This window comes from Brassica rapa, chromosome A07 (genome assembly GCF_000309985.2).
Source record: "Brassica rapa cultivar Chiifu-401-42 chromosome A07, CAAS_Brap_v3.01, whole genome shotgun sequence".
Classification (NCBI taxonomy): domain Eukaryota; kingdom Viridiplantae; phylum Streptophyta; class Magnoliopsida; order Brassicales; family Brassicaceae; genus Brassica; species Brassica rapa.
Genome location: NC_024801.2, coordinates 11652583 through 11721097, shown reverse-complemented (window position 1 = coordinate 11721097; position 68515 = coordinate 11652583). Strand labels below are relative to the sequence as shown.

At 32.9% G+C, this 68515-nt stretch overlaps 11 protein-coding genes and 3 long non-coding RNA genes across 47 annotated transcripts in view; 8 read left to right on the top strand and 6 right to left on the bottom strand.

Moving 5' to 3' along the window:
• The window catches only part of LOC103829055 (early nodulin-55-2-like), a 2221-nt gene extending 122 nt beyond the window's left edge, over positions 1-2099 (top strand). Inside the window, exon 1 of the mRNA XM_009104721.3 lies at positions 1-2099. This exon is cut by the window's left edge and continues 122 nt beyond it. Coding sequence (XP_009102969.1) covers positions 153-1010 — 858 coding nt within the window. The 5' untranslated portion in view covers positions 1-152 and the 3' untranslated portion in view covers positions 1011-2099.
• LOC103829054 (ubiquitin-fold modifier-conjugating enzyme 1) lies at positions 1885-3277 on the bottom strand. Its single transcript, XM_009104719.3, has 3 exons — positions 2811-3277; positions 2675-2736; positions 1885-2229 (listed from the first exon to the last, which is right to left on the bottom strand). The coding sequence occupies exons 1-3, from the start codon at positions 3141-3143 to the stop codon at positions 2100-2102; spliced, it is 525 nt and encodes a 174-aa protein (XP_009102967.1). The 5' UTR covers positions 3144-3277; the 3' UTR covers positions 1885-2099.
• Positions 3278-4448: 1171 nt separating this feature from the next.
• On the bottom strand, positions 4449-6843 carry LOC103829053 (probable beta-1,4-xylosyltransferase IRX9H). The gene is made up of 3 exons (XM_009104718.3): positions 5844-6843; positions 4996-5245; positions 4449-4907 (listed from the first exon to the last, which is right to left on the bottom strand). The coding sequence occupies exons 1-3, from the start codon at positions 6578-6580 to the stop codon at positions 4737-4739; spliced, it is 1158 nt and encodes a 385-aa protein (XP_009102966.1). The 5' UTR covers positions 6581-6843; the 3' UTR covers positions 4449-4736.
• A 273-nt stretch (positions 6844-7116) lies between these two features.
• On the top strand, positions 7117-9973 carry LOC117126469. The gene is made up of 2 exons (XR_004449054.1): positions 7117-9480; positions 9591-9973. It is a non-coding gene; the product is annotated as an uncharacterized LOC117126469 (long non-coding RNA).
• A 1724-nt stretch (positions 9974-11697) lies between these two features.
• On the bottom strand, positions 11698-16658 carry LOC117126438. The gene is made up of 2 exons (XR_004448999.1): positions 16580-16658; positions 11698-16507 (listed from the first exon to the last, which is right to left on the bottom strand). It is a non-coding gene; the product is annotated as an uncharacterized LOC117126438 (long non-coding RNA).
• Positions 16659-18510: 1852 nt separating this feature from the next.
• LOC103829052 (cyclin-T1-3) lies at positions 18511-21575 on the top strand. Of its 7 annotated transcripts, none has more exons than XM_009104715.2 (7): positions 18511-18667; positions 18900-19212; positions 19907-19988; positions 20204-20338; positions 20450-20625; positions 20708-20853; positions 21073-21575. In XM_009104715.2, the coding sequence occupies exons 2-7, from the start codon at positions 18989-18991 to the stop codon at positions 21249-21251; spliced, it is 942 nt and encodes a 313-aa protein (XP_009102963.1). In that variant the 5' UTR covers positions 18511-18667; positions 18900-18988; the 3' UTR covers positions 21252-21575. The 7 variants fall into 7 exon arrangements, with proteins under 7 accessions (XP_009102963.1, XP_009102964.1, XP_009102965.1 ...); XM_009104716.2 differs by having other exon boundaries at positions 18524-18667; positions 18976-19212; XM_009104717.2 differs by having other exon boundaries at positions 18547-18667; positions 18979-19212.
• A 2633-nt stretch (positions 21576-24208) lies between these two features.
• LOC103829051 (splicing factor U2af small subunit A-like) lies at positions 24209-25913 on the top strand. Its single transcript, XM_009104714.3, is given in 3 exon segments — positions 24209-24467; positions 24673-24959; positions 24962-25913. Coding segments are annotated over 2 exon segments (867 nt in total). The 5' UTR covers positions 24209-24467; positions 24673-24688; the 3' UTR covers positions 25558-25913.
• A 5533-nt stretch (positions 25914-31446) lies between these two features.
• LOC103829110 (pumilio homolog 15-like) lies at positions 31447-34463 on the top strand. Its single transcript, XM_033274271.1, has 2 exons — positions 31447-32374; positions 32455-34463. The coding sequence occupies exons 1-2, from the start codon at positions 31509-31511 to the stop codon at positions 32636-32638; spliced, it is 1050 nt and encodes a 349-aa protein (XP_033130162.1). The 5' UTR covers positions 31447-31508; the 3' UTR covers positions 32639-34463.
• On the top strand, positions 32798-34463 carry LOC117126437 (pumilio homolog 15-like). The gene is made up of 3 exons (XM_033274272.1): positions 32798-32898; positions 32982-33231; positions 33307-34463. The coding sequence occupies exons 1-3, from the start codon at positions 32798-32800 to the stop codon at positions 33406-33408; spliced, it is 453 nt and encodes a 150-aa protein (XP_033130163.1). The 3' UTR covers positions 33409-34463.
• Positions 34464-41306: 6843 nt separating this feature from the next.
• Positions 41307-42831, bottom strand: LOC103829050. The gene is made up of 4 exons (XM_009104713.3): positions 42584-42831; positions 41935-42508; positions 41676-41862; positions 41307-41603 (listed from the first exon to the last, which is right to left on the bottom strand). The coding sequence occupies exons 1-4, from the start codon at positions 42757-42759 to the stop codon at positions 41578-41580; spliced, it is 963 nt and encodes a 320-aa protein (XP_009102961.1). The 5' UTR covers positions 42760-42831; the 3' UTR covers positions 41307-41577.
• Positions 42832-43710: 879 nt separating this feature from the next.
• Positions 43711-44660, top strand: LOC103829048 (ctenidin-3-like). The gene has a single exon (XM_009104707.3). The coding sequence runs from the start codon at positions 44001-44003 to the stop codon at positions 44487-44489; it is 489 nt and encodes a 162-aa protein (XP_009102955.1). The 5' UTR covers positions 43711-44000; the 3' UTR covers positions 44490-44660.
• On the bottom strand, positions 44570-49952 carry LOC103829049 (transcription initiation factor TFIID subunit 4). 6 transcript variants are annotated; one of them, XM_009104709.2, is made up of 15 exons: positions 49378-49952; positions 49188-49254; positions 48387-48802; positions 48204-48299; positions 47167-47230; positions 46556-47073; positions 46231-46340; positions 45992-46079; positions 45764-45902; positions 45617-45672; positions 45473-45529; positions 45276-45404; positions 45145-45186; positions 44922-45078; positions 44570-44823 (listed from the first exon to the last, which is right to left on the bottom strand). In XM_009104709.2, exons 1-15 carry the CDS (start codon positions 49417-49419, stop codon positions 44651-44653), a joined length of 2154 nt encoding a protein of 717 aa, XP_009102957.1. In that variant the 5' UTR covers positions 49420-49952; the 3' UTR covers positions 44570-44650. The 6 variants fall into 6 exon arrangements, with proteins under 6 accessions (XP_009102957.1, XP_009102956.1, XP_033130161.1 ...); XM_009104708.2 differs by having other exon boundaries at positions 46556-47076; positions 49378-49950; XM_033274270.1 differs by having other exon boundaries at positions 46556-47076; positions 49097-49254; positions 49378-49946.
• A 794-nt stretch (positions 49953-50746) lies between these two features.
• LOC103829047 lies at positions 50747-53111 on the top strand. 3 transcript variants are annotated; one of them, XM_009104705.3, is made up of 5 exons: positions 50747-50885; positions 51205-51537; positions 51661-51834; positions 51980-52765; positions 52853-53111. In XM_009104705.3, the coding sequence occupies exons 2-4, from the start codon at positions 51211-51213 to the stop codon at positions 52748-52750; spliced, it is 1272 nt and encodes a 423-aa protein (XP_009102953.1). In that variant the 5' UTR covers positions 50747-50885; positions 51205-51210; the 3' UTR covers positions 52751-52765; positions 52853-53111. The 3 variants fall into 3 exon arrangements, with proteins under 3 accessions (XP_009102953.1, XP_018508828.1, XP_009102954.1); XM_018653312.2 differs by lacking the exon at positions 50747-50885 and adding an exon at positions 50896-51115; XM_009104706.3 differs by lacking the exon at positions 50747-50885 and adding an exon at positions 50907-51144 and having other exon boundaries at positions 51184-51537.
• Positions 53112-55825: 2714 nt separating this feature from the next.
• LOC103829046 lies at positions 55826-58420 on the bottom strand. 21 transcript variants are annotated; one of them, XR_625440.3, is made up of 8 exons: positions 58119-58419; positions 57637-58037; positions 57436-57525; positions 57236-57311; positions 56902-57125; positions 56569-56805; positions 56277-56473; positions 55826-56178 (listed from the first exon to the last, which is right to left on the bottom strand). It is a non-coding gene; the product is annotated as an uncharacterized LOC103829046 (long non-coding RNA). The 21 variants fall into 21 exon arrangements; XR_004448996.1 differs by having other exon boundaries at positions 57436-57518; XR_625429.3 differs by having other exon boundaries at positions 56902-57311; positions 57637-57696; positions 57909-58037; positions 58119-58413.
• Between the last annotated feature and the right edge of the window lie 10095 nt (positions 58421-68515).

The following is a 68515-nucleotide window of genomic DNA, read 5'->3' as shown; positions in this document are numbered from 1 at the left end:
TAGAAAGGAAAATCAGTGGTTGTAAAACATTATAAAAGGAGGGCTCTTTTGGTTCATTCACACATTCATCAACGCTTTTTGATTCAGCTGAGTTCAAGATTTGCTTCTAAAACTTTCTTTCTTCGATAATATTTGTGATCTTTCGTGTTATAATGGCGACAAGAACGAGGATCTTCAGCTTCGTGTTCATGATGATGAGCTTCACGGTTCTCTTGGGTTGCTGCTGCTCGGCTAGGATCTACAAAGTTGGAGACTACGAAGGATGGACTGCCAAGGACGATGTCTATTACGCTTGGGCTGAGACCGACCATAAGGAGTTCCACGTGGGAGATTCACTGATCTTTGAATACGATCCCATCATCAATGACGTGACTCAAGTTTCTGGTGCTTTAGAATACGAGTTATGCGACTATTCTTCTCCAAAAGCCGTCTATAACACAGGACACGATGTCGTGACTCTCACGGAACCAGGTTTTCACTACTTCATCACCTCAAACCAAACTCAATGCGTACTGGGACAGAAGCTTGATGTTCTTGTCATCCATGACCCATCACGTCCGATTCCTCCACCACCACCGAGCAAGATACTTCCTGTCGGAAAGACCTACAATGTCGGAGACTCGGAAGGATGGAAAGTCTATGACAGTGACTTTTATAACAAGTGGAGCGAGGGGAAACAATTTCAAGTTGGAGATACTTTGCTTTTCGAATACACCAACCAAGTAAACGACGTCTATGAAATCAACGGTGACCTAGAGTTCATTACATGCGACCCAACGTCTCTTGTAGCCGTGTACAAGACAGGACACGATATTGTTAGGCTGAGTGAACCAGGAGTTCATTATTTCATAACCTCACAGTCGGGTTATTGTGAGGCTGGACTTAAGCTTCGAGTGGTGGTGGGGCCACTAGCCAAAGCTGTTATTAACCATAATTTTCCCAAGAAGATCGACTTGTCAGCTATGGAGCGTCTCAACAATTGGTTACAGACTTTCAAACCCCATCATTAACCCATCCGTTATCTTATTTGGTTTGAGCTTTTTTTAACCACTTTGGCGTTATTGTCGTCTCTCTCTAGTCTCGTTTAGCTTCTTTAGTGCTTTGTTTCGAGAGTATATTACCATTGTTGTAGAGTTTATTTGTTTCGAGAAGTATTCAAGAAAACATCTGTTTGGTTAAACATACCTGAACCAACATAACTCGACTACACTTGTGTGGTTTATCTATCTAAATTCTTAAGGCATGCCTTTCGTCTCCTGTAAGGCTAGTTGCTCACTACTTTATGTTTCTTTTAGATAAAGTATATATATAATGATGTATCTAGTATAATATATATATTATTTATTATATATACAGCATAACGTCTCTAACTCATAGCAATTGAGTGTGATGATGCTAAAAGCTACATATAGACGAGTATGGTATGCATGGGCATGAGCCGCCAAAAGTGAACATATATAAAAAAGAGCATTGCTTTCCTAAGTTCTTAATGTGTAGAGGGGGTTGATTCAGGAATCAGGGACCAACCACCAAGTTAGATAATAGACAGTGCAACGGTGCAATTTACCTGATGTAAAACTAAATTGTTATAAAAATAAAAAATAACCTAACACTAAACTGTAGAGACTAAACAATTAATCAACTAACTTAAAAAAAATAAGTCTTAAACCCTGAAAATGAAATCTCTACCAAAAAGTTAATCGTTGCTCTGATCATTTTATGTCTTCTTATTTACTTATGGGAAGGTCATTCCAATTAAACTATACTGCCATTTCAATTCACCATAGATCCTCATGCATCGTGCGGAATATTCATCAGCTAATGCAGATGTCAGCAACTATATTGTCTGTAGACTATGTGTTTGATGCTTCAATGACTCATGCATGATCAACGAGCCGGTTTCAAGTCAACAAACCAAGTGCAAAACGAGCATCATATATTCTCAAGTTGTACAAGTATTTCAAGAAAAAAAAAACATTGCAATAGCTTAAATCTTTATTGGGTTTCATGTAAGCTTTTTATAGGGTAGACGCATCCGCCTCAGTCATTTTTTACTTCAGCTATTACTGACAAACACCTCAGCTCTGAGATTACATAGACTAAGATTCAGCAGAGGAGGCTGCGTCATCTTTGTGCTTAATCATTCCCGAGTCGACAAGAATTGGAATCTCTGCAGCAAGCCATGGAGCGAGACCCAAACAAAGCGCATGTGCTATACCAAACCTAGGACTGCATAAACAAAAAAAGCCATTCATCAATGCCTAGAAAACGAGAAATGGCTGGCTCATATTCGTCATAGAAATGGATCGCATAAAAACCCAAGCTTTGGTTGGTTTCTCATTTATAAGAATTAGATGTCAACTCAAGACAATAACTAGTCATTTCAACCTGTACAAACAGCTTAATACTAGAGTTTCCCTACCTAACAGAAATAACATCAACAACAAACCAATCTAAGTAACATCTTAAGACAAACCAGACTAAACTGATCTTAAAAAATCATGCTTCTCCAACAATGGCAATGCAGCCAGAAGCATAATAAACTCAACATCGACAACAAACTAATCTAGGTAAGATCATAAGACAACAACAACAACAACAAAAAAAACAGACTAAACTCTGAACTAAAATATTGCATGATTCTCTAACAATGTTAGGATCATAAAAAAGTTACCAGTTTTTAGCCCAGAGCGGCTTGAAATGCACAGTCAGGCAAATCTTCCCACCTCGATACATCTACAGAGAACAAACACAGAGGGATCAGAATAAAGACAAAACCCAATTAAGCAAAAACCACAGAAAGCCCTAACCTTTTGGGTTTTGCCGTCGATCTCAGGCAACTCAAGCTCGGGGGCAGTGGCGGGGTAGGTGACAGGGATGTCGAATTGGAGATCAAACTCGTATTTGAGAAGGTTGTGAACGTACCAACACTTGCCAGTCCAACGCGTACCTTCGGGATTGGAAGCGGAGATGCGGAACCAGTCGTTGTCGTTGGACTTGTTCATCTGGGTGTACGCGATCAGAGACTTGTACTCTTCCTTAAGCCTCTGTTTCCATGCATCGCCGTCTCTGGGCCCCGCTTTCGTCGTCAGAAGAGGGATTCGCGTTAACGTCGACTTCGTGCTCGGATCCCATCCTTCCATTCTTTCTCTCTCTCTCGGTGAATTGGAAATGAGTTTTCAACCCTAAATGTGTTTTCTTTTGCTTGGTCGGAATGGGATGCTTTGATTCTGATTCCTCTTTAACTTTTGTCAGAAGAGCATCGGGACCAGAAAGAATAATAATGTAACCGAGAAAGTCAAACCGGTTTTGAATAATGCGATTTGGTTTGGTATTTGGTTAAACTTTTTGGTTAACACCTTTCGAAAGCTCTTGGGTTGATTTGGTTTGGTTCTATGGATTTTCTTTCTGTTAGAAAGAAGCTCACTCAGAATTGGTGTGATCGACTAGTATGTGATGCATGGTTTGCGTCTAACTAACTGACCTGTGGCTATGGAGGCGTGCCCTCTTGTTTTTGTATGTTGGCTCTTGGTTAGGTGATATTGGAACGAGTGTGATTGGGATGGATCTAACAACCTCCAGATGTGTGTGGCCATCGATCATTTGAGTCGACGCTCCATTTTAAAATGTATAGCGCTTAAATGGGCAATGTCTATTATTGAGGCATGATTATGTTTTCACTTTAGTGTATCACCTAACATACATATAAGAGCATGTTGAGCGATTTGCAACAGGTAGTCAGATCTCTCACAGACTGGATTTACTACAGAAGGAATAAAAACAGAGGTAATAGTCTCAAATAATATAATCTAGTAATCAAGTGAGTAATCATTCTGGAACAGGCAGACAACCTCCAAAAGCCATTTACAGTTCTCTTGATGGCATTTTGCTTCGTTCTCTTTGAATTATTATTCTATATATAAAGGCTTACTACGACTACATAACTTATTGGCAGCCTATGCAACGGGCATGCTCCAGTTTATAAACCTTGACTTTTAGTGTTGGGTTGATTTGCTGACACTTATTTTCATCCTAAATATTAGACAACTTCAACAATTGTCTCCACTGGCTGGAACCTCTGACATGATGTTTCTGTTTTCTCAATTTCTGAAGCTCAGAGACTAGTTTCTCTTTTCTCCGCTTTATGAAAAAGTTTGCTCCTAAGGCTCAAAATATTCTCATTGTTCTAATAAATACTGTAAAATCTTTTCAGAGATGTCAGAGCTCGAACCAGAGCGTCTGGCAAAAAAAAAACCCAACCAGATATCTTTTGAGCTGGATGCATCCCACTTACTCACATTTTGGGACAATCCTAACATGACATTCTGTAAAATCGAAGAACAATAATTGTTGAGCTAACTGCACGTCTTTACTAACGTAATCTTCATCCATAGACCCTAAGATGCATGGAAAACTGGCATAGAAGCACATCTTGAGAGACCATTCACTTTGAAAATACTTGTAAACGTTTTAGACACAAAATATGAACAATTATGCAATGATTGTGAACGAATCCTTACTTTGTTCATTGTTGTCTGGACTCAGACCGTGTATTGGAATATCTCCAAAGGAAAAAAAATAATTCCATCTCATACTAAATACACCAAATTCAAAACATACCAAATTTTCATGGTCTTGAACTTCACCTTTTTGCTTATCAGTTCCTGAACACCTGAGACTTCAAAAGTTCCTGAACCCTATTAAATCTTTACCAGTCAAAAGTTGTATCTTGGGAGCTATCTCACAGTTATGACAGCTTCGAGATTCTTCTGCATCACCCACCCTTGTGGATAAGGGACATCTAGGGCATCCAAGTGAAGATGCCAGTTCAGTATCCTCGAGCAAGCTGATGGAACACCTTCCATATCGCTTTCATCTGCTACCACCTGCTCTATAAATGTTGTCTCCTGCTTGGAAACACACACCATGTCATGTATAAGAAGCTTTTACAAAGACGGTTCACTGAGCACCAGAGATAAAAGGAAAAACTCATACTTGGAAACCTTCCCTCACTGTGTCTAGTTGGCGTGTTGGATGTGTAAAAGGACGTTTCCACCTTTTAGGGTCCCAAAGTATAGTGCTGTTGAAAGCAAACCCTGACATATCAACATGGAACCTTCGTAGTCTTTTACTCTTTTCATTAGTGTGCCATCCTATTACTTGACTTCCATTGCATACTGGCCCTTCAAGGATGGCCTTGTTTTTGCTTGGCGCAAGCATTGCAACAGGCCAAGTTCCAAACCGCCTAAACAAATGAGATAGATAAGTATAACAAACTAAAATGAGGGAAAACTACTTCCAGAAGAATATAAGCTTTTCGATAACAAACAATCAGCATGTACACTCAATTATAAAAGAATGGAAATGCTCAGAACCGAGTCCAGGTACACAGAAAAGTTCAACAAAACTCATTTGATTAACAAGAAATGAAATATTTTCTCAAACGAACAAGACTAAGCACATGGAAGAGCAAGCAGCAAAGCAGAGAGCGTAAGGATAGACGCATCCGGCCAAAAAGTTCCAGATTTTGTGCATAGAACTTTACACAATCATCTAGTTCAACGTCAGAGTAACAGGCCATGCTACAGAAATGTTTATATTGGGTGTCGAAACACAGCACCAACAACACAAGGATCACTAAGACTGCACGCAACATGGCAGAAAAGATTCCAATAAAAGAAGTGTATACCAATAGAATTCTGCTAGACTAAAACTGAAGCACAGTCTCTCAACAGAAATCATCTCAACGATCTAATAACTCTATTTATACTACCAGGTAAAAGTGATCATACGTTCTATCCATTACCACAAGCAAAGATAAAGATCCACTCTTTTCAACTCACCTAATCTCTCTCAAGCTTTCAAACAGCTCAAGCGAGTAGACATTATCATCATCAGCAAAGTAAACAATCCCATCAAGCTTATGCAACTCAATATGTTCCAACGCAGTGTTCCTCTGATGAACACCTCGATCCTTAATACTCGTCATGTTCCTCTTACAAACCAAGTGTCTATACATCACCCCCGTCTTCCTCAGAATCTCCGAGGTCTCAAACGACGCCGCATTGCCCTCCACCACTATCCACAACACAGGAGGATCCACTAGCCTCAGCGTCTGAGCAACTCTGTTCAAGTAATACCCCTGCATCGCTCGATTGTACGTTGGCGTCACCACAATCACAAGCTTCCTCGGCACAACCAAATCGAAATCCTCCTTCTTCTTCTCCTCCGCCACGAAACTTACTCCATCTACGCCTACCTCCTCCCGTTTCACGTTGTTGGGAGGTTTGATCTCGAAGTTGGACCGATCGGTACCGTTCACGTCATCGATTTGACCGAACGGTGTCATACCTAAGAGGAATCCGATGAGAAAGAAAGCGAGGAATTGGTAAAACGGTCGCCGCCATGGACTTCTGCGCGAGCTTTTGGGATCAGTCGTCGCTGTGAGGAACGAGAGAAACTGCGAGGAGTTGTGTTTACTGGTGCGGGATGAGATAGAGGAGGGGGAGAACGGTGCGCCTCCGTTGTCGAAGGGACGATCGTGGTAGAGCGGCGAGAGAGTTCGCCGGATTGAAGCCATCTCAGATTATGGTACACCTCGCATGCTCCAGATCATACATCGAAAAGAGATGGGGAATCAAATTTCGCGGAGATCAGTGACGGAAGAGCACCGATTTGTAGGATTTGAAGCTCGAGTCGGAGTTAGTACTATCGTGAGTTGTATAGTATGATTCGCCGATTTGGATCTGTCGCCGCCGAGATCTGGAAAGAGGGCTGGGGAGAAAGTTGCGGGAGAGAGAGAGTGGCGAAGAAATGAGCTACGCGGGTTCGTGGGACACGTGGTTTGATTATGCCTGGGAAAAACATTGTAAAATGGTAGAGACTAGAGAGGTAAAATAGAAAAAAGCTAATATCATGAATACATTAGACAGTGCTTTTTAATAACTTTTAAATGGTTTTAATATAATTTTAAAATATACAGTAATTATATAAAACAATAAGATGATAATTTTAAAAAACTTTAATGCAAATATATAAACCTACTATATTATAATTAATAACTAATCTAACCTATATTAAAAGGGATATATGAGCATCAGCCAGCCTATCCACGTAGGATTAGAAATTCAAGCCAATCAGATTGTGTTAAGATGCCATGTCACTTTAGTAAAAAAAAAAAAACCCAACTTTACGATGGCGATTCCTTCTTTTTCTTCGACGCCTTTCCAGTGTCTCTATCCAACTTCTCAGCAGTTCCAAGTTTTCTTCCATGATCTGCCATTAATTTGTCCTATTATTGCTTTTTCAAAACAATAGTATTAACATCACGAAACTGATTGGTTGTATCCAATAATATTAATTTTTTTCAAAAAAAAGTTCTATTGAGGGCAACCAAAACTCGGCTTCTGTCGATCTCAGAGATCCAACCCGAAAAGCTGCAGATAGATTTCAAGCAAAGATTCACTGATATCTTCCTAGCTTGCTCTTCCACCTCTTCTGGTACGTATTTCCTTCTCTCCAATTTCTTCATTGCGGTTATTTCTCCACCTTGACCAATTGTGATCACGTTAAATAGGTTGATTTGGAAAGGGATCCCGCTGGTATTGAGGCAAAAGGTCTGCCAACAAAGTCACGCTCGCAACACAGCGATAGAGAAATTGGAGTTTGATCTTATCCAAAGTCTCATATTTTATTGTTCTTCAGGAAGATTGATTTACAGTATTTGATTTTCACTTAATTTTCTTGGTTATACTGGTATTGTTTTTAGTTGGTTCTAAGCTCTGTTTCATGTTGTAATTAATTTTCTGTATTCTCAAAAGCGTTAGAAAGAAAAAGTGTTATTTTTAGCTGCTAGAGCTTCAAGAACAGAGAATCAAATATGGTTAGAATACTTTCTGAACCTAAAGAGGCAAGAGTTGGTATTAGAGAGATTCACTACTTCCAATTCAATCCAGTCCACTTATATCTATAGTAATGGAGACTGGCACTGAGTAAGCAAAAAGAGCTTCAGAAAAGGTACCTACGAACTGATTTTGTTTCACTGCACTTTAAATTTTAGTATTGTATTTTTTCTTCAATGATTTAACCTGTAAAACCTTTTACTTTTGCTGATATTCAGATTCTTGATCTGTGCAAGTGGAACACAAGAGCTGATCTGAGGAACAGAGTCCACTTAGCAATCGATAAGTACACTGAGCCTGGACTGAGGTCATTAGCTGTTGCAAGATGGCTCTACGTGAGAAAACCAAAAATAAGCTCTGGTGGTCCATGTGAATTCATTGGTGTGTTACGTTTGTTTGGTCCTCCGAAACATGATAGTGCATACACCATTAGAAGAGCTTCAGACCTCGGTGTCAACATCCAGATGATCACTGGTTACTATCTGTGTATTTACTTCTCACTTTGGCTTTAATCTTATGGTGTATTGGTTTTCTTATAAGTGACAAACTTGCTATTTCCAGTTAGACTTGATGTATGCTCAGTATGGGATCAAAAATGTATCCATCAGCATCAGCTTCTCTACTTAGCAATCACAAAGACGAAAGCCTAGCTGCTGTTACTGTTGAACAGTTGATTGAGAAAGTTGATGGCCAACATCACAGCACTATTTCATAAAGATATGTTAACACAGTTGACAAGACCCAGTGCGTATAATTTCATAAAGATATGTTAACCACATGTCTACAAGTACTCTAAGTGTATAATATTTTTTTATCAATGAGTATAATTTCATTATCTTTTTATCCTCCCTTACTATTGTATCCTTCTTTGGTTTTGCTTTCAGATTCATCCAGCAAAAGCTAGGAGGTCCTTCAGTTTCTGATTACAAGAAGCTTCAATCCGAGAAGTCTGATCTTCAAATAAAGTACTATGAGGTTTTTGCTAAACATCACAGAACGTTGAGAGAGGTATCCCGTCCTAACTTGAATATAAAAGTTTATTGGTACACCATATATAGTTGATTTGCACATGATTACATGCTTATGTAGTTCCTTATAGTGGCTCTACAATAACTTTCTCCACCACCCATAATCTTAAACATATTGATTCATCTTTGATAAATTGAAACTACTTGGGACCAATGATATCGAGTAGCTAACTCTCTCTGTAGCTAAGATTTTTCATGATTATTATTGATAGGAGCCCATAAAAAAATGTTTAAATGTGTTTGGCATATTATGTGTGTGATTAATGTTGCAGTTAGATGGGAGTGAAAAGCTTGCATTCCCGACCAGCAATTCATTAGCCAAGTGATGATTATGTTGTGAGAGAGGAAGTCACAACTCAGGGTTGAAGTTTTCCAGGAGATCAAAACTCTGCCTCTCTATGGTGACAGAGTAAAGCTTCAGCTCATTCTTGCTGATCTTCTGCGCAACATTGTGAATCATGTCCCGTTTCCAGATAGTTGGGTAGGAATCAAGATCTCATCAAGCCACAAGCTTGCACACGAAAATGATCATATATCCATCTCCAGTTCAGGTATAAACGTCCACTGAAACATGCAACTCAACCATTTTCACAAAACAATGCAGCTGTTTTGCAGATTTTTAGTTTTTTAACTTGAGAATTTGATGTTGTTTTAATGGTAGGATGATACATCCTGGAAATGATTTCTTTCAGAGATACTAAGTGATATGTTTGAGACATGAGATGGATGGGTCATGCCTGATGGCTTATGACTTAAGCAGATGGATGGTAGTGTGAGTTATGTTAGAGAAGACGAACGTTGTTTCTTTCAAGTGAATCTTCAAGTTAAGACAAGGTTAGGTGTTGAGACCATATGAACTAGGGCTGTTCAATATGGTAAAACCGAACCGTACCGAACCGAACCGAACCGAAATAGACAATATGGTTTGGTTTTGGTATATACCATATAAACCGAATGGATATAATTTTATAAAAACCGTAGGATTTGGATATGGTTTGGTATATAACCGATTAAACCGAATAAACCGAACAAAACCGATTAAAAGTAGAAACATGTAAATATGTATCTATTTTAAAACAATACATGAAAATCTATTTGTTACATAAGTTAAATTTGTGTTAATAACTATTACCATAATTTTATAGTAATAAAAAACCTTAATTTGTAAAACACTTGAACTATAACTAAATAACAATACATCGCAATTCATACATCTTATTTTCTAAGTCTTTTTTGATATTTTTTATTTATTTTAGTATGCACTTAATTAATATGAAGATTATAAATTTGATGGACAATAATTAATGGGAAATTTTCACTTGAAAAAACATGACTTTAATGAACACTAAATATGGAAGAGTGAAAAAACTTTTCTTTTATGTTTCTGTTTTGTTTCATATTTTTATTTTCAAAATTTCAAGCTTTGATTTTAGTTATAGAATTGATTATTTTATTTGATGGTAGAAGCATTTTTACTTTTTTGTTCATCTATTTGAACATGTAATATATTTTTAATAAATGACTGTGTTGACAATATGACTCTAAAATTCATATAATATGATCTCAAACAAAATAATTATGTTTTTTGGTATAAAACCGAATAAACCGAATACCGACGGTATATAAACCGAACCGAACCGAAGTAAATATGGATTTAGAATGGTAGTTATATTTTACTAACCGAAATACCGAAAACCGAAAAAAACCGAACCGAAACCGAACCGATATCCGGATTGAACACCCCTAATATGAACAGAGGCTGGTTCAAGCATACAATAGAGATTCTGAGTTACAAAGACATATATAAAATTTGACGATGGATTTAGAACTATGGATTTAACTTTTACTTATTTTAGCGTTAAACCCATTATGGCCCAACAAAATATTGAACATAAATTTTGTTTCTCTTTTTCCAAACAACATAGAACTTTATTGATCTTTAAAAACACAAATTCATATTACAATTTTGGAATAACCAAACAAAAACAATACCAATAGACAAAATTTTCGAAAAACATATTATTACATAAGTTTATATATGTGCCTTTTACTGAAGTCGATAGAACAAGTGAATTTGACGATGCTTCACAAAATTAAAACTTATTATAAACAGCTACAACTAAACAAATAAATCACTCCACAATATTTGCTATTACTTTATCAAAGTATTACAATAAGGCAGACTCTATTCTTATACCTCCCCTATAATTCAAACAAAAATACTAAAAACTAAAATCAGCTAACTTATATCTCCCATTAAGGGATCCATCGCAGCAACATATACAGAAACCTCCGGAATACTCATCGCGACACACACTGCATAATTGTTTCAAAAGTCTGTGTAATTTCACTCATTTCTTACTGCAACGCCAAAATTTCATGCAAACCTTAACTTGACGTCTAAGGAACCGTTTCTCTCTAATCCCAGCTTTCACCGATTGTTAGGAAATTACATGAATCATTGTCAACAACCCCGCACTTGAAAAAATATGTTGGCCATCAACTTTCTCATTTTCACAGTATCAAATCAATATTGTATAGCCGTAAATTAATTATACAAATGGAATTATTTATCATTTGAAATAAACAATGCAAAAAGCATGTATATATGTCAGTTTGTATTTTTTGTAGAGAGGGCAGAAATTGAAAATGTAAAATCAATAATTCTAAATACAGAAAAAAAGTTTTAAATTAAATATGGATTTAAAAAAAAATTTATATGAAACAAAAGATTTTAGCTGAAACTTAAGAATATTGACTATTCATCACTTTCTGTTAATTTTAATAATAAATAAAAATCAAATTAGAGTGTGGGGTTGATTGGTTGTTCTGTAGTTTTTGTTTTTGTTTTTGCTTTTACTTTAGAAAATAAGCTGTGAATTGTTTTGCTTCGGCTTTAATTGTTTTGCTATATATTTATTTTCAAAGCATAAAATCTTTAGAAAAGTTGATTTTGAAAACTAATATATTTTTTTAAAAACTTTATACTGTATCTTTAATTTTAAAAGCTAAAATATGATTGTTTGAAAAAAAATAGAAAAAAGTGGATGTCTAAAACATTTACCACCATTACCAATCAACCCCTGAGTTTATTTATTTCAAATTTGTTGGACAACATGATAAATTAATTTGCATATTATTACTTATATTTTTGGTAGTCAATTTTGAAATAATATATATACATGCTTTTATAAAAAATAAACAAGCTAAAATTAATTAAAAATTATAACAAGAAATTTATCCGGGCGTAGCCCGGACAAAGACTCTAGTATATATAATACACATATAAATATGATAACAGTCATTATTTAACACATATAAACCAATGTAAACAGCTCTATATATACAAGGATTATAACTTTTTTTTGTTTACAGTCATTCTTTAATCATTTTAATAATTCAAAAAGTATTATTCTATCATTTAACATTTGAAAACATTTACAAAATACATAATTTATATATGAAATAATAAAATAAAACAACATAACATTTAATTTATATATTCTAATTGACTTCTTAATAACAATTACCATCATAATTTACAAAAAATATATTAAAACATATGAATTCAGCAATTTTTACAAATTAATAATTATATTTTAAAATATTATAGTTCAAACATTGTTAATTTAGAATTTTATTGTATATTTAGTCTTGAGAGAATAATATAGAATAAAAATGAACATTTATATTATTAATTATATTAAAGATAGTTAAATTTTATTTAGAAGTTTCAGTTATTATTATTATTATTATTATTATTTTTTTTTTTTGAAAAATGATCATGTTGTAAATTTTTGTTATATAAATTATAAATTAAATGATCATGTAACTCTTAAGAAATCAAAAGCTACCCAAATTTGGCAAAATATACAATACCTTGTTTAAGTCGTATTAATCGCAACTTTGGCAAACTATTTATTTGATGTTGGTCAAATGTATGGTACATCAATCATCAAAATGAAAAGGACATGGATGTCATATTCCTTTCTTCTATTATAAATGTCTTTAAGGTTTTTAATATATTAGAACATACAGTATTAGTAAGAGAAAAAAAACCAAAATAGCACTAAATCAAGTTTTTGTTCTCAAACTAACACTCAAGGCCAAAAGTCACAAAAATAGCATTCAAGGGGTAGGGTTTAGGGTTTAGAATTTAGGGTTTAGGGTTTAGAGTTTAGGTTTTAGGGTTTAGAGTTGAGAAGTGAAGTTTTGGGGATAAGATTTCAAATTTTGAAAAATAAAAAAAATTAAATTTTTCAAAAGATAAAATGCTATTTTGGTCATTTTAGTTTTTAAGTACTATTTTTGTGATATAAACTTAGAAAGTTGCTATTTTGGAGATTTGCCCTATTAGTAATGTCCGCCACCGTTAATCACTTATTGAGCATCACAGCTGCTCTTTCGGTCAGTGGGTTTTATCTCTCTAGCGGCTAATATATCATTTTAACGATATTGGAAATCATTTGCCGATAAATTATATATCCATCGAACTACTCCAACTTTAAATGAGTTATCATTTAGAATAATAAATGCATACAATTCAAATAGATGCTTTATTAGTTTTCAATTCTAGTATAAAAACCCACTCTTCACATTGGTTTATACCATACCAGTTTAAAATGCACAAGATATAATATCAAGGGTTAATTTGCGTAGTTATAAATCAAGACTAAATTAAGTAAGTAACTTTGATTTTGACGTTATTTAGTGTTAGACATTTCATACACAAACTATCCAGTTTTGATCCTTATATTAACAGGTAACTAGTTACAAGTGATAGTATGTGACGTCCTGCGTTGTGTGTCGTGATGAGAACCACAAACACAATTTTTTTTTAACAAGAACGGAGAGGAAATGTTTTTACAGTTTATATTTTTGACAGTAAATAATTTTAATAGTAACATTTTTGAACTTCTATGCTGCCATCGAAGTATGTACTTCTTATCCAACCTGAACCTAAAACCAACATAAACTAAACTGAAAAAGTAGTATTATATTCCATATGTATAGTATAAAAATGAATAAAGCTATTCTATACGGAATAGTCGACATATTCTATTCCATATTACAAAAGTTGTTTAGGAAATACTAAATCCTAACTGGGAATACTAAACCCTAACCTCTGATTTATAAACCATACACACATTTCAATGATGTAGGTTAATGATTATAAATATGTGTTATAGGGTTACATACACATTTGCACCGTCCATTACGAAAAGACTTCTATACTATATACAATGTACTATTTAAAATGATACTATGTGCATACTAGAGCCAATATTGAGCAACATGAAATACAAAGTTAATAGAAATGGTAATAGAACACTTAACAGTAAACACTAAACTCAAATTAAGGAAATATAAAGCCAATCCATAGGCAACTCAAATCTTCAGGAAATTAAATCCACCTGCCATAATACTGGAGACATGTATTTACATTTCTCATGAGCCACATGAAATACAAAGATAATGGGGATGATAATAGAACACTTGATAGTAAACACTAAACCCAAATTAGAGAAATATAAACCCCAATACATAGGCAACCGAAATCTTTGTAAAATTAAATCCACCTGCCATAATACTGGAGACATGTATTTACATTCCTCATGAGCAACATGAAATACAAAACTAATGGGGATGGTAATAGAACAAGCAACATGAAATACAAAGCTAATGGGGCTTGTAATAGAACACTTGACATTAAACACTAGACTCAAGTTAGGGAAATATAAACTCCAATCCACCATAGGCAACCCAAATCTCCAGAAACTTAAATCCACTTGACATCAAAGCCTGAAACAATCTACTTAACTCGTCCATACCAAACCTAAAAAATGAAAAGTAAGAGAGGCAAAGATTGAGGACGGTTCACACTGTAATATTCAATATAGAAATGGATTATGAGTCAAACCGAATATGAATAGCTAACGAATGGAAAGACATATGATGTAAAAGTAAGATTCCATGTAACATGGAATAATGTGAACCTTATACTATTCCATTTGACATGACATATAGCAACGAGATATACTGATACGTACATACGATGAAACATCTATATATTGCAGATGCTATTCCACACAAAAATTGATATTTCTACACCATGAACTATGCACCGCAGAGACAAAAATCCCAGTTCAAGAATAACTTATAATAAGAACATCAGAGAGGATCCCAAAATAAAATCATATAAGCAGAGAAGAAGTTTTAATAACTAGAATCGACGAAGAAACACCGAGAACTAATGGGACTGTCAAAGATCTGAAAAGAATCGAGTTGGTAAAGTTGGGGAGGTCGGCTGTGTTACTACCCGCTGCCGAAACCGTAACGCACAACCCAACCGCGACCGACATGAAAATTGGATTGCAAGCAGAGGCGAGGCGTTGGAACAGATCGGAGGCAGAGATCTTTCGACTTCGAGAAATTACCGAAGAAAGTGAGAAAGAGAAGATGTGAATAGGATGAAGACACGATTTACCTTTGTGCAATTAGAAATTATTTTTTAATTAATTTTTGTAGCAGGTGCAGCTGGTTAATTAAAAAGATAGTAATGTATTATTATGTATATATGACGCCGTGTATCTGTCCGTTAGGTAAAATAGCTAATCTGTCAATTACCGTTTTTTTCTTGCCATATCCCCCAATTTGCCTAATATTAATCAGGTGAATTTGTTTCTGAATTTTTTTACAACGAGTACAATAAAAATTATTGAAATGTCTCAGTTGAACAATTTTTTTTTTTTTTAAATATCCTCTTGTAAATTTTTGTTATTTATTTTTATAATAAAAGGACATGTTATTAAATATTTACTTAACTCAGTGTTGTAAATAGAAGATAAGTGATGTAGAGAAGTATTGATGAATATTTATCAAATTCGACTTAAATAAAAATTAAAGAATCAACAAAGAAACTGCAGGGAAGCATCAACCAATGTTAAAACTAGGGCTTGGCAAATAAACCGAACTTGATCCGATTAAAATAAATCCGAACCGATCCAAACCCGACATAAATACTGAATGGATCTTGTTTTATGATATTTTGGGTTATGGATACTATCCGGACCGAACCCGAACCTAAATGGATATCCGACAAAATCTGAAACATTCAAAATTCCAATGATCTCAATTCCTATATGTATCCAAAATACACTAAGATATTATTGAACATCTAAAATAATGAATAACTAGATCTTGACCCGCCCGGTTGGGCGGGTATTAATTTTTTCGTATATTTTTTTGATTGTTTGTATTAATTGTTGCTATTATAAAAAAAAACAGACGGTGTACATATAATTTAAGGTACGTATAGTATACATAGGAAACATAAAGTTGAATTTGGAATTATGATCAAATAAATAACTAATAGTTAGCATGATACAAACTATAAATAAAATATCCTTAAATTTTGAAAGGTATAAAACATTCTATTTAATAGTTAGCATGGTGAGTATTTTCCTTTACCCACACCGGATACCTTAAAGTTTTCAATCACACGCCACTTTCCTATCATAAGGTCTCGCTGGATCCGAAACATGTGTGATCTGTTGCATGATGCATGGATTTTATGACCTTGTAAACAAACAAAAATCGATTAGAAACTTTAAGTATAACCAACATTTAAACAATGTAGGTAAAACTTACAGTCTTATCAGCCAAAACCATTTCGACTGTTTCATCAGCATAGGGAGGGGTTTGTTTTCTTGATTAAATCAGCTTCACCTCCACACACCATTTACTCAACCTTGGCTTCAAGTAGTTTAACAATGTAAAACTCTTGTTTGTTGACATTATAACCTCTAAGAAGCGAACTAAAAAAATTGTTTAGGAGCTATTGAGGTGATGTTGAATATATATATGCAAGGTACAGTATATATATGTATATATAACGTGATTGTAAAACCCTAACGAAGAAAATATACCTAAACACTTTACACGATAAAATCCCTTGATTTGCAACAATTAAATTGTTACCAAAATATCTCCTACTATACGCAAATATAGTCAATTGTTTGCAGTTGAAATATTTACAAATAATTTAATTAATGTTGAACTCTTCCGCAAGTTAGCAAAGAAAAATTGATAGGGAAATTTTTTAATGATAATTTATTATTCACCAAAATGTAGAAGTTAACGAAATTATAGGATACAATTTCTATATTTTATAGGTAAATTAAATATTTGAGAGTGATTATAGGTTAGAACTTAATTATTATCGGTAAAGATTTTTTTTTTCAACAAATGCAAAGATATTCTGTTTAGATTTTGAATTGATTGATTTGATTAGTTCAGAAAGATTAGATCATCGATTGGTATATCTGATTTATATTTTATAAGTCATGTAAAATCTCTATTAAATAACTTCCTTTTATCTATTTTATTAATAATATGTATGCTGCTTTGACTAACGTGACTTCTTTTTATATGTATTATTAATTAGATTCATGTATGAAAGAATAATTGGATTAATGATTTTAGTTTTTTCAAAAAAAAAACTAAAGTTATAATCCATCGCTATCTAAACAGGAATATCAAGTTCTACGTCAAGAAGAAAACTGCAGATTAAACTAAAGTTATAATCCATTGATTTACTTTTGAAGTAATTCGATTCATCTCATTGTAGGAGAAGAAGGAAATTTTTTTTCGTTACAGTGGTAAGATATATTTATATTTGCCTGAGAGTTTTCATGTAATTAAGTTAATTCACATATGTTTAACGTTTGAAGTTGTTTCCGTTTTTAATGCATAAATTAAAATGAGGAAATATGCATTAAATGATCGGAAAAGACAAGCTAATTTTAAGGAAAGAGTAATAATAGTTTCAGTGGCATTCAAAAGTAATTAACATTGAAAACTCAGGGTTAGTTTAATTTTGTACTCCTGTTTTAATAGATTAGATTACATGAAGGTCGATGGTTGAAGGTGGAGTTGAAGCTTGAAAGTTTTAGATTTTTTTTTCATTGAATAATGTTTCTCATTTCATGAGAACTTGATTTCCATTTTATGCTTTCATTTATTTGGTTTTGTTTCTATCAATAACTATGTTTACATTTCATTTGATTTGAATGCTCATTTTTTATGTTCCTTTCTTACTTTTGAATCGATTTTACTTATGTTTGGGTTCCAAACAAATCATGTACTTTAAAACTGAAGAACCGATTTTACTTATGTTTTGGTTACAAGTAGTTACAAATCATGTAATTTTAGATCGAAGAACCCGAAAGTACATCGGATTATATCGATTTTTTGAAGAATTACTAACACTGACTCGAATCTGATAGAACCTGAATCGGTCCCAAACTGAATTTCATTAATCCGAATGTGATTGATTTTGATAAACCAAAATAAAAGAGACCCGATTGGATCCCTGAATGCTCTGCCTGGTGAAAACATTGGTGTGGTGAGAACAAGTAGAGTTTTGAGATTGATGAAGTTGAAATTTAAAAAGAATAGCAATTGAGTAGTCGGTATTTGGAATTGCTAATCATAAATTCAAGCCCATATCCATTATCTACTGTACTTCATCAAAAAGTCCGGCCCATAACGTTAGAACGATAATTGTATCTTTAAGATACTTTCTCGAGGTTTAGTAAACAGAAAAGAAAAAGCAGCACAAAAATTTCAAGTTTCAAAGAGTTGTTTTATGTTCCTCACCAAACGAAAGCGTGGGTTCAAATCTTATAGCTATCATTTTATAGCTTTCCCCTCTCATCTTTAACTCTTTAACGATTGGTAATGATTCGATCTCTTTCCTGATTTCGCTTTTATTTTACTTTTTTTTTTCGAGAATCGCCTTAATGTCTTTGTGTTGGAATGTTTTGTTGTTGCTGTGATCTGATTTGTGTCGTATTATGTTGCAAAGCACGTGTAATTAATTAATCCTTTGACCAAAATCAACATGTATAGATTTGTCGTTACCATTACTTTTTGACAATTCTTGTTTAACCGATGGGTACATTTGCAGAATATTAGTCAGAAAAATAAAGGATCAGATTCAAAGGTCGAAACTTTTGTGCTTAGTTGCTGCTGTTTCCTCCCAGAAGAAGGTTTACAATGGGTGAGGAACATCCGAGAAAGCGGTCTCGTCAACATTTTGAAGCAGAGGAGGCGAGACACTTATCTTTGCGGGAATGTGAAACGTCAAAGTGGTATTTCAGCAGGGAAGAGATTGAGCGTTTCTCTCCATCTAGAAAAGATGGGATTGACCTGCCCAAGGAGTCGTTTTTACGCTCTTCGTATTGCTCATTTCTTCAAAGACTTGGCATGCAGCTTCATGTGTAAGCTCTCTATTGTATTCTTTGTTTCTTGGGAGGTGCTAGTGTTGTTGTTTGCTTTTTATAGAATATGCTTTAACACTTGTTCTTTTCTTCTGATGTGATATTTCTTGCTACTTTTGTTAGCTAAAAGAGGGTGTCTAATGCATGACAATGCCTAGCCTATCTGTTGAATTTGGTCTGGAGGTCTTCTCGAACTATTAGTTCTCCATTTTTGTCTACATTGTCGAAATTTGGTGTGCATGCATCATATATTGGCTTACTTCTCATCGGCAATGGGAGGCTTGCATACATCTGTCATGAATTTGCTTTGGAGCTTTTCACCTGTTTAGACATGCCCTTCTCATTATATGTTTGTGTATTTGTAATTCTCTGCTGGGTTATCAAAACCCTCAGCTGTGTTCCCACCATTCCCAACTGATGTTCTTAGTTTTCTGAGCGAGTGCACGTCTCTCTCCAGCCCACTGTTTTTGAATCATCTATCATAGGTACTGGCGTTTTTTTATCGGAAATTTTTCATTTTATAAATGCAGGTTTCTGGTAGGCCTAGTTTCTGGGTGTTCAAAAAAAAAAAATAAAAAAAAAAATTGATGCCGGTTTCTGAAAGCGATGTCTAGCTTTAGTTGCTGGAGATTTTAAGCTTGTTTGTGATATGGTTTTTGGCTATTGATGGTTTCTGACAATCTCATTACTTCAGGTCCCAGGTTACAATAGGATGTGCGATGGTAATGTGCCACCGGTTTTACATGCGCCAATCTCTTGCAAAAAATGACTGGCAGGTAATAATACTTTAATAGTTCATCAAGTGCATTCGCCAATCTGTAATGAAGGAATTAATAATTCAATGAAGAAAATGGGTAATGGATTAACATAATGTTCATATTCAAAGTGGTGGTTATAAAGCTATTCCGTTTCTCCTCTCCTGATTAGTAAAACCATTATATGATCTATGCTAAGTGATTACCTCATCCAAACCTCACTTGGTGATTTGCAGACGATAGCAACTGCCAGTCTGTTCCTCGCTTGCAAAGCTGAAGATGAGCCGTGTCAACTGTCCAACGTTGTTGTTGCATCTTATGAAATAATCTTTGAGTGGGATCCTTCTGCCTCAGTTAGAATTCATCAAACTGTAAGTCTTTATAATTTACCTATTGGAATTCTTACTGTATATTGTACTAATATTTTCTTTTTTCTTGTCTTGTGCATTGTGCTAATTTATTACTCTTAACTCTGTCTGTAGGAATGTTACCATGAATTTAAAGAAATTATTTTGGCCGGGGAGAGGCTTCTGCTGGACACAAGTGCTTTCCATCTCCTAGACGTTGAACTTCCCTACAAAACTCTGGCTGCAGCCTTGAATAGGCTGAACGCTTGGCCTGACCTTGCAACTGCTGCATGGAATTTTGTGCATGATTGGTAAAGACCCTTTGTTAATACTAGCTTCTGCGCTTTTGTCTCCACATCGAGTTTGAATTAACTTATAATGCATTGTGTGTAGGCTTCGAACGACACTGTGTTTGCAGTACAAACCTCATGTTATCGCAACAGCCACTGTGCACCTAGCTGCCACGTTTCAAAACGCGAAAGTAGGCAGCAGGAGAGATTGGTGGTTGGAGTTTGGAGTAACAACCAAGCTACTAAAAGGTTTGTCTTTCAAACATCTTTTAAATTTTATTTGTGTGTTAATATTGCCAATTGTTCGATCAGTCCCATAGAGAGATGCATGTTAGGTTCTTTCTTACCATGTGCACATATTGAGTTTGGGAATTAGGTATAGTGGTCTGAATAAACAAACTGCGACATGATATTAGCGGTTGATTACTTGATTAAAATAACGGGGGTGTTTCTCATGAATGGTGACAGAGGTGATCCAAGAGATGTACATGTTGATAGAAGTGAACAGAAGGAGGGCTTTGCCGCCTCCAAGAAGAGAAGTAGCTTGGGCAATACCTACAGCCATAAATCCGCCGGTCCATTTGGCTAGAGGCTACCCGTTTCACAGCTACCCTATGCAGTCCTATAGACAGCCTGGCATCTGGTGAGCGATACTTCAGCAGCCCGAAGATGCAATCTCCCTTGTAGTCTTGAGTTTGTGGATAAACAAAAGGAGATTCTGCGGAGTCTCATGAGAGAGGCAGTGTAAGGTTATATAGCAATCCGAGTGAGGTGTTTTTGGCTAAGTTAAGCCTCTCAGGTGTGAGCATCTCCACCAAAGTGATTCTCTTCTTTTTTGTTCTGATACATAGAGATTATGTAGAATAATTGGTTATACAAATGTCCACTTCCTTACTATTATACTAGATTCTTGTATATCTGGAATCTATATGTTGGGTTTCTTCGTATCATATATTTTTAACTTCATCTCATTGGTAAGTAGTTTGGTTTGATGAAGTGCATCATCACGGTCCTCTTCGAAGCAACAAAGAGTATCAAACTAGTCATGTTTTGATTGCACTCGGTAAAGTCATTTCCAATGATCAGTTCAGTGTGTTGAAAATAGCTTAAATTAAGTTGAACAAATAAACAGAAGTAGCTTAATCACTAATACCAAGATGCACCATAGTTTTTCAGGTGTTAATATACTTGTTGAAAAAAAAATTCTATGGTCAATTTTATTTTAAATTAGCCTATAAATAATAAAAGGGTAAATCTCCCTGCCTGAAAAATGATTTTATGATCAACAGAACACATAGGAAAAAATGACTAAAATAGATTTAACTAAAAAGGTAAAAGATATTTGTACCTCTAATATAACAATTATCCTATATCATCTTCTAAAAGCTAAATATTAAGTTTAAATTAATTAATCCTAGGATAAACATATTTCTAAATCTGACCAATTATTTTTGTGATAAAAACATTTTTAGAACTATCGTAGTATTTCTCGTAATACAATATAGGAAATTGAAAAATAGGTCATAATAAGAATGTATTTGTCTCTTTACATCTTATAATAAATTAAAATTGACATTATCTAAATATGATATCAATATGAAAAATTTATGTGAAACTTTTAATAATTAAATTTTAATTTTCACTTTAGCGACATATAAAACTAAATATCATTTGTTAAATAAAAATTTTCTTTTCAAATAAAATAACAATATTTTTTATTTATGTTATTTATAATTGCGAAAATTTAAGAATTATTATGTAAACAAAAAAAAACTGTGTTGTTATATGTAAAATAAATGTTTTTCCATAGACGTATATTTTAGTTATAATTCTAAAAAGTTAAAGGACTCATGTGTAAACAAAAAAGTTTATCTCTATTATAGATAAAAACTATTTTTACCTATAAATATTGATGAAAAAAATAGCAATTTCTATTTTATGGAAAAAAGTAGAAATATGTTAGAGTAGATTTTACTCTATTATAACATGCATATAGAGGCAAAACAACATAGGATTAGAAATGTTCTAACAGGATAAAAAGTATCTAATTGTTAGCCAATATAAATTATAAATCTGTTCACTCCACGGGTCTTCCCTAGTATATAACTATTTTGGGGTGTTATGCCAATAAAATAAAGGCCTATTTAGCTCAATATCAATTGCAGATCTATGCAAACTTTTTAATAATTGGCGAACCATGTCAATTTTTACATGAGTTGCCAATTCTCTCCTTTAGCTAGACCTTCCTCGTTACATGCTACCGGGGTTGCTCGCAAATAATATAATTTGTATTGAAAACGCAATGCACTTGGCGAAACCGGCTACATTAATTTAAAACTATGATATAAGATATTGCAACCGGATGTAGCTCTAATAATTGAAGAGAGAAGAGTTTTGATATATTTTACAAATTGATAGGACAGATGCTACAGTTGCAGAGTATTTTGTCCATTAAATTCTACAAAGTTTCCGGTCAACAAGATTTTGACCTCTCGGTTTCATCAGCATAACGGCCCCATGGGTAACTCATAAAATCCTCGATGTCTACAAGAAGCTCAGCATACTCCTTCAGCATTTTCATGTTTATATTTGTTGACAGCAACACAGACGACACTATAGCAAGACATGCCAATTTAATCCGGATTTCTGGATCTGTAACGGACTAACGGTATTTTTGCGAAGCATCTTCACCACCCTCGAAACTCGCATCTCTTCCATACTGCCAAAGAGCTGCGGCCAATAAGGTTTTTCGTTGATGTTCTTCTTCTTCTTCAGCTGCGGTTTTTTGGGGAGTTGATCGCAACAAAGTCCTGTAACGATGGCGAACTCACGCAAGAAAAACCTAATAGGGTGACCGGCAAAACGAAACCACGCTTCATGTTTTTTTTTGCACCTTAAGTTGACGCGAGAGTGGATATCTAACAAATCTACCAGAAAAAGCCGGTTTTTCTGCTATCTCCAATAGTTTACCCAAAGATGAAGCTCTCAGATATCGGATCTCATCTTCGTTGAGAGCATTGACGATGGAGCTGATTGATCGGGACGACTGGTAAGTCAGAACCCTCACGCCGACTGGTTCCTCGCCATCCGCAAACATCATCTGAGGTAACTCGACATCGGTTTCATCTGCTATGTCTTCTGAAAAATCTACTAGTCTTGCAGCGACCATTACGGAGTCGAAAGAAAGAGATTTTGCAGACTGAACTTTGAAATAATTGTTTAGGCCGAAAAGACAATATATTGGAACAATTTAATACTGCAGACCTCTTTGGGTTTTTTGCATTTTCAGAAGTCTCGAGGTTGTTTGCATTATTGGTTCTTCCAATATGTAAAACTGTCACGTCAATTTTTCACTTTTAACGTGTCAGTGTGCGTTGTATTGAATTTAATTATGGATATAAAGACACTTTAGGTATTATCTCAAATTGCACAGTCATTTTACCATATACCCAATTTACTTCCATAAATTTGACATCCAGTGCAAATTCCCTAATAAACCAGTCTGTGACGTTTATGACTAAAAAGTAAAAACCGTACTGTTTGTTCCTCTATTAGCTTTTGTGCGGTGAAACATTATAGAAAAAGGTAAGAGAGTAAAAAAAAGAGGTCAGGTGTAACATTTTAGCAAAAAAAAGAAGTAAAAATTCGAATCTTCTAGTTCCCTTTCCTTTACTATTTTTAAAAATTGGTTATGCTGTTAATTACGAAATCATCGATCACCTCTCTCTTCCTCTCCCAGCTCGCGAACAAAGCAAACCCTAGATCATCAATCCGACGGAGACGGCAGCTCATCGTCGGCAATCTCTTCCACAGGCGGCGTCTAAGCACAGATCTCTCGGTGTCTTCCATCTCTGTAACATTCTGTAAGCATGCTTTCTCTTTCTTCGCTTAGGTCCTCTCTGTAGTTTTAAGAGCTCTGTGCTTTTTAGCTCCGTTGAACGATCTTGCTTCTCGCTTTCTTCCGAATTTTTCTCCTCATGTATCTGATTATCTGTTTTTTTTTATTTGGTTCTCTGTGATATGTTGCTAATTTGTTATTTTTTGTAATCTTGATTATTGTAAAAACAGGGTTAGCGTTTTTGCGATGGCGGAGCATTTAGCTTCAATCTTTGGTACTGAAAAGGACAGAGTGAACTGCCCTTTCTACTTCAAGATTGGCGCTTGCCGTCACGGTGACCGTTGCTCTCGTCTCCACAACCGTCCCACCATCTCCCCTACCCTCCTCCTCTCCAACATGTACCAGAGACCCGACATGATCACCCCAGGCGTCGATGCAAATGGCCAGCCCCTCGACCCGCGCAAGATCCAAGAGCACTTTGAGGATTTCTTCGAGGATCTCTTTGAGGAGCTCGGCAAGTTTGCGACAACCTTGCTGATCACATGATTGGCAACGTCTATGTTCAGTTTAAGGAAGAGGACCAGGCTGCAGCCGCTTTGCAGGCTCTGCAAGGTAGGTTTTATTCGGGGCGTCCCATCATTGCGGATTTCTCTCCTGTCACGGATTTTCGGGAAGCCACGTGTAGGCAGTATGAAGAGAACAACTGTAACCGTGGTGGGTATTGTAACTTCATGCACGTGAAGCTTGTTTCGAGGGAGCTGAGGAGGAAACTCTTTGGGAGGTCTAGGCGCAGGGGAAGTGGAAGTAGAAGCAGGAGTAGGAGTAGGAGTATAAGCCCTAGGCATAAGAGAGAGTTTGACCGGCGTGATCCTCCTCGCAGGGAGTTCAGTCACCGGGAGAGAGATAGCGAGTTTTACAGGCATGGAAGTGGGAAAAGGAGCAGTGAGAGGTCGGAGAAGGGAGACAGGGACGGTTCAAGGAGGAGACATGGAAGCCCTCCTCCTAGACGAGGAGGGAGCCCTGGTGGTGGGAGAGAAGGAAGCGAGGAGAGGAGGGCAAGGATTGAGCAATGGAACAGAGAACGGGAGGAGAAGGAAGAGGGAGGAGGAGCATAAGAAAAACATAACTGCTGCAATGTGGTGGATTCTGCTGTCAGCTTCTCTGCGTTTGTTCATGTATTCTGAAGTCAGTAAAATCTAGTGATGGATTTTTCATGTGGTTGTTCTAATTTGGGAACTTGGAATGAGAGTTGAATAACTCCTTTAGATTATAAAAAAATGTTGTTGGGGTTACTTTCTTGTAGTTGTGATTAGGAAAAACTTTGTTGCCTCGCGTCCCCTTGTTACCGATCTTCACCAGTGTCCTTTAGAGCTTTGTACTATCTTCTCTTTAGTTAAAAGAGTGTCCTTTAGAACTTTGTACCATCTTCTGTTTAGTTAAAACTTAAAAGAGTTGAGTTTCCTTTCAAACATTTTCGTGGAGTATATGCGATGATATGTTTGTTGAATACACACACAAAAGGTTTTTCTATCATTCTATGTTTAATAATTTTTTTCATGCTAAATTTATGGAGTAGATCCCTCATTTTCTAGATAGGAAGTTGTGATCCTTCCTTGTGGATTATATCATATACCTCTGCATTCCGCAACGCCGCCGATCCATATTTTTGGGCCTAAAGAAATAGAACTGCTAGACCAATTTACAGACTCAACTGTTTCTGAAAGCGCTATAGAATTAGAACATGAAGATGCTCCAAATAATCTAAGAACATGAAGATGCTCCAAATAAGAAGACACAATCCCCTATATATTAATAGAAAATATTAAAAAAATTGTAACTTTAAGTTTGTATTAATTAAAACAAAGTCTTGGGTGTTATTTAATTAGGATGTCAATTTGACTTACGTGACATCATAATAATCAACTAGGTTAAGATCCGTGTCTTGCACGGGATGAATATTAAATATAAATTATTTTGAAGTATTATATATTATGAAATAATAAATATATATTGAATAATTAAAAATTTAGTAACTATTACGTATATAATGAAATTGGTATAAATACTTCAATAAATTTTATTAATCGAGACAAACACTTTTTCTATTTTATAAGTTATAAAATTATGTTTACATGATATATATTAACATAGATATATATTATATTTTTAATATTGACATCTATTAAAAATATTTTATACTCATATTATTTTTGATTGTTTGTATTTTCTTATAACAAAAATTTTAAATCAATGATAACAATAAAATTTTTGTGGGATGTTTAATAGTTTTAGTAATTTATAATTTTAACAACATTCAATGCAAAGTTTAAAATGTAAATATTAAGTTGTCAACAATTGTTCAAAATGTTTATCAAAAAAATTCAAACCAAATTCAAAATTAAAATACTTATGTATTTTATATGGTTTATAATTTATTTTTAAAAAATATTAATATACATATATATAATATTTATTAAATGAGACTTCATACTTCTGTAATTTCGTAATCATTTGTATCTTGTTATAACATAAATTTTAAACCATGGATCACAAAAATTTTAATGTGAGATTTTAACAACTTTAGTCATTTATATTCGTTTTTAAAAATTTTAAATATAGCATATACGAAAAAATCTAAATTTTTATTATATAATTAACGTGGTTTTTTAATTTATTTTAATAAGTTAATTTTTTTTAAAAATGATAGAGAATAGAGTAATTTTTATCAAATCTTTATTACTCAAAATCATTAATTGTCATATATACTTTAGCCACATTAGGTAATTTCGTGATTTTTATTTAAGGAAATAATGAAGAACATTTATGATTAATTTATGGTTAGTTTAATAAAAAGTTTATTATATATTTATATGGACCAACATATTTTTATAAGAATTTTAAAATTGATTGTGGTGATGCCATGTGGCTACAAAAATATGTTGTAATGCTTCTCTTTTAATATATAGGGGATTGAAAAATTAGTAAGGTCAAAATCTAATTGCTAAGAAAACTTATATTAATCCAAACATAAATGTATATGATATGATAAAATTAATACTCGACGATCTCATTAAATTAATACTCTGCGATCTTATTAAATGAGACTTTTTTAAATAGCTCAAAGTTGATTTATATTGTGATCCAACATAATAACTTTTTTTAAAAAAGTTGTAAGATATACTCTTAATCCGTATTACTTCGACAACAATTTAAATCAAAGTTTGATATATATTATGGCCTAGGTATTGAATGCTTTTGCTATAAATCGGAAAGTAATGATTTTTTTAAGTGTTGATTTTTTTTTATTAATAGAAAAGAAACGCTTTGATAAAAAATAGCAAAGAGACGCAGGTATTTAAAATTGTTTTGTTAATAAAAAAAAAGAAGAATATTGTTTGGTTCTCAAGCTTTCCTCGCCTACAGAAATTTATATAAAGAGTAATACATAAATTAAGTTGTTTTGTTATTACCAAACAAACTTATATATCAAATATTTTTCCTTGCAACACAATTCTTTAGAACTTAAATTATGAAATTTATATTGAAGATTAAGAAAAAGCTTTGGCACATGCCTAATTTTTTTTCGTAGTCTAGGAAAACATTAATAACGATCTTTCGTAGTACTTAATTATATATATCATGTTACCTAACTTTTATCATATACAAAATATCGGTTGCAAACAAATAATATTATCATCTTTCTATATTTGAGCCTTAAGTATAATAATAGTCGGGCTGCAAAATTTTATGTTGTCTTAATGTGGGTCCATAACCAAACTATACTTCAAATTATAAGCTTAATCCAATTTGTAATTGTCTTTTTAATATTTTAATTTTCCATCTTATATTGTCAAAAAAGTAAAAGTCCGATATTCTGAAAATTAGTGTAACTTCAAAGTCGAAAATATATAAATTTTATTTACTGATAAGTTAGTAAAAAAATATCTAAATGTATCGGTCCAACATATAGATGATTATATAAACAATAAAAAATTATATACATATAAAACAATTTGATCAAATATAAATCTTAAATTTCTCAATACAATATGTTTAATTAGAAAACAACTACTTATTTCAGATTATTTATAATTGACGTATCTTAAATGTTCTTTTTAATTTCAATTGAGGGGAAGGAAGATCAATCGTAAACTGACAGTATTATTATCGGTAGAAGACAATAAAAATCATAAAATTTGAACCAAATTTTTAAGCTTGGTACAAAATTTTGAAGAAATTTTATATGGTAAGTTTAATTTAATTTAATAATATACTTTGTCACCAAGTTTTTAATTCCGACCATTGAAAACAACTTGCCAAATATGTTTGTGGTAGTTATTGAAAATTTACATAAATATTGGATCAATGTATCACGCTAAAATACAGTTTCTAGATAATTAATGCTAATTATGTTAACTTTCCAAACAATCTGAAAACCTACTTATGTCTATTATACAGTTGAGATTTTCCTTAGAAATACCATCAAATTTTTTTCACAACTCTTAATTTATGATTACATGAGTATCAATGATATCACATTTTAATTGTTTGATTTGAGCTTCTACACTTTTTCTATTTGTTCCAAATATTTATAGTTAGTTAATTATTCTATATTAAAAAAAACATAAATAGCAAATATATTTTGACCACAAGAACACATGTATTAAAAAATCATCAGATTTTACAATATGAAAACACTAGGTGATTTTCCCATGCACATGCACGTATATAATATTTCAAGAGTAAATATATCATAATAATTGATTGCTATTTACTTTTAATTTTAAATTAATTTAAAATTTGTACGCATCATTTATATTAATAATATTATATTACTTTAATTGTACATATGATTTTATATATGTTATATCTAATCGGTTTTGTTATTATTATAGTCAATTTAGTTATCATTTGGAAAAATTGGATTGCATCGCTGAATTCAACTGTAATATTTTTTATTCTAAATATATTAAATTTTTTATTAATTTCTTATCTGCCTTTAGGTGATTGTTGTTTTAGATATTTAAATATATTTTATTAAAATTATGTATAACTTAAGAAATATTGTGCTTAGAATGAAATAAAAATAAACTAAAGTTTTTGATTCTAAATTACATAAATTAATATAACGATAATATCCTGAAGTCTTATACATATATATAAATTTTACAAAAGAACTAAATTGTAACAATTGTTTAATATTTTATTTTCATTGTTAATATATTTTGAGTTGTCCTATGATTTATTTTATAAAATAAATTACTATTCTTATAAAATTATATATTCTTATCGTAGTTAAATCTATGATTTTAGATATAAGTTAGATTAGTCGAGTCACTCATGTTGTGAGTATATTGAGTTACACATATTCTTCCAAATTCAAAATAAAGTATAATTATTTTTATTATAATTAAGTCAAATCAAATAAATTTTATTTATCGTTTAAATATGCATGTATTTTCATAATATTTATCAAATTATATGTTGATATTTTTAAAAAATATTAGAAAATAAAGCGATGGTCAATCGAAAGTTACATGCATAAGTAGCTGTTACATTTTTGGAAGCTCATGAAGACATATCAATATTTACAATAAATAAAAAGTTTTATAAATTCTAAATAACTTTATGCCTTTAATTTTTTGAATGGAAACTGAAATTTATTTTAAAAAATCTTAAAAATAAAAAATAAAAAATTTGCTTTGGTGTTTTGATTATGGTTATATTAAGTTCCACAAATATAAAAAAAAAGTAAATTTAATATTAAGAAAACAAATAACTTTAATAATGATAAAATATAATATACCTACCTTATTAAACTATTTTGTAACTATTTGATCAAACGATGTGTATTTTAAATATTTTTTTTATTTTTTTAATATCTCTTAAAACTAAACAGTAAACAAAAGTGTGATTGTATTTGAAAATAATATTATATAAGTATAATATAATTTATCGATATTTGTTTTGGCTGTAACTGAAAGATATTATAGTCAACTAAATATATGAAAAATAAATAAAAAATTGAAATAATACTAATTATAAACTATTTTTAGTTAATTAAACATATATTAGTTTATGTTTCTTAATTATTTTTATGTAATCATCTAAGAAAATAGATAGATACATAAAAATATTTATATTACTTTGATTTTTTGTATTGTTTAAAATTATGTTTTAAAAGAAATAATATTTCTTTTTCAAATATCAAGATTATCTGTGTAAATTTTTTTTAATGAAATCACATTATACACAAATTTATATTTTTCATTTAAGAAAATGTAGATATAAAGAAAGTATTTTATTACTTCAAAAGTAGATTTTATGTTCTTTAAAAATATTAAAAAAATAATATTATTATTTTGTTAACTTTTTTTTGTGTGAAATCATATTATTTTAACATATATTTTTTTTAATTCGTTTTTTTTTAGTTTATAAAAAAATTCCTTTTTATTATGTGTATATGTTTTGGAAAATTTTAAAAAGAAAACTAAATTAAAAAATAAACAATAATATTTTAAATATAATATTTTAATTTATTAAGGGTATCAGTGTAATCAACCGTCTTGAAAGTTAAGGTGAAAGCGCCACATAGAAAACTGACTTCTCAAATAATATTATAAAATAAGTTTTTTTAGTTAATATTTCACCTTGTGCAAAGTGTATGTTTTATCCTAGTTATTGGCTATACACTAACTAATAAATAAGAAAAAAAAAGTTTGGTGAATTGATAAAGCTGTGTGAATCAAACTCGTTATACGCACTTACGCAATAGTAACAAACTTTAAACTAAACGTAACTAGAGTAGATATGGAGGCTTTTTAGGTAATTAATTTAATGTAATTAATCACCCTTATTTGGGTTAAGCATGATTTCTCGAGTTATTCACAGATTCTCTAAATCTTCCATTAATATCTTTTTCTTTTTATTGATTAAATTTCTTTTTGATAAATCTAAAAAATCACAAAAATCTTTGTTGAGTTAAGATTTTTCTGTTCAAAGTTTCTCTTTCTTGTAGTCTCTTATTTTCTCCTTTGCTTCTTCTCCACGATTGCTCAGTTCTACAATGACTGACCAAAACACAGATGCGCATCCGGTGGTAGACTCTCCTTCGTCTTCATATCAGCAACTTCGACAGGATACTCTCAGAGCGTACGAGACTATGTATGGCTCCTTGGACAATCATTACTCACTTGGAAACACACCGTTCTCTCCTTTGTCAGATTTGCAAATCCTAGAATCGAGTTTTGGAAGATTGAGTGTCTCGGATCCAAACGCTCGTCAACAGCAACTACTTGATCATCGTCGAAGCAATCAATATCCTTTTGACGGTCGAGATCGAGGTATGAATGTATGTGACTACCATAACCCTTCGTATTATCTGCATCCAACTGAACGAGAGCAGCTTGATCAGGCTGCGCAGAGATTGTTGTTTAGTCAGGATAATCATTATGATGTTTATAAGTCATATGATAATGGTTCTCATGGGCGTAGCAACAGTGGCTTGACGGGTCGTCCTCCTTATATTGGCTTCAACGGAGATCTAGGAGAGTTTCCTTTAACCTCACGTAATCATAATTTATGTGATCAAAGCCCATGGAGTTTTTCACATGTGCCTGAAACCCGCACTAATCGTCATGATCCCTACAGCATGGATAACTCTAGAGCTAAAGATACCATACTTTCACGTGCTAAGGACGCTGTGGAGTCTGCTAAGTTGCAAAAAGTGATTGTAGAAGGTTCAAGGGACACAGTTCATAAAATATTTGACGAGTTGAAAACACATGTTTGTGAGCTGATGATTGACCCGGTTGGCCATCAAGTTTTTCAAACGATTATTGAGAAATGCACCAATGAACAGACCACCCAGATTTTGGATATAGTGATTCAACAACCTATTCAGTTTGTTAGAATTTGTGGCGATACTCATGGGTACGTACTTCTGATATCTTATCTTTCTTAGCTCCATTTGATATCATTTAGTTAAACTGCAATCTGTCTTTTCATAACAGGACTCGTGCAATACAAGATTTGATGCGGTCTCTTTGTTCTGAAGAGCAAATATCCCGGTTTATGCAAACTATATTCCATGTTGCACTACTCTTGACTAAAAGCACAAACACGAACCATGTGATTTCGTTCTGCTTCCGTCATTTTTCTCCTTTACAAACCCATGTTAGTATATCTCTCTCTTGATTACACTAAATATATATATTCATATGTATCTTATTTTCATAAATAGTTTGAGTTTATTTGTATTTTTTACTGAATTTTATGTGGTCTATTCTATAGTGTCTTCTTCAAGTGATTGTTCAGAATTGTTATCAAATTGCACTTGATCAGCATGGATGTTGTATGCTTCAACAATGCATTGGAAAATCCCCTCGAGAAATAAGAGATCCTTTGATTAGTGGCATACTCACTAACTCTCTGAGCCTATGCATAAACCGCTACGGGTAAAATAAGATGCATGGATTACATAAATAGCGTGGTTACATATTAATTTTTGATGTAACACAATTATATTTTTATTTGTTAGAAACTATGCGGTTCAGTATGTGTTGGAAATGGAAAATTGTCAAGTGGCAGCGTCTCTATCGCAATATCTAGATGGGCATTACGTGCAACTCTCTTGTGACAAATTTGGGAGTCATGTTGTGCAAAAGTGTTTGGAAACTAGACAATTTAACTCAAGGAGGATCATAAACGAGCTGATAAGTGACATTGATTCAATTCTTGTAGATCGTTTCGGAAACTATGTGATTCAAACTGCATGGGTGGTATCTCAGGTAAGAATTAAACATATTTTACATAGTTTGTGTGTATTTTGAAAATCATAATGCTTTTTGTCTGTTTGTTTGTAGGATGATATGCGGAATAAATTGTTGTATCATATCAACAAGAATTATCCTTTAATGAGGTACAACATGTACGGAAGGAAAATACTCGAGAAACTCAGTCTCTGAATATAGAACAACATATCAAGAGTAAGATATCGAGCCACTATTAGAGTTAATGTTTGGTGTGTTTTTTTCTTTTGACTTTGACTCAGTGTTGTCAATTAGTGTTTATGTGTTTTATTTGTTACGTGTTTTCTTTTAGATTTGTGTTGTAGTTTCATTAGTCATGGTATTTTTATATTCATCCATCAAACGGGCTTGTAACTATTAAAAGTCTTCTTGTGTCGAATGCTTTCAATCATAATTGTTTTCAAATGTTAGTGTGTTTTTTTTTTTTTTACGCATTATTATCACTGGTAAAGTTAGTGATCTCATTTTGTTTATACGTTTGTATCCTAAGTTTAATCGTTTTTGAGTTTAGAGAAGGAGCGGCCCTGAAATTGGCCTAGAGGATAGAGAAAAATCATGCTTCTAAATAAAAATCATCTACCAGGACAATTAAAATTTGCTCGTATGGTTCAGTTATGTTTAAGCAAACATGAAATATTAGCATACTAGTATTACCACCTGTGCTATGCACAGGTCAATTCTCTGTTTCAAAAATTATTTGATCATCGTTTTAATTTTCAAATAAAGTGAATGTTATTTCAAATATTATATGAATAATAGCACGTAATATTAGAGGTACATGCATGATATAAAGCTGTCAAAAGGTCGAAACAATAACTTTGATATCATTACAAAATTGATACATGTTTGTAGAATTTTTCATAAATAAATAAAATATATACCAAAATACAAAATATACTTGAAATACAATATTTGATGGTTAAGTACAGAGTAACAAATGATTATTAGAAATTTATTATTTAAGTTTGTTTATAGTTTGAAATTGACATTTTATGTTAATTTACCTAACATGTTTTTTCTTAAAAGCACACATTTAACCAAAATTAACCCACATTAGTCATTACTTATTTTGATAGTTTGTTTAATTTATCAGATTGAAATTTACAAATTTAGTTTGCCTTTTATAAATTAAAAAAAAAAATTGTTTAGCAATAGTCAAGTGATTCAACTTTGGATTCAGAAATGAAAGCTTCGCTATACGTTCAACAAATAATAAATAAAGTAAAAAATGGAAAACGGGCAAACCTTCTTCATGAGGCCAAAACCTTATGCTTCTTTGATTCCACAAGAATAATATTTTATGCTCCATACTATCACTACAAACCGTGATCACCAGGGATCGAAGAAACACGAAGTCAAAATTGCAGATTTATGAGAGGTGAAAAGATTTGTTGCTTTGTTGGAGAAGATAGAAAAAAAAAAGAAACAGAAAGTAAATTATTAGATCAAAATTTATATAAAATAGGAAAACAGTTGAGATCGTGGTAGAGTGGCTTTGAACATGAATGAAATATTGAGATATATAATTGCAAAAAACAGGGATCGAAGAGGTTTTTTTAGTCAATTGTTTTTTTTTCTAAAATATTTTCTATTTGTCAAAATTTGATTTGTCAAGTGACTTGTGCTTTAGTATATAAATGATACTGCTTGAATCCAATACTCTACAATGATGGTAATATAACTTTACTCTCGAAAAAGCATTAAAGAAGCTAAAAGAGACAAGAGAGAGAGAGACAATAAAAACTCGAGAGTGGTTAAAAATCTCAAACCACAAATAAGATAACGAATAGGTTAGAGCATGATTAACCCGGGCTCTTAATTTGAGATTCTTAACTCATAATTTGACATTTTTTTGTTTTTTATATTTTTTGGCTAAGAGCCGGCTCCCTAAGAGACATTTTACACTAGTGTGACATTTTTTACACCTATTTAAGAGACGATTTCTTAGTTTCTCTTAGTTAAAAGCTAAGAAACGGTTCTTAGCTTCGACTATGAACCATTCCCTAAGAATCTGGGTTAATCATTGGATGGTGGTCCCACTACTACTCGAAGCTTAAGCCCAGCCTCACAATCAGTGGTGGATCCAAAACAATTTTTTACAGGTGTCATAAATTAAATATTTTAATATAATTATTAATATAGTTATTTAAAATTAAATTAAATTTTATTATTTAAAATAAATTTAGTTTTAATTATTTAAAAAAATAATTTAATTATTATCAAACATATTTTTTATATTAAATATTATGTTTTAGCATGTTTACTTTATGAAAACTATTATAAATAAAAAAATATGTAGTGAAGATTATCGGATTTTAATTAATAAGATGTTAAATTTGGGTAGCCCACATAAAAAATGAAGCTCAAAAATAAGTGCAAATTAAAGAACTAAGATCAACTGACACCCCCTCTTCTAAACGTGGGTCCGCCACTGCTCACGATGACCCGAACGTGAAGTTATGAAATGATGAACTCCTGGTTCAGTCAGCCAAACAAGATCATGTCCTATTTTGCACAGATACAAGAGACGTTGGATCACATGTCATGAACTCTAGATCAGCGCTAATTTCATAAATCGTTTGGTTTGGTTAATTTCGGGTATTATAAAACCCAACCCAATCAAAACCGAAGTAGCTTTGGTTTGAGTTTAGTTTAATTCGGTTCGGTTTAAATTTAGTTCTTTCAATTTATTGCAGTTTGGTTTGGTTCGATGTAGTTCAGTTTGGTTATAAAATATGTTAGTCTTATTTTGACTAAAACATAATTAATTTATAAAAAGTAGGGGAAAAATATAAACTTTGTTAGCTAAAAATTCTATTACTAGAAAAATATTTTCAAAAACTAAAAGATACTAATATTGAGCTTATCTCTCGCGTATAAAATATGGTCAGACTGAAAAGAGATCTTCACTAAAGTCTAAACCAAACAACCAAAAACCCAATTTTAACTATAAAATAAATCCTTACGTCACTCTTGTGCCACTAGGAATAATCTGCAACAAGACTTTAGATGCTTATAGTTTTGTGGTTTTGTTTTACTACAGTCTCTAGGTATCTCTATAATATTATTTGAGAAATCAGTTTCATACGTATCGTATTCACGTTAATTCTAATGATGGTTAATTACATCGGTATCCTTAATGAATCAAATATATCTAATTGTCATTATTAAAAATTCAATTTATTTGCTTTTTTCTTTTTTATTTAGGTTCCTTTTCTTTATACTTTTTCAAATAACCTTATAATATTTTTTTTTATAAAATTTAAAACAAAAATATATTTTATATATAATGTGATTCATGAAGAGGAAAGTTTACGTTGCACAAAAAAAGGAAAGTTCACAAAATAATATTCCTTTAAAAGATAAACTTAAACAGCATAAAATATATTTTAAAGGTGACAAGTATTCTTTAAATCAATCTATTTCCCAAATTATTGCAAAACAATTTAAATAACACAAACTATGATATCTTTAATAAATAAAAGTTTAATTTTGTTTGTTTTATAATTTAAGCTTCCTTTTATAAAATTTTCAAATAACATATATATAATAAAGAAAAAATTTATAAATTTAAAACAAAAAATATGTTTTATATATATAGTTTGATTTGTATGCAACTTCATACCAATCATCTTTTTATTTTTTCTAAATTTTACTTTTGAAAATTACATGTAAAAATTTATTAAAAAAACAAAAATATACTTACACATCTAAGATGAAGAACCAAATTAATACAATGAATACGATTAATATGATTAATATGGTTTCTTCATCTGGATTTGTTCTCTCTCTCACACAAGCATGATTACCAAGAAGTCTACAGAAGTGGTGGTTTATTTACCAGAAGTTCTGTGTTCTCTTCATTTTACAACCTTGCACCACCCACCCTCAGCCTCAACGTTTTCATCATCCTGTTTTGAACCCATTTATTTTCATTTTGCTGCATGTTCACGTTATCTATCATAAGTTTCAGTATCCAAAACTAATGTTTGCATATAGTTTTTTTTTCTCCTCCTAAGTGAACCCTTATACAAGAAGCTCTACAAAAAGTGGATTATTTACCGGAAGTTCCACGTTCTCTGCCTGGTTCATCTCTTCATCTTGAGAGCCAGCCCCAGCATAGTTAATCTAAGCTTCTTCTAAATGCTTGGAAAAGTCAAGCATTTCAGGGTCAATATCACCATCTTAGTTTTCTTGAACCCCCTGGTCTTAGTTTGGAGCATGTCCTAAATATTCTGCTGCACGTTCCTGTTCCTGTTCACATCATGCAGCTGTGGAAAGACCTCCTGGCTAGCTATGTTTCCGTTGTGGCCGTCTTAATGATTTTCCATGGTAGAAAACACGAGTAAGGAAGACAACGTGAACGTTCTTGGCGAGTTCTTGGAGCATGAATCAATTTTATTTATCTTATTTTTTTTTTTTAATTATACATAGGTATCCTGGCCCCACAGATGTGATCCAGACTAGACATGTGTTACCACGTGTCGGTCCTCTGTCCCTGGCATTACCGAAATGTTAATTCCCCAGTAGCCGGGATTCGAACCCAGGTGGCAGTACTCACAGCTGTAAGCCATTTACCACTAGAGCTAGAAGCCCTGGTTATTTACGGGAAAATTACATGTTTACCATTTTCATGGTACCACTTTTCATTTATACCAACACTAATGAAACACTTTTAAAAATACATTTTTCATTAAGTGGCAAAAGATTCTTATGTCCTTGTTATTTATATATATAATAAATCATTATTAAAATAAAAAATAAAAAGTAAATAAAATAAAAAAAATAAAAAAAATAAATAAAATGTAAATTTTTTTTATGTTTTTGAATTATACTTTTTCAAATTCGAACTTTTTTTAAAAAAAAAAATTCAAAATTTTTTTTTCGAATTTGTTTTTTATTTTTTTCAAATTTCTTTTTGAAAAACGAAAATTATGTTTGAAACTATTTTTAAAAATTTTTTATATATTTTTTAAGTATTTATATATTTATTAAAATCATAAATTTCACATTCCAAAAACCCTACCCCACCCCTCAACTCGAAACCCTAAGTCTAGATTAGTTAACCCTAAGGGTATAATTGTATTTTAATTTTACCCTTTATTAAAAGTGAGGGTAAAAGTAGTTAGTGTAAACATGAAAAGTGGTACTATGAATGTGGTATTTGTGGCAATTTTTCGTTATTTATCTTATATTATTCGTAAGATAATAAGAAAAATTTGCAACTCAGATTTTAAATAACCTAGAAAAACTTGTATTGCAAGAAATAAGACAAAGTTCTTAGTCAAAAACAAAAGAAATACAACAATTTTTTTAAATAATTATTTAGCATCAAAATACGAGGAACATTTATTTTTAAGTTTTTTTTGGGAAAAAAATATTATTTAAAGTTGAAAATATAAAGGGATGATTTGGACCCAGAAAATCTTTCTTATTAAAATAAAATCATTCTCATGGACCCAACCTCTTTTGTAAGTTTTTTAATTAAATACATCATTTTACTATATAGTTAAATTCACTCCTAATTATGAAAATAATATTATACTACTAAATGTGTTTCCAAACAACGCAATAACTAATATTGTGTCTGAACAATAAAAAATTAGGTTCTACCTTTTTAATAACCTTTTATCTTCTTTTAAATTATTTGATTTAAAATTACTCAAATAATTTATAAAAGTTAAAACAAGTATAACTATTTTCACGGGTTTAGATACTACAAAAAGCATTTAATGTAGAATTATTAAATTTTTAAATTATTTTGTTTGTATTTTCATAAATAAAAAATTGCATTCCTTAAACTTAATAAATATTAGATTCTTATTCTTAAATTATTTTTATTCTTAAGAACATATAATTATATATGTGAGATTATGATTGGTTTAAGACCTCCTGGCTAGCTATGTTTCCGTTGTGGCCGTCTTAATGATTTTCCATGGTAGAAAGCACGAGTAAGGAAGACAACGCGAATATTCTTGGCGAGTTCTTGGAGCACGAATCAATTTTATTTATCTTATATTATATGTAAGATAATAAGAAAAATTTGCAACTCAGATTTTAAATACCTTAGAAAAACTTGTATTGCAATAAATAAGACGAAGTTCTTTGTCAAAAACAAAAGAAATACGACAATTTTTTTAAAATAATTATTTAGCATCAAAATACGAGGAACATTTATTTTTAAGTTTTTTTTGGGAAAAAATATTATTTAAAGTTAAAAATATAAAGGGATGTTTTGGACCCAAAAAATCTCTCTTATTAAAATAAAATCATTCTCATGGACCCAACCTCTTTTGTAAGATTTTTAATTAAATACATCATTTTACTATATAGTTAAATTCACTCCTAATTATGAAAATAATATTATATTACTAAATGTGTTTCCAAAAAACGCAATAACTAATATTGTGTGAACAATAAAAAATTAGGTTCTACCTTTTTAATAACCTTTTATCTATCTTTTTTTAAATTATTTGATTTAAAATTACTCAAATAATTTATAAAATGTTGAAAATAAGTATAACTATTTTCACGGGTTTAGATACTATAAAAAGCATTTAATATAGAATTATTAAATTATTGAATTATTTTGTTTGTATTTTCATAAATAAAAAATTGCATTCCTTAAACTTAATAAATATTAGATTCTTATTCTTAAATTTTTTTTATTCTTAAGAACATATATATATATATGTGAGATTATGATTGGTTTAAGTTGACATCCAATCGTTTTACGCATAGAAAATGTTAGAGTCAATAGATTTTTTTTATGACCATGGTATCTGGAGCCTTGAGAGGATTCGACTAGCGCCATTGACCGTCCACCAGAGCTTAGCCGGGGAGCCCGCCGAGGCATCCATGATGGCTGGTGATCACCCCATGTAAATTCCACCAGTGGCCACACGTTAGCAAGCTTCTCCGTATTGGATCCGAAGGTCCCTCAAGATAATTATCTCTCCGCGCACTCGAACCCATGGCTTCCCAGGTTGAGTTTAACTAGTAGACCACTAACACGTGGTTTTCGAGTCAATATATTAACATCAAATAAGTTTTATAATTAAAAATTTATCAAATAAGTATATATCACAAATTTAATAAAAATAATTACAATTTTTTTTCAAAATTTCTTAATGAAACGGGTTGAAATAATTAAAAATAAATTAAGTAATATTTTAGATAATTTTTCTATTTAATAGAAATATAAAATAATATAATTATATAGTTTTAAACTACACTAAAATAAAAAAAAATTAAAACATTAGTTATCAGAAAAATATGTTAAAATCTGTTGACATTTTAAATTAGATTTTGTTAAAAATTATTCCCGCACTTTTAAAAATTATCATAGTCTAGTTATGTTTACAATTCAAAATTCTGGAAAAAAAACTGTGGGTTAAAGTTGAAAACACATAAGATCAACAAAGGATGCAATATCATTATTGCTCTTGATCTCCCGCCTTCCTCATCTCAGCATCAAGAAACACTCCCATGGTGAGAGGCTTCTTTCTCCTCAATTTCTCTTATGAGCTTAAATCGTGTCTGAATTTCTGATGAATCTACAGGCAGAAAAATAGATTGATTTAGATTTGTCTTACCAAACACTTAAGTTTCAGGAAACGTCCTTTGCACAGTAGATTCTTCGCAGTATACGGCTGCATCAGGTGGTCATAATTAAGCTACATAGGTCTGTGCAAAATGGATATGTTAACTTATGGCCTTATGGGAAGCATCAGGACGGTGGCTTCAGAGTTTGAGACAGGATCAAAATGCTCAAAGAGCAAGAACAATTCGTTGAAGATGTAAATAGAGCGCAGAAGTTAGAAGGTGTATAGTCGACGACCTAGGGCTATTTTCATTATCAACTTAGTAAGTCGGTTCATTTTTATATAAGAAGATTATAGTTTCGAATACAATGATATAGGAAGCAGCAACCATGTATTGTACAAAATGTCTTCACCTAACTATAAAGGACACGAATAATACCATTTCTTCATTCTGCTCGGATTGGTTGTAAAAGAAATATTCTGATTATTTATTTAATGAAAACCGCTTCATTTAATCGAATTGAAAGATGCATTTCTGTATTACAAAACATCCATTCTCACAATGTTCCAATTTAGAACCGAATTGGTTGTAACAAAGAGAAGTCCAAGATTCTTTCTTACTTTTCTCTCAATGAATAATCTGAACCAAAACTGCGTTTCTATGTTACAAAAAAAAAAACAATCAATAACAGTGGAATTACTACTGTACAGTAAAAATGTAGACTTTGGCCAAATCCGCCAGTTACACAGAAGATGAATGAACTCTAACGTGGTCTTCCTTCTACATTCTGTGCACTGCCACTACCACTGCAACGACAAAAACATAACCATTGGTTTCTAATATGCATGTGAGACCTCTGAATGAAGAAAGTAATTTACCTATAAGAAAAACCAAAAGAAGAATCCAAATGGTCGCTTGAAGGGATTTGCTATATCGCATTTGATACTGAGACCGTTGAAGTTGCCTCTGCAAAGCTCCATACCAACCGTGAAGCTGCTTATCATAACAATCCTCCTCGCACTCCACACAGCTCTTGTCCCTCTCAAAACATCCATTCACAACTTGCTGAGAAACAAGAAAAACCCCTCTTACTACATACAGATTCGTACACAAATCTCAGCGTTTGGGAGATCTTACTTGGTTCGTTTGGATAGGCAACAACGCAGCAGCATCAGAGTCTCCTTGACGATCCAACGCCTTCCACTTTCTAATACAGTTCTTGGGTTCCATATGGTTTAAAAAGCCAGAGACGCTGGGAACTTTCCTAACCAACGGCTCACCAGAAGGTTTCTCGTCAATGTTCCAAGCACCGATGTTTATAGTAGCACTGGCCGCCCTTCTATGCTGTTTCCTATCGGATTCAGAAGGTCCAGTCAAGAAGAGTGCGAGCTCGTTGCGATCGTCTTCGTCCAAACGAACCCATCTCGGGGTTCCTTTGCCGTCGGATCGGGCAGCTTCCTTGAGAGACTTCTCGATTTTGGCGACTTGAGCCTCCATAGCGAAGGTAAACTCTTGGTGCCTGTCGCGAGTATCGTCGCTGAGACTGAGACGGTTGTGGTAGCTGGATTGAACAGCGCGTTGGAACTCGTCTAACTGCCATTTGGTGGTTCCGAGAGCGGCGTGGAGGTCTCTGTGAAGCTGTTCAGAGTCCCATACGTTTGAAGAGCCTTGTTTGCCGTGGATCCTCCATGTCCTGTAAGCTGACTCCATCCTGCAAGACACTTTGTTGTGATTGTCAGATCTAAAATCGAAGAAATGATTTTTCAGACAGATCTAGAATGAAAACCTGTCAGCGGATTCCTGAACCTCTTCAGCAGCGGGAAAGAAAGGATCCTTCTCCCACCGATCCAAGCTCGTCGTCATGTTTTGAGGAGAAAAAGGAAAAAGGGTGATGAACGTCGAGCCCCAGAAAGAAAGCGATAGAGAATAAAATGATGATGAATCGAAGAGAGGAACGTTCATCGAATACCTAAATTGATTACAGGCCTCTCGTTACTGGCGGCACGTGCGGAAATATATAATAGTACGACGTTTTGGTTTTGTTTAAAAATCAAGACAATTACCAACGCGACTTCTTAATAAACCGGTCTCTACTCTTTTGTATTTCGGTTTTAGACTTTTATTTTATTCCCGCTATAAATAAAATTCTTGTTATAAATCTTCTATACATTCTCTCAATTATAATAGCCACTACAAAATCACATTGTCACTCCATACTCTTTTTTTTTTCTTGCACCAAGCTATCATTAAAAGGCATGAGGTCCAAACATCTAACCCTTAAACGGGGCGTAACACAAAGGAGTTAAGGTACTTTTTGCCAAACTATCCACATCATTGTTTAGGTCACTAGAGAGCTGAGAGAATGAGATATCAACGAAGGCAGAGGAAATTTAAGGCTACCAAAGATTTCATGTATCTGCATCATGTTGTTGATTTGTCAGATGAGTGTTGTGTTATCAAAGATGAATTGGGTATCCTGGCCAATCCTGCTCTGTTTGACGTTTTATTCCAAGACGCATCGGTCTTTTATGTCGTCGCAGAGACGGGACCGAGCCCTAAAATATGGTTATTTTAGGAAATATCTTACTCGTGTTCCTGGATTCATATGGATTGGTGAAAATGGGCTAAAATTCCAGGTTAATTAACTCCTATGGTCTATTAATCTGGATTTTCAGGTCATCTTCTCCAACCCATATAGATTCAAGGACTCGAGTGAAATGTTTTTCTAAAATAGTCACTCTTTGAATCTCCAGCCCAACCTGCGTTTATGTGAAATGGCTATAGATATATTAAAAAGGAACATTTACAACTTGTTACAGATCAAAAAAATTATAATATTTATAAAATTGTTTACCGTTGGGATAGCTCCACATGTAGGTAATGTAACGGGTGGCTTCGCCATGGTAGTAAATTAATTCTATTATTTTTTGCAGACTTCTTTTTAATGGATGAGACTGCAAATGAATAATGACAACAAAACTTAAAAGGGGTGGGAATAAATCATGCGAATCAGACCCATCAACTGAAAATGGTTTTGGTGAGCCACCCTATATGCACCTCTCTCCTGGCCCGCCCATGCTTACTATTACCTTATATTATGTGCTTATAAAAATAGTGATGTGTGTGTGGCTTTGTATTCAGTCACAAGTCCTTCCTTTCTCCGACTCTACCAAAACTATTGTGTCACTCACTAAGTAGCCATCATGGGCAGAGTGATGTTGTGGTTTCTTGTTTCCTTGTATTTATGCCTCACTGGCCATATGATTGGAGAGGCTGCAAGAGAAGGTGCGTTCATGAGAGGTAAAGCAGGATCCAATGAGATAGGAAAGAGTAACCGACACGTAACCAGATTTAAGGGTCAACTCACAGCTGGTGGCTATGGCGGAGGTGGCCCAGGATATGGTGGATACGGACCAGGTGGTGGTGGTGGTGGTGTTGTGATCGGTGGTGGAGGTGGGTTTGGATCCGGCGGTGGTTTAGGTTGGGATGGAGGCAACAGAGGAGGCGGTCCAGGATACGGGTCAGGTGGTATTGGTGGTGGAGTCATCATTGGCGGTGGTGGTGGTGGTGGTGGTGGGTGTGGCGGTTCATGTGTTGGTGGTGGGTGTGGCGGTTCATGCGGTGGTGGTGGTGGTGGTGGAGGAGGATATGGACACGATGGAGTTGGCATGAAGGGATCAGGCAGAAACTAGAAATAAGCAAGCAGCTTTTTTTTATATCATAGACTCAAGAGAAGGAATAAGGATGTACTTTAGCATCTTGATCATGCTTAGGATTTTGTAATGGTATCACTTTCAATGGAATAAGAAGAAACAAAAATGTTAGAAAGACTTGTCTTTGATATTAGTAATTTCTATGTCTTATCTTGGGTTGGAACATACGAGCAGATACTATCGTATAAGCGATACAGTAGCGTCGATCTGGACATCTGATGCTCTTTTTCCACAACAGCAATCACATCCTTCACAGAGATTGAACGGACCACTTTTGGTGAACCATGGTTCTTCTTCCCTAATCTTTGACCACCTAACATAAAAAAAAAAACATACTCGAATCATCAACTTGGAACACTAAACATAAAGAATCCAAAGCCATAAGTCGAAGAAGCTTTGATCAAGAATAACCAGAAAGTTTTTTGGCGTTTCTTCTTGTCTCTGAAGAAGGTTTCTGACGTGCTTCTGCCATAAGTTTCCATTTTGAAAACACATTATCTCCTCCAACGGATGCAAGGGCAGCATCATTTGCAGCCTTAGCTCTCTTTTCGGCTTGCTCCTTATTTGCCTGACATTATTATAGAACCTCTTTCAGTCTCCTAAGGTTTATCTAGTTGGCTCAGTTTCTAAATACCTTCACTTGCTCTGAACGTTTATCTTCTTTTGCTGTATCATTCTGCATCACGGAAAACAGAAAAACAAAGACGTTATTACTTTACTTGGTAACTAAGAAAATAGATATTGAGCTCAGGTCTCAGGAGAAACCTTAAGCTCTTCTTCTCCACCATGTTTCTTTTCCTGTTCATCTTTTTCCTTCTGATTCATTTCGTTGATTTGTTTCCGGATATCAGATGTGATACAAATCCGATTTCTACACTTCTCGGGATCAGTCCGCTGCCAAAGTTCTGTTAAACTTCACAAACATCTTGACACAATAAAGCTGGAGAAGAAAGTAGACTAACCTGCTTTGAAGTCCGGATTATCTTAGACAACAATACACGCATCCTTTCCTCCACACACTGAATACGCAAATACATGAGGAAGAACAAAAAAAACAAGGAGAATAAATTGTAGGCTAATAATTCACAAAAAAAATGACATCTCACCAGAGACAAGCACCGCTCAACATCATCCTTGATATGCTTTATACCACTTTTTGCCACTGTCATATTTGAAAGTATATATAAACTTTTTCTCCAAGTGATTCCAAGGAAATATCTAAAGACGCATCTAAGAGATGGGTTAAACCCAACTAATTCCAGCCAGCTTTCTCTGCAGTGGAGCTTTCTGCAAAATCGTTCTTCCTTCCTCCTCATACGCAACTCTTCGAAATGATTTGAAAACACGACTGTTATTTTTAGTTAGAGAAGATAATAATTCTCTTTCCTCTTCCTGGAACATGTTCAGAAAACAATATTGGTTTATTCGTTTCTCTGTATCCAGGTTTTCAAATCGAGAAGTGTAGCTACCAGAGAACATACCATAAGATTGATGCCACTGAGTTCCGTAACATCATTGAACTTTTTACCACTTCCAGCTAAAGAAGTTTCACACAGTTTTTGCCTCTTACTGTAAGTTAACCCATACTATAAGACTTCAATAATAATTATTATTTGCAAAGAAATGAGAAGTAGGTTATCAGAAAAAAATATATCAAAAGGAAGAATACTTCTGGACATTGTAAATAGTTTCTCTTTCACAAACCAGCCAGCTCTTTTACCTCAATGGTGGTAGCGAAGAACCTTGTGCCTCCAGAGTTTTTTTCTGACCTTGTGTCGTTGTAACAATAGTTCCTGGGAAAATGGTCGCAGCTGGGGCAGAGAAATTAACCTGATGAGTACACAAAACAGATTCACAAAACAAATTAACTCTTCACAAGCGAAGTTCAAATTCATAAACACAAGGATAAACAGACGCCGCCGTGGTGGCAGTATAAGCAAAACGAAAACCAAATGCAACATCTCTTGAAGAGGAATTTCCACCCTGTGAGCTTAAGGAAATACCAACCAAATAGCATTTGATTATGTCTTTGGAAGTATACTTACCATTGTGCTAGAGTCCAGCTGTGTTTTCACTGAAGGAGAGGCAAAGTTTGCATGGGTGGTAGGTGCTGATAAAACCATTTCAGATGATTGCTTCAGTAAGTCATCATCTGACCTCCTTGGGTTACCATTCCTCTGTTCCATTGGAACATTAGACACGTCTTGCCGCACCACAGGACAAGGCTTCCGTACCTGATCAAAGCTTTGATCAGTCAATTTCTGCTTCACGTGGGCCACTGTCTGATCATTGCTCATTGTCTGGTCCTTGGTGACTGATCCTCGGCAAGGAGCCGGATTTATAGGCAAGGATGAGTTATTTTGGTTGGGGAATATAGGGCCACCATGAACCATAGCTGGACCATTCACAGAAACTGGACTCTCAGAATTGTGTAATCCGTGCACAGTAGCTGAACTGCTTAAGGTGCCCGAACTTGTTGAATGTAGTTGGTTATCATGACTTCCATAAGTGTCAGATTTTTTAGCACTGATGTCTTCGGTTAAAGATTGTATCAGGGATTGGTCTTCTGGGCAACATGAAAATCATAAGATACAATCTACTTGAGAAAGTTCTATAATGATCGCAAAAGTAAATGCATCAGCTGAATAATCTATACCAGCAGAAGTAAAGGGCTCTCTGTAATGGTTTGAGCCATCAGGCACTTTGACCCCCTTATTTCCCTGGTACATATTATTCATATGACTTCAATGAGCCACAATTCCAAAACAAAAAAGTATATAGCTTGTACTATTCCACTCAATACTACAATTGGAAAATGACATAGCAATGCAGCAATTTTCAAGTGAGAGTTCTTTATAATACATTTAATTTGGCAGAGTTCAGAAGTAAGATATCTTTCTCTTCACAAGTTCATATACACTTCCCTTAATTTTCAAATCTACTTCAGGGTTTACATAGATATATAACTGAAAACACCAAACACAATAGATAGCCCTTTTATGGGGTTCCTTGCACTAGTTGCTCTCAGCCAATGTTAACTACAACGCTCAGAAAAATATGGAAGTATAAGATCAGGAAAACCATGACTAATCATCGTAGGTACAATCTGGTGAAATCTGCTAATAAAGAATTTAGCTAGCACATGACGTTCTTGACTTTTAGTTGTCACCATAATCAGCTTTCTGCTAGATTTTCTGGGTTTTTCCTGGCTCAGCATGTTATTCAGCTAAACAGGCCACATAAAAATTTCAATAGAAGAATCCACTTTAGACATAATGTTCAAGGATCCCATCCTGAGAAATGAATTTTCCATATATAACTCTTTGAGACACCATATATATGAAAATAATGACCCACATAATATGAAAACATTGCCTTAATTCAGATGATACCAGAACGTATAAGAAAATCTTTCAATAAAAGTATATGCTCAACAGGTCACTTAACTGGAGCAATTACCAGTTACCCATTTTAAGACCATAATATGTGCTTACAAACTAATTATATATGAAAAACTAAACTCTACTTGCAAGCAGCTAAACGAAAATCATTGAAGTACCTATAAATGCTAAGAAAACTGCAAGGTTCTACCTTCACCAATGAGATCATGGATACACTACCAACAAGAAAATGATTACTCTAATATTAGGTACTAATAACTGAGCGGCACAAAAACGAAATGCCAAAGGATACCTGTTGTTGCAGTTTCCTAACTGCCCATAAGATCATTCGTTCACCTACAATATTCCTTGCTTGTCGTAAGAAACTTTCCTTTGTAACTTCGTTACTCTGCAAAAAAAAGAGTATAAAAAGAAAATAACTTTAGTGAGAGTTTCAGTGAGAGATCTGAGTCATTCCATGGATGTAAAACCCCACCTTGAATTTATAAAACAGTGTATTGAGCTGCTTCCCTCTATCTTTGTCAACTTGGGGTCTCAGTAGACGAAACAACTCACCGACTTGTAGTTGTGTCGGACCAAGATTTACAGAGCCAACAGGTTGTTCCATACTAATAGAGTTGTTCCTAGACTGCAAGTCAGTTGCTTGGGGAACATGGGAAGGATTCTCAGAGAGTCCATCTGGTTGTAGATGGTTCTGAGGCAGGTTGTGGTTGAGCTGTACGGGTGATTCATCTTCTGGCTTTAATTCTCGGTCTGAGTGCTGTTGTTGTTGTTGTTGTTGTTGCTCTTTCATCTGAGTGCTCTCAAGGATATGGAGCTTATTGGTATTAGCATCTCGAGTAATACCATTATTCCATGCTGCAAACTGCTGACTCCAAGAATGGTTTCCTCCTTCAGAAATAACAGAATGTCTGTCATAATCAAAGTAATTCAATATCCAAAGTGAACAGAAAGCGAAGATCATGAACAAAATAGTTCAATATCATGTTCAACAGGTTCCAAAGATCACAGGTTAACTGTTTCTATAATAAAGTAGAGAGTGACCATCACTAAAGCGAGAGGCAAATAAGTGATTCACTAGAATCAATGTTAACCATCATCAAGATCATTAACGTAACATCTAGCCTGACTAACAAAACTAAATACATCTCTATGACACTCGCTCATCTCTATAACAAAACTAACCATCATCAGGATCGTTACTCTTTCATCTAAATCATCTAAGAAACCTAAAGAATTTGAAGATGGTGCTCGTTCGATTAGGTTACAGAAGAACCTTCGATTTCTCGAATCAGAGAGGCCTGGAACGCGTCGACGTCTTCCTTCGAGTGCATAGATTCATCCTACCACACAATCAGCGGGAATCGAGATCAAGACGATGATCCGGCCACAGAGGAAGACATCGCGTAAAATTCCGCAGAGACTATACGGAACTCGAAACGAGAGTTTGAAATTCGAAAGCTAACCTCGTCATCTTCTTCGAGGAGCTTCAAAAGGGAGGGATCCATTTCCTTAGAGGAAGCTCGTTGTGCCAGCAGCAAGAGCACACCGAGGGATTTGAAAGGGAGTTCGATTTTGTGGCATCCAAATTGCGGATGTGTTTATATAGACGATGATGCTAATGAGAACCCTCGTGTCGTTTTTGTCTTTTAGTTGAACACTACGCGACGTTTCATTGAATTTTGCTTTTTTTATTAGTAAAACCAAAAAGGCAGAAATTATCCTGTAAAAAAAACAGAAATTGACAACACAATCCTTAATTTACAAATTTAAATTAAAAAGTTCTCAACTCAAAGACTAGGGATTAACAAAATATCCTTAAATTTTTTCAATCCATGATTGGTTTTAGTATTTTATACTCTCTCTATTCCTAAAAGATTCATGTTATAGTTTTTTTCACACTTATTAAGAAAACATTTAAAATTGTATTTTCCAATACATTGTTTTTCTTAATTAACTATTCCCAATAACTTTTAACTAATGAGATTTTATTAAGAGAAAAAGACTAAAATAGCACTAAATCAAGTTTTTGTTCCCAAACTAGCATTCAAGGCCAAAAGTCACAAAAATAACACTCAAGGGGTGGGGTTTAGGGTTTAGAATTTAGGGTTTAGGGTTTAGAGTTTAGATTTTAGGGTTTAGAATTGAGAAGTGAGGTTTTGGGGATAAGATTTCAAATTTTGAAAAATAAAAAAATTTAAATTTTTCAAAAGATAAAATGCTATTTTGGTCATTTTAGTTTTTGAGTGCTATTTTTGTGATATAAACTTAGAAATGTGCTATTTTGGAGATTTGCCCTTTTATTAAACACAATTGTATTTTTTGAAAAGTACAATTTTAAATTTTTCATTAATTAATGTCTTAAAAATGTAAAAAAATGTATCTTTTTGAAACAATTTTTTTTTTCTAAAAATTGGATCTATAAGGAACAAAGGGAGTATGTATCATTTTAAATGGTATTTAAAATTTTTGAACAAAGATTAAGAAAATACAAAATTTTATGTAGTTTATCTTGATTACATAAAAATAGCATTAAATAAAACTAATTTAACTAATAAAAAATATTATATTTTATAATTGGTCATAACTTTTAAATGACATTAATTTTTTTATAAAATAGTAAAAACATCACTTATTATAAAACAAAACTAAAATTTTTAAACACCACTTAAATTGATATAGAGTGAATAATATATAGTATTTATAAATAAAAAAATTAAATATTTATATTACTAGAAAAATGATATCCTCTGATATGTATATTTAAAGAATTCTATTTTTTTGGCAACATTTAAAGAATTATATAATTATTATATTTATACGTAAGTTTTATAATATTTAATTGTTATATTTGTTGGTAATACAAAACGGTGTCATTTTAGAGAGAAAAAAAACAACCCTTGTATAATCCCCATCCCCCCCATTTCGAGCCAATGAGGGTGCAGAGGGGCGAGGGCTGCCGCAATCTAAATTTGTGAGTGGAGATTATTTGTCAATTTCTGGTTTTTATTATTCATCCACTCGATAATCGATTCATTGAACATTGCGAAATCGATTTCAAGTTTAGTTTCCTCCTATTGATTCATAGTGGAGAAAATCGATTGTTGGATCATTGATTTCATCAATGGATCATTTGGATCGTCGTCTGTCATCTTCTCTGATCATAAATAAGCTTAGATACCTGATATCGTCTCTGTTTTGAGCGTAAGTTAGGGTACTAACGTGTTTATAAGATTGTCGCTGTTAAAGCCTTGTCCTAACGTGTTTATAAGATCTTTCTTCTTTTTTTTCAGGAAAAGATGGTAGAGATCTATTCTGTTTGTGGAAAGTGGAAATTGAATGACAAGTTTCAATGGGAATTTCTGGTAGATTCAAACAAAGGAGGATCACTTTCTGAGGTAGACGAGAACGTTACATACATAGATTTAGTCGAGACGATTATCGAAGATTTTGGACTTGGTTGCTTGGTTAAAGATAGAGATATTACACTCAGCTATGAACTTCCACCAAGGATGAAAATAATGGTCAAAGATTCTCCACCGGTGTATATACGTAATGATCGCCAAGTAAGAACTTTCATTAGTAAGATCAAAGGAAATGGTGAACTGATTCGTTTATGTGTAACGGTGAGTAACTGATTCGTTTATTTTTTGTAATGATGTAAGAAAGTTCTCAATAAAAGGGTGCAAGTCATTTTTGTTTTTGCTCAGTTACTACTTTTCGATATTAATTTTTTTTTTTGGGTTTAGGTGAATGACAAAAACAACACGATTGTAGTTGAGAATGTTGGCAACAACACTCAATCCAAGACCATACACAATGAAGAGAACGCTGATGTAGACAAAACTGGGTGCATACCTGTGTTGGAAAATTTAGATGGTGGTTTGTATGTAAATGAATCTAACGTGCATGAGGAACAACAGGTAACATTGTTTTATAACTCTTTTTACACTACTTGCATAGTTTAAGCATACATTATTGTTTTATTTAAATGTCTTCCTACTACTCTTTCATTATTAAAATATCCTTCATATGGTTGATTTTTTTTTTATCGGCTTGGATGTGTAGGAACTTTATAGAGCAACTAGAAGTGACATGTCAGTTCATGTCACACACAACGACACTTGTTCTACTACTGGAAGTGAAAACCATCCCCTTCTTTTGCACTCTGCTCCATATTCTTCTCCGGTTTCTTTAGGATGTTCACAGTCGCCCGGAGCAACTAATGATTTACATGTGAACAAATACTTCAAAGACAAGCAAGACTTGATGCTCACGATGAGAAAATTGGCTCTCGAGTCGAAGTTTCAGTTCAAATCTCGTCGGTCAAATAAATCCAGAGTGGTATTAGGGTGTGTGGATGATAAATGCTGTTGGAGGATGCGTGCAACTAAGCATGCTTCTTCTGACTTCTTTGTGGTGAAGAACTATGTTCATGAGCATACTTGTGACCCAACACATAGAAATGCAAGCAATAGACAGGCAAGTGCGAAACTTCTTGGATCTTTAATCTGCAGCAAGTATGGAGAAAATAAGGATGGACTTAAACCCAAACAGATTATGGAGCAAGTTAGAAAGGAACATGGTTTACAAATCAAGTACAAACAAGCTTGGAGAGTAAAAGAGTATGCTCAGAATTTGATGAGGGGAATTCCAGATTCTGTTACTGAAACTTCATCTACACCTCCAACTAATGGACAAAGTAGTGAGCGACCGTCGAAAAAGAGGATGCGATCAGTTAGAGATTTTGGTACACCAAATTCAGAATCTCGTAAATACAATTGCAGCAAATGTGGCGAAGAAGGACACAACAAAAGTACATGCAAAGTCCCAAAATGATGAACTTTTAAGAGAGTAAGTGCTTTTGTTGTTATTGTATGCAACTGGTTACCATTTTCCGAGTAACGTTTTTTAAGAATACGTTTATTCCATTTGTTGCAGATGTGGCAGAGAAGAATACCGCAAACATGCTCTACACAATTTAACTATGATGAAAGTTTTAAAAGGTTTAACATGACTTTTAGTTTCTCTGTTGTTACCGAGTCCAGTTGGTTAACTGTTATCTTGAACACTCTGAAGTAGCAGATGATTGAACAATTACAAATTAGTAAAAAAGGTTTGTTCATGGAGAACCTCAAAAAGAAACAAGCTGGGTCGTTCTTGCCAAACATAAAATTAGACTTCTTATTTTTTGTCTTAACCTATGACGATTTGCTCTCTCAATTGGGTTCATGATTAGGCTAATTGGGCTCCTCATTTGGTTACTGCTTGGTTCAAGTTGCCTCTTCAGTGAATCTTCCTTTCAGCATATTACCTATAGTGGGTTCTTGTTGTAAAATTTGGTGGCTAAAGAGAGAGCAAGAGTAGCCACCAAACTCTTGAGCATATCCAAGTCCATGCCTTTGATTCTTCTTGTTTCTACCAACCACATATTTTGAGATATTAAAATGATATACGAAAAAATATTTTAGAATCAAAATGTGATGTGTAATTGTAGGGACCAAAATGCAAACAAAAAAAATATAAAATATAAAATTTGAAGTTTTAATTAGTGAAACTTTAAATTTGAAGTTTTGAGTAATGAAAATTCAAATATAGAGTTTCACTCTTCAAAACTTTAAATTTAAAAATTCTTTTTGTAGAGCAAAAACTTTATATTTGAAGTTATAGAATGTCTTTTATAGATGCTCATATACAATGTACAAACCTAACTCTTTTATTTTTGAAAGCTCACATACCTAAGAGAAATCATCTATAGTGTCCTTCTATCTCAATGGAAAAGTTTAAATATCCCTCTTCTAATTATAATTTCTTTTTGATTTATTTTTAATTTGAAAATCAATCCATTTAACAATTTACTCCTAACCCTAAGTATAAAGTTTGTTCAGTTTCATTTTCTTCACTTTCGTTTTCTTTTTTTTTTCTCATCTTCTTCTCTATTTTCTCAGTGATTCTCCCTATCTCTTTCCTGTAAACTACAACTGTTTGGCTTCTCCATATTTCTTTTTTTGTCTTCATTCATTTGAGTTTTTATTTTATCTTCATTCATGTAGATTTTTCTTTCTACGAAATATCAGATCCTAGATCTTAGATCTCAGCCACCGTCACGTTCTTTCATAAAGACTGAACAAAAACTTAAACTGACGACAGAAGAAACAACAACCGCCAAAATGGAAGAACGGTGTTGATGAAGAAATCTGAGTTTTTCTTTCAGTTAGGGATTTTCTTGTTTTTTCTGGATTTTTTTCTTTATTTAAGTTTGTTTCTTATTATTTTTAAGTCATGGATCTATAATTTTTTGTATATCGTTGTGTGTTTCTTTGATTATATGTGCATAAATGAATTTATTAGTAGAACTCGTATAACTTGGTAGAACTGCATCAGTAGAACTAAGTGTAAGTTATTCAGTAGATAATTAAAAATAAAATTTATAAGATAAACTATATATTGACAAAAGATAAATAAAAAATAAAATAAAACATTGTTTAAGAGATAAAACAAATGAAAACAAATAATCAAAAGTCAAAACAGTTACATGTATGATTCCATAGATAATTAAAAAAGAGTTATTAACACTAAAAAGCAATTTTAAGTTTTTTATATCACAACTAGGATCGGCCCGCCCTACGGGCGGGATATACTTTACTTCTAATTTAGATTATTATTTTTTTCTATGATTTTGTCGTTGGCGTTTTAGGTTTGCATTTGCAAAAAATGTATATGTTAATGATTTTTGTCTTTTAGAAAATTTTATGTGAGGAGGAATTATACGTGATAAAATATGTTTTGATTGTTTACAATAGTTGTTTGTCCAAAAAAAAAACAATAGTTGTTTCTATATTAATGAGAAGGTATTTTGTTGGAATTTCTAACATTTCAACTTCTTCACCGTTCTCAGCGTTGTAGTTGGTTTTATACTTTCTTCCGCCTGGTGTCATCATCGTGACGGAGACTTGAGATCCTGAATTTCTACTATCTCTCCCATGAAAACATGTGCGTACAGTGAATAAATATAATAAGGAAGACATGACATTCCAATATTGTAATTTTTATGCTGGAGTTCGATTTATTATCTATACGAACATAAACCAGGAGAAAATATATCTTAATTCATTTTCTGACTCAAAAGACAAATTATTAAGAAAGAACAATAAAGATATCTAAAGAGGTAGAAAACTAAATTTGCCAAATTTGAATTTGAGGAATAGTAAAGAATGAACCTTGATGAGCGGGTCAAAAATGGCCAAAAGCTAAATCAAGAAACATTTGTTGTAAAACTTCATATAGAGAGTTTCATATACAACTTTAAAAATATTGTATTATTATTCTTTACAAAGATTCTGTGATATATATTACATAACTTTTTTCTATCTATATAAATTTTTCTAATATTTTATCCATTCAATTCTTATTTAGTTATTACAATTTTTCAAATGCAATTTTTTATAAAGAAATAATTTATTTTTCACTAAATTATAGATGTGTAAATTTTTTTTTATTTGTTCGTACAAATCGTATCAAATATCCAAAATGAAAACATATTTTATTAGATGGTGTCAAAGCAACTTGAATTGTAAAATTGTAATCTAGGCAAATTATGAATATTAAACTCATAAATATGGATGTCCTCGCATTGAATCTTATATAAGAGAGACGAAGTTAAAAGTGTGACCAATGTCATCTTTCTACTATAAACATTGTTAGAAATTTGTGTTTGTTATTTAAACAAAAAAATATAAGGTTTTAATGGCAGAATTACATTGGAATTCTTTTTTTTTATAATACCACTCAATTCAGAAACAACATGAGGCTTGAATTCGATTTCAAAATGGAATTTCAAGTCAATACTCTGAAAGTTTAAAAAAAATATCAAAAACCAACAAAGACAAAATTTAATGCATACATGGCAGCATATAATATTCCAAAATCAGCATTATTCAAATCACCATGGAGGACAAACCAAAAGTTTAAGCAATTGTTAGATACATGTTAGTGACTATAACATAACAACAATGGCGATGTACAGAGAACACAAACCTAAAGGTCTAATGCCAAAATAAACAAACAACAATAACAGTGAGTTTTAACACAATCCAAAAAATATCAACTCACAGTTTTGATATAACTCAAAAGAAACTTGGTAATAATCGTAATCCTCCTCAGAAGCTGCAAGTTTCTGCTTCTTCCACTTGTAAGCAGCTTCAAGAATCTTGAGATTTGTTGTCTGCGATTCTTCTGGATATAGGTAATCAATGTATTCTTCATACCTGCCAAAGATTCCAACAAAATGTTCACATTAAGCCTTCGATCATCAAAATCGAAAGATATCAAACTTGAAAAATGATATATGAATTGCAAAATGTACTCTGTAGACCCATCTTCTCTAGTGGTTGTTTTTTTTCTTCTTGGGATTCTTCGGGAGATTAGATTGTACCACACTCACATCCTCGAGATTACCAAAGTTGGTCTACATGTTAAGCCAGTCTTCCAATAGTGTAGCTCATTCTTCTTTCAACTCTGGTGCAGAGTCTTTGTAGTAGCTGTTGGCTCTCTCGAAAAGAGCTGAGCAGAAGAAAGAATATAGAGAGAAAAAAAGCAGTTAATATATATCTCAAGGTTATAATCAAAATTCATATAACATGTAGTTTTAAAACTACCTCAGGCACGTCTGATGCACTCTTTTTTTAGTTCAATAGCAACTATTTCTTCTTGGTCTTCCTCTTCCTTGTCTTCTTCTTCCTTGTCTTCTTCTTGATCCGCAGCATAAGCTTCAAACTTTGCAAAACTAACCTACACCGCCACACCTTGTAATGCCTTGTGTGGTCCTATAGTCGCTCATATAAAGCTCACGTCCTCTCTGATTCTCCTTCTGATATCTCAAAACCTATATACGTCTGCCACAAAAATAAAATAAAATTTCAATGATCCAAGCAATTCAAAGTCTGAGAAATATTTTACTTTTTTTGAATCTATTGGACTGAATATTTTACCTTCCATAGCAGTTAGGGCATGTCAAGTGCTGACTGAGAGATTGCAAGCTCAAAGATAGTTCTAGCTAGTTCAGTCTCAGCAAGAGACCTCTCTAGCTCAGCGTATTTGCTCCAAGCATACCGTATTTTGCTTTCCTCTGTAAACTTCCTGCAACAATCCACCACAAAGCACATGTGCAACTCTGTTGTCCTTCACTGTACTCCACTCCACAACAGTAGCAAAACTCATGCCCACACATACAAAGAACACAAAGAGATATCTCAACATTGATATAAGAAACCACAAAGCCAAACACTATATAGATATGAAACGTTCTATGGGTGTATGTCTTACCGGCAAGTCATGGTTGCAGCCTTGAGAAATTAAAATCATTACACGACATTGCTGACACCGTCTCTGCCTCTTCTACCTAGCCAAGCGATGCAATATGATATCAGCTTGATATATTTTATGAGCCTGAAGAATCTGAAACTCTTCACTGCTCATAGATTCACGTCAAGGAACATTACGGTCCACACACGCAAACCACTCACAGAATGGACACTTCACACAACATATATTCTCTGTCTGACTACAACAGCTATTCTCTGTCTGACCACGGTCCACACACGCAAACCTTAAAGCTTGGTCAAGATCATATAAAGGATCAAGCTTTAGAACAAACCCATTTTATTGAAACGAAAAGAAAACAAAGAAAGTCTAGAACAGTTGTAAAAAGACAGTCTAGAACACACCTGCTGCTTAGATAGCTTCTTCAAAATTTTCTCCTTAATATAAAGTAGTACACAATACTTCTTCGTTTGCAGAAACATATGACCATGGAAACACAAAGTGATTAAAGCATTCATCCTTTTATCTAATCACTCGTCAAATCACAAATCAAGCACCATTCAAAATGAAATAAAAGCAATGGTTCCAGGTTCGCTTGTTGCACTAAGAACAAAACAAAATTTTCATTGAAACATCAATTTTACAAATCTAAATGTGAGTTAGAAACAAAACTCACAGAGATAGAACCTAACCCAAGAAGCGCATAAATTACAATCAGGTCGTGATCTATGGAACTGAGACATGAAGGAAACAGGTTTAAGATTGACGCCTTCGGTTAAGTTTTCGTGACGCTTTGGAGATTCATCTGCAATCGAAATCAAATTTAGTCAAAGGCAAGAAACAAAAAGGTGAAGCAGGTCGAATCAGATGTCAAATAAACCATCACCTAAGAGGGATAATTTGGAGACGCAGCGGCGAAACCGGAGACGCATCGGTGAAGCCAGAGACGCAACGGCAGATGAGCCATATGCATATGGAGTATATATGATTCGTCGTCCATCGAAGCCTCTTCTCCTCCTCTGCTTATGAATACAGCCGTTTCCACGTTCTTCGTCGCAGCCGTAGGGTTGGATGAGACCAAGATGTTAAATTTTAATGAAACGCTGCTATTTTCCTGTTGGACACGTGTCAAAAAACCATGAACTGAATTATCTATGTGGCATCCTATGTGGACACTCTAGGAGAGAAAGAAACCCTTCTTTATATATAAAGATAAGACAGTTTATACTCCTATGACACTTTCTTTTTAACTTTTACTAACACTAGAGATTTTGCCCGGGCTACGCCCGGGGCTATATACAAATAACATATATTTTATATGTATATTACAATATATTACATCTATGTTATAAAATATAAAATAATAAATTGAATTAAAATGAGTAAAACTCACAATTTGTTGTCTTCTACTATCTAAAATATGTATATGATAGTGAACTATGTGAAATTAATAAAGAATTTTTTAAACCTAAGTTATTCTCAAAAATATTTTTACATATTTAGTTTATTATAAAATATATTATTAATCTCAACATCAAATATAATTTTTTGTTATATGTGTTATTTATATCATGTGTATGTTTTTATATGTCTCTTATTTAATATTTTATAATATTCACTGAAAATATGTGATGTTGAGATTAATATATAAACTAAATATGTAAAACATATTATAAAATATATTATTAATCTCAGCATCACATATTTTTATATATCTATATTATATATTTTTTCTTATGAAATCTGTTTTTTTTTTAAATTATAATTAGTAAATCTGATTTAAATAAAACAACATTTATAAATTTTTATTATAATTTTTTTTATCATAAAATATTTAGTTTTATATATTTATTTAAATAAAACAACATTTAAATGTTTATGTGTTACTTATTTAGTTTATTATAAATATTTGATGCAACGATTTGAGAATTAATATTTGATGTTATTGTTTATTTATAAAACACGGATAAAACAGTATATGGTTATGTTAATCAGTAAAAGATCATACCTACTTGTTGAAGAGCTTCAGTTCAAAGCCAATACAGAGCTCCCTGTTTCTTGTCTCCCATAAGTGGAATAAACTGAAGTGTAACTCTGAGTCAGAGAGGTCTGGTGTGATGGCGTTGAAAAATAGAGCTACCGGAGACTTGGCTACAGATTTTGCCGGTTGAGTTTGCCTTGCAGGAGGACGTTTTATGGATGTTGTTGAATGAGCTTGGAGGTCGGAAAAAGTCTTTATATAGGAGGAGAGACATGGGGAGTCAGAACGATCATATCAATTAAACTTAAAGGAGTATAAGAGAAATTTGATAGAAGAAACAGGAATGGAGCAGTATATAAAGAATGAGAAAAAAAAGGAGCTGAAGTGAACCATAAAGAAGTAGTATTGATGGATCGATTAAAACTCAGTCGAAATGGTTTACGGGGAGAAGCCGAAGTGGCAGAGGAGAAGAAAGAAGACGAAGTGGTAGAGGAGGCGAGAAGAGACACGCGACTTCAGCTCTGCGTCGTAGACCTATGTCTAATTATTAGATGATCTAAAAGCTCAATCCCAAATCAAAAGAAGCCCACACATAAGTCAATTCAAAAAAAAATTTAAGCCCAACCCAAAAACGAAATGTTCTGATTGGATGATTATTTATGTTGATGTGAACATGTTAGAATTGGAGATTATCTCCCTTTTAGTATAGTATAGATATTCCATCCATTACTAACTAAAGTATAACTAAAACACAATTTGTAGGACCCACTAATTTCTCATCTTCTTTCTCTTCTTTTCTTTTCAAGATTTTTTTTTTTTTCAGCTCATAAACAAAAACAAAAACACAATCTCTTCTTTTACAGCTTCTCTTCGCTGTGCTTCCTAGTCCTTATCCGTGACTGATGAACCTCAGTTCGATTGCGGTTTGCCTTCTCCTTCGCCATAAATCAAGACGACCAAGCTTCGTCTTCCACATCGTACTCCGCACAACTCAGCCTCCTCGGACTGTGAGATAGTATGTCATGGTAGGTGTGATGGTCGGAATCCACTGCGGTGTTGCACAGTGAAGCACTGCGGTGTTGCACAGTGAAGCTCGGGCAACAATGGAGCTTTTCTCACATTTTTACATTTAGTCCTTTATTTGTTAGGTTATTATCAATTTGGCCCAAATTATTAAAATTTTTAATACATCCTTTTTAATTGTCCAAAAAGTTTAATTGTTCAATTCAATCCCTATAATATGTAAATATGAATTTAAAATGTAATATAACATATATGTACATAAAATTATTAAATATCATAATTTGAGATATGTACAAATGAGTCCTTGTACATGTATCTTTGGGTATAATATTGTACATGTGGACAATAGAATACATGTGTACACGTTGATGATATTTGACACACTGAGTAGCTTTCAAGTATATTTGACACACTGTGATTTTGGGTTTTAGGTTTTTAACCAGACAATGTGATTTGCGGTTTTAGTGAAAAAACATGATTGTACGGAAACATTACTTTAATGATATACAATGCACATAAAACACATATAAACAAATACACCTGTACAAATGTACACATGTACACATATATACATGTACAAATTTATACATGTATGCATTCCAGACCCTGGTTATGGAATTATGTATGTAAATATAATATTAACAATTAAATGCTACTTACATAATCTAAATTAACGAATTAAGATGCAATAGCAACATCTAAGTGCTTATATTGTATATATACATCTATTTCATGGTGTACATATGTACATCAACTTCAACGTGTATATGTGTACACTACATATATTCTTTCTATATAAATAAACTGCACCACAATTGCATAAAAGATCACAATTAAAACAAAATTGTCTGGTTAGATCACAATTAGATATCATGTTTTCCACTAAAACTGCAAATCACATTGTGTAGTTAAAAACTCCAAAATCATATTTTTAATGATAATTGAAAAGTACTCAGTATGTCAAATATCGTCAATATGTACACATATATTCTACTGTCCATGTGTACAATATTATACGAAAAGATACAAGTCAAAATATGTACACAATCACTCTGATGTATAATACAAAATGAGGTGTACACATGTACAGTCTGAATGTAATGTACACACGATTTTTTTTTCATTAATGTTGCAAAATACGAAAATAACTTCATCTTCTTCCTTAGCCATTTTCGACCAGAAACCCTACTCTCTGCCTATCTCGCCTATGTTCCACAATTCTTTACATCTCTAAATTGTTTTTATGTATTTTTACCCATATGTGATAGCTTTCAATCCTAATTCATGGCTTTAATCCTTAAAGTTCAAACTAAAGTGATTTTTTTGGTTTATGATTGTTGAACGATTTGTTCCATCAAAAATATAGCTTGACATATCTCAAAAGATAGATTGAATAATAAAAACACTGATTATAAACATACTTTCTTCAAAAAAAAAATCAGAAAAAACAACATCCATTTTACAAAAAGAAATAAAGAACTCAAGAGGAAGAAAAGAAAAAGATGATACATGGGACCCACTTCCTTTTGTTTGCTATGAATAACCGTGAATAAATCCTACAAAAGTCAGATATTAAATTAGTTAAAGCGATATCATTTAGGTATAAACTTATTTAGTTAGTTTATAACTAAGAAGTAAAATTGGTTAAGAAAAACTACCCTAATAGCACAAACTGCCTAAGAGTGTAAAATAAACTCATAAACTGTCTTTAAATGTAATTCTCTCATTAAAAAATGTATAAAGTGCATATTGACAAAAATGAAAATTATGTATTTTAAAAGATGAAAATATATATTATAACTTTAAAATATATTTAATCTGAAAATAATTCCCCGCTTTAGAAGAACGGATCAAAATGAATTTGTTTATTAAAACTAATGACTCATCTTAAAATTGTGGAAAATTTGACTAATAAAAAAATTCACTTCTCAAAGAATAATATATAGATAGATAGATATATTTCTTTAAAAAAAAGAATAACTTATATATATATATATGTGTGTGCTTTATTATATATTAATGGAACCATAAAAATCACAATCATTTTGTTGCAGTTAATGGAACAATTAACATATCGTGAGCATTTTATATGATTCGTCATTTGTTACATTTTGTTGCATATTTGCTAACACATTATCCTATAATCTTGTTTTATATAAGGCGTCAGGAAATATACATAATCTTGAATATAGCTGCTATTAATTCTCTTGGGAGACCGGAGGCTTCTCATTTGAGTTTGGTTTCATCCAAAACATGGTTTATGATATCAATGATAACACATGTTATAAAAATAGTGGTCTCACATGACCATGGTGGGACGGCATTGAAATACAACGTAAGAGGAGACTTGCCGGATAATATTGAACTGATTGCATGGCCATCGATTGAAGCTGTTGAATAGAGGTTATATATATATAAGTGTGCTTGGCAGGAAAACTCAAAAACAGGTGGAATGGGATGGATTATCAAGAATGCGGAGGGTGAAGTACTCATGAGAGGATCAAGCAATCGGGCGTTTGTTTGCTCAGCCCTTATGGCGGAAGCTCTGGCAATTCGAGACGCCCTCATCAAAGCTAAAGAACTCAACCTTCATAGTATCCAACTTTTCTCGGACTCTCAGGTCCTAGTGTCGGCCCTGCGATCAGGGTTGGACGTGATTGAGATTGCAGGTGTCCTTCTTGACATCAGGAACTTTGCCACTCTCTTCTGTCCTCTATCTTTTATTTTTGTTCCACGCCTAGAGAATCGTCAAGCTGACTCTTTAGCTCGAGCAGCTCTTGAACGTTTAATTGCTGTGTAAACTCTTTTATTTAGTAAGGAAGTAATTGGTTGACAAAAAAAAAATATATAAGTGTGCTTTATTTAGAAAGTTATATTTTAATTTAAATAATTTATTGAAATGATTTTTATTATAAAATTTTATAATTTTAATTAAAATATAATAGATATATTTTAGTATTTTTATAATTTCAATTTTAAATTTTTTTATTAAATAGTTTACTTTTGTATATATATTGTTTTAAAAAAAAATTTACCCTCCCGCAACCGCAAACGCTAGCTGGAGCCAGCTTTTGAATTTATGAGATTCGGAGCGGTTTGAAGCGGTTTAAAGCGATTTGAGTGATTGTTGCAAACCGCCAACAACCGCTACCAACCGCAAAAGCTGCGTTTGCGGGTGGTAACGGAAAAACCAATCTCCTCCTTAATCGCTAATGAAGATAATAGTAAAGAACATAAATGAATAATTAAGAGTGGGTTGTGATTAATACTCTTTACAGACAGAAACGGAGGAGGGTTCAAGGGATTTGGAACGTTGAAGACGAAGTAGAAGAATCGCAAACAACATCGGGACTGACTGGTTCAAACGCAGCGGTTGCGGTTGCGGTTGCGAGAGTTTGTGGATGCGGATGGTTGCGGTTTCTAGCGGATTTAAGAGATTTGTACGACTGGTAATGTGGTTAAAAATTGGTGCTTTTGCGGATGACTTATGACTGGTTAACTACCAAATACGGTAACAGTCAAATAATAAATTAACAATATTTACATTTAATATAATTATAAAAATATCAAAAATCATAATAGTATAATAAATATAAATTTATATTTAGAAAGTTATAATTTTAATTTTTGAAAATTTATTGACTTTGTTTTTATTATAAAATTTTATAATATTAATTAAAATATAATAGATATATTTTAATATTTTCATAATTTCAATTTTAATTTTTTTATTAAATATTTTTACTTTTGTATATATATTGTTTAAAAGAAAAAGAAAAAAAGTATACCCTCCCGCAACCGTCCGTAACCGCAAACGCTAGCTGGAGCCAGCTTTTGAATTTATGAGAGTCGAAACGGTTTGAAGCGGGTTAGAGCGATTTGAATGATTGTTGCAAACCACCGACAACCGCTACCACCCGCAAATAGTCCTCTGAAAATCAGGTTTCGATAGAGGTTTGGGTTTCATATAGGCCATATAGAGTTAGTTTTAATTGGTTTTTAAATGGGCAATTAAACATAAGGTTTATTTGTAGCCAAATCCAACACAAATTATCGGTATAACTAAAATAACTCGATGCTAGGCTGACATCCTCCTATATATTAAAAGAGAAGTCACTTTAGTGATTTATGCTGAGGTGACACTCATATAGAGCTTCTCAGGAAAAACGTTATAATTCTATTGGCTGGTTTTTTTGAATTTTTCTTTTTCATTTATTTTAATCAATCGCTTATGTAGACAAGCCCAAAACTATTGTCGATTTCGTTAAGCCCATATATAGCTAGGGGATAATAATTATCGATTTAGTTTAGCCTTGGGTACCCGTTCGGATCGGATATTTCGGATTTTCGGGTATTTCGGTATAGAGTTATAGAACCCGTTCGGGTATTTCTGTACTTCGAGTTGGGTTCGGGTATTTTTAGTTCGGATTCGGTTATTTCGGATCTCATTCGGATATTTAGATTTTGAAAAAAAAATTAAAATTTTCATTTCTCAAGTTTCTTATATTTAAAAATATAACTTTCAGTTAACTATTTTTTTATTTTTAATAGATTGAATAGTTAATAGATTTGGACATAACATTTTAAAACTAAAAAGGCATTAATTTAGTTATTTTTTAAAATTTCGAATGTAACTTTTTGTTAATTTTTTAAATAAAAAACTTGACATGCATTTTAAGTGAGTAGCAAATCATTTTTTTCGTAATTGTATGTATATCATATGAACTTAAAGTATGTGTAGTATCAATATAAATATTTTATATAAAATGAGAGATGTAAACTAAAAATATAAGGTTAAATATACATATGTTCGGTTATCTTCGGATATCCATTCGGGTTCGGGTATTATCCGTACGGGTTCGGGTATCCAAACTCTCCTTATTCAATACCCGTTCGGGTATTTTGCTACTTCGGTTCGGATTTCAGTTCGGGTTTTTCGGATCGGGTTCGGGTGTCACTTCGGATATCGGGTAAAGTGCCCACCCCTACTAATTAGGTTGTTTGTTTTTAATAACTTACCTCTCTAATATGAATTACTTGCGCAAGTTGAAATCATTAAATATGCAAATAACTTATTGACAAAATTTGTTTTTAATAACTTACCTTTCTAATATAGATTATTTGCGCAAGTTGAAATCATTAAATATGCAAATCATTTATTCACAATATGGATTACTTGCACAAGTTGAAATCATTAAATTTTATCGATTTAGTTTATCTTTGGGCAAGATTTAGAATTAAGACAAATATTAAAAACTTTCATTATTATTCAAACGGTAAACATGGCATGTTGATATCATATTTATTATATTGCTTACAAAATATTTTAATATTTCTAATTAGGTTGTTTGTTTTTAATAACTTAGCTTTCTAATATGGATTACTTGCGCAAGTTAAAATCATATCATATGCAAATCATTTTTTGACAATACACATTTAATATCTTTCTTTAAACGATTTTATTATTTATTGTGCAAAATATTAAAATTATTAATATGAGAATAAATCGACTGTATATATATAGGAGACACCCAAGGTCTTAAAATACAAACATTCTCTTTTCATTCTTTAAAGTATTATTCCTAAATCTCTCATCTCATACTATTAAGGTATTACGACAATGATGTTTGTGTGCTAAAACAAATGTGTTTAGACGCAAAGGCTCCTCATCTTTAGAACTATGAACTCAACTCTTTGTGTCTTGTCTCCAAAAAACATGTCTGGTCTATCTTTTCCATGTGTTGAATACTGGTAACGACAATATGGTCTTCTTTTTATTATATGTAGACCAGGTCGTGAGAGTGATAGTGATCCAGAAAACCTTGATTGAACATGCTGAGAAGCTTCGCCAAGTTAAAGCAGTTCTTGAAGAGGTTCTTTAGTACTTTCTCTCTCTTTGTTGAATATTATCCGGGAAAGTATTACATAGTATCATTTAGTAATACTATCTTATATCATTTTTTGTTGTTGAATATATTATCTTATAAGTAAGCTAGCATTATGCATTTTTATTTAATTCATGAGGTCATTTTCTCACAGCAGATAACCTTTTCGAATAGCGCAGGGAGAAAATTTCTCAGGGATATACAGGAGGGTTCAACTGAAGGCGCTGAAGTGGGATGGTGAAGGCGAAGAATAAAGACCTGTAGAGGCTCTTATGATTCTTAAATACGGCGGTGTTCTAACTCACGCTGGTAGAAAACAGGTGTTTACATACTCTACCATTTAATTTGTCATTGGTATATATATATATATATATATATATATATATTCCAAATATAGAAGAATTGTTTAAATTATTGACGTTTAATTTATATATATATATATATATATATATTCCAAATATGGAAGAATTGTTTAACTTATTGACGTTTAACATCACTTGTCATATAATCTAACGAATATTACAAATAACAATTTATGGAAACTATTCTCGAAATTATTGAAAGACTAATAATGTTTGCCAGATGGGTTGTGATGAGTTAGGAGACCGATGACAGTATGTCAATTTAATATTATTTCATGTTCAATAAAATTTAGAAATTTATAAATCTATCAAATAATGTTAACCCGTCAAATTGCTTACAAAATTTATTTAATTTTTTGCAAGTTTCTAATTGAATTTGCTTTATTTATCGAGAAATGTACTTCATAATTTATATTATTTATGGATAATATTTTGATTTTTATTATATTTTCTTTTAATATGTCTACATAAATGTTTGTTTATTATTTATGGAAAAATAATATTATTCACCTAAAATAAAGAATTACGAAACATATACAATACAATTCTAATTAATGATAATATAAAATCTGTTACATCTAAAACTATACACTATTTATTCTATTTTTTGAATGAAAGTATCTTCGTAAACACATAAAATATTTTGTGACGTTGCAATTATACATACACACAATATCTGCCTCTTCATACTGACGTTACTATGTTCTCTTTCGTAAGGTACGGGCCGAGAGAACACAGGATGCGGACCGATCATGTTCTTATGCCCGCACAGGATGCGGACCGATCATGTTCTTATGCCCGCACAGGAACGGTCACCTAGTAGCATCTTAAAACAATTTGATTGATTTGAATTTCAATGCTTATGTGGATAGCTTAAAAACGCTCCCTCAACTTCTCCTATATATTGGGATGATTAGGATATTTATCAAATTTTTTTTTGTCAACTGAATTCATTGAAATACCCACGGGCTAGTACAATTGGGATCAGTTACAGAAAGGCCCAACAGACAAAATTAAAATACAGAATAAGCCCATTAAAGAAAGCGGTTTAGATCCTTATGTCCATCCACGTGCTTACATCCAAAGCTTCTAGTAGAACACGTATCAGACACGTGTCATCACACATGGAGCAGCAATCTTGGCCGCCTTGAAGCCTCCTCCGCCGTGGAATCTCCTACGTCGCTTCTCTAACTCTTTTATTCCTTTGCCGTTGAATCTACCTTTCTTCTAGAAGCATCAAGGCTTCATCACTGATTCCAATTAAGCAGCTTCTCTTCTATCACCTTTCTCTCTCCCTTCCGATCTTCTTCCTCCAGCGGTGAGAAGCGTGCCGCCGTCTCCGGTGAACTATGACGCGGAGACCTTGAGTCCGCCCCACTAAGGATTGACGGTAAGAGCAAACGCGATATTACTCCCACAACATCTCGAAGATACATCGATTGGTTGAGACAGAGATAAGAAGTTATATAAAGATGAAGCACAGAGAAACCACAACGTATCCGACCTAGAGAGTCGGAAGAAAGACTCAAGTTTAAAGATAGAGATAAGAATGATGAAAAGCTTCAAACTTGAAACAAAACACACCAAAAGTCCCGATTCAAATCGGGATTTATTATTGCCTAAGCAAAAAGTGATATCGCCGAGCGAAGACCAAAAGTCGATTCTGAGATCGAAAATATTTTACAAACAAAAAATCGATTCAATTACATAGAATCGAAGATAAGGCTTCTCATCTCCTCTTCTCCCGTGAAAGATCCGGAGAGAGAGAACGGTGAGAAGAGAGAGAGAGCCTTTTGATCATCGGATATTTATCAATTAGAAATGAAAAAATGAGCATCATAGTTTCTTGTATTTTTTGCACAGTATAAATTTATTTTATTGTTTGCATATGTAAGGCTGAGGTCAGTGGAACTAATCATTAGGCAATGCGTGTTGGGCTTTGAATGTTTAGGTATATTTGACTCGATCCTTTTTCAGCCATCTTTTAAAAAAAAAAAAATTTTTATAAGTTCAACACAAAATGGAAATAAGA

Bases quoted from the DNA above. Each gene is read 5' to 3' on its own strand.
- LOC103829110 (XM_033274271.1), top strand. From the start codon at position 31,509: ATGACTGACCAAAACACAGATGCGCATCCGGTGGTAGACTCTCCTTCG. The intron at 32,375-32,454 runs GTACGTACTTCT...TTTTCATAACAG, and splicing joins ATTTGTGGCGATACTCATGG to GACTCGTGCAATACAAGATT.
- LOC103829047 (XM_009104705.3), top strand. From the start codon at position 51,211: ATGGTAGAGATCTATTCTGTTTGTGGAAAGTGGAAATTGAATGACAAG. The intron at 51,538-51,660 runs GTGAGTAACTGA...TTTTGGGTTTAG, and splicing joins TGATTCGTTTATGTGTAACG to GTGAATGACAAAAACAACAC. The intron at 51,835-51,979 runs GTAACATTGTTT...TTGGATGTGTAG, and splicing joins ACGTGCATGAGGAACAACAG to GAACTTTATAGAGCAACTAG.
- LOC103829053 (XM_009104718.3), bottom strand. From the start codon at position 6,580: ATGGCTTCAATCCGGCGAACTCTCTCGCCGCTCTACCACGATCGTCCC. The intron at 5,246-5,843 runs GTGAGTTGAAAA...TCATTTGTTTAG, and splicing joins GAAAGCTTGAGAGAGATTAG to GCGGTTTGGAACTTGGCCTG. The intron at 4,908-4,995 runs GTATGAGTTTTT...GTTTCCAAGCAG, and splicing joins CAGTGAGGGAAGGTTTCCAA to GAGACAACATTTATAGAGCA.
- LOC103829050 (XM_009104713.3), bottom strand. From the start codon at position 42,759: ATGAACGTTCCTCTCTTCGATTCATCATCATTTTATTCTCTATCGCTT. The intron at 42,509-42,583 runs GTTTTCATTCTA...AGTGTCTTGCAG, and splicing joins GTTCAGGAATCCGCTGACAG to GATGGAGTCAGCTTACAGGA. The intron at 41,863-41,934 runs GTAAGATCTCCC...CTTGTTTCTCAG, and splicing joins TGCCTATCCAAACGAACCAA to CAAGTTGTGAATGGATGTTT.
- LOC103829054 (XM_009104719.3), bottom strand. From the start codon at position 3,143: ATGGAAGGATGGGATCCGAGCACGAAGTCGACGTTAACGCGAATCCCT. The intron at 2,737-2,810 runs GTTAGGGCTTTC...TGTTCTCTGTAG, and splicing joins TCGACGGCAAAACCCAAAAG to ATGTATCGAGGTGGGAAGAT. The intron at 2,230-2,674 runs GTAACTTTTTTA...TTGTTTATGCAG, and splicing joins CCGCTCTGGGCTAAAAACTG to TCCTAGGTTTGGTATAGCAC.
- LOC117126437 (XM_033274272.1), top strand. From the start codon at position 32,798: ATGCTTCAACAATGCATTGGAAAATCCCCTCGAGAAATAAGAGATCCT. The intron at 32,899-32,981 runs GTAAAATAAGAT...TTTATTTGTTAG, and splicing joins CTATGCATAAACCGCTACGG to AAACTATGCGGTTCAGTATG. The intron at 33,232-33,306 runs GTAAGAATTAAA...GTTTGTTTGTAG, and splicing joins CTGCATGGGTGGTATCTCAG to GATGATATGCGGAATAAATT.
- LOC103829049 (XM_009104708.2), bottom strand. From the start codon at position 49,419: ATGGATCCCTCCCTTTTGAAGCTCCTCGAAGAAGATGACGAG. The intron at 47,077-47,166 runs GTATAGATTATT...CATGTTGCCCAG, and splicing joins AGAGCCCTTTACTTCTGCTG to AAGACCAATCCCTGATACAA. The intron at 45,079-45,144 runs GTATTTAGAAAC...TAATAATGTCAG, and splicing joins AACGTTCAGAGCAAGTGAAG to GCAAATAAGGAGCAAGCCGA.
- LOC103829048 (XM_009104707.3), top strand. From the start codon at position 44,001: ATGGGCAGAGTGATGTTGTGGTTTCTTGTTTCCTTGTATTTATGCCTC.
- LOC103829052 (XM_009104715.2), top strand. From the start codon at position 18,989: ATGGGTGAGGAACATCCGAGAAAGCGGTCTCGTCAACATTTTGAAGCA. The intron at 19,213-19,906 runs GTAAGCTCTCTA...TCATTACTTCAG, and splicing joins CTTGGCATGCAGCTTCATGT to GTCCCAGGTTACAATAGGAT. The intron at 19,989-20,203 runs GTAATAATACTT...GGTGATTTGCAG, and splicing joins TTGCAAAAAATGACTGGCAG to ACGATAGCAACTGCCAGTCT.